The sequence below is a fragment of the Zea mays genome, chromosome 3 (genome assembly GCF_902167145.1).
Source record: "Zea mays cultivar B73 chromosome 3, Zm-B73-REFERENCE-NAM-5.0, whole genome shotgun sequence".
NCBI classification, from domain to species: Eukaryota; Viridiplantae; Streptophyta; class Magnoliopsida; order Poales; family Poaceae; genus Zea; species Zea mays.
Window position 1 is genome coordinate 145,314,874 of NC_050098.1, and position 72,089 is coordinate 145,386,962.

Consider the following 72,089-nt stretch of genomic DNA (forward strand, 5'->3'; position numbering starts at 1 on the left):
GATTTTTGATGCTTAGCCTTGCTTTAGAAAAACAAAATGTTTTGTTTTTACAAAAGATGATGTGGCAAAAGTGGGTGGGATGTTTTCGAAAATAAAACTTGATGGTGGATCCATCACGGCCGTGATGGGTTCAACATCGGAAAAGATGTACCTCTGCCAGGTACCAAACTTTGGGTTGAAATGATTAAGCTGAGACCGGGCGGGTGACTTGCACGAGAAAGGAGTCTCGGCGTAGTGTCTCCGTCTGAGTCGATTAAGGACCGTGTCGATGTAGGCTTGATGACCGAGGACCCTTTAACTGGTCACATGCCTCATCATGGGTAAGCCTTGCCTCGGGCAGACTAAGGCCAGAATAAGATAACACGGAATGGGCGTGGAGCAGTTGCGAGAGTAGCGTGTACCCTCCGTGGCAAGAGGCTGGACGGTGGTGTATCTGTGCTCTCGGTTCGCGTGAACCTGATCTGGTCTTAAGAACCCCGGTGGCGGGTTGACATATGCAAGGGTTAAGTGCTACATATGTCGTGTGATTGGAGATCCTCAGCTGAGTATAATCGATTCGGATCGCCGTACCTTCGCGGTCATGAAGACTTGGTCACTGCCCTATACGTAGAACTCCAGTAAAGATGAAAGGTTTGTTAAGAAATTGGCTAGTGCAGGTCAAGTGATTGAACTAGGGTAGAAAGAACTCTAGTTGGAGGTAATTTTACTTAACTTGACAAATAAAACTGGATTTTTAAAGATCCACTTTTAGTAAGCATTTCTGCAAAACAGAGTCTTTTATTATTGAGAAGTCTTACCTTGATTCCCTTAAGCCAGCATACCCTTGAGAGTCTTTTCTTTAGTCGGGTAAGTCTTGCTGAGTAATTCCATACTCAGGGTTTTATTCCCTGTTGTTTTTCAGGTTCTAACTTTGTGCTGTTGTTGATGGTGTTAAGTGCCGGTGGGCTCGGCCTTCTTATAAGTCTAAGTAACCCTTCTATACTTCTTATTGAGGATGATCCCTTGAGCTAGCATATATTTCAAACTTATACTTTTGTAATCACTCCGTTAAACTAATGTAAAATTTTTGTAACCCGTAAAATTTGGTAGTAAGATTTCCGCTGCAACAATATTGGTGTGTGATTTGTGTTACTTAATCCCGCGGTTCTGGTTGTTCGTGGTTTATCCGATGTCCTTGGGCAATCGGACGGATCCTGTTAAGTTATCTAGTGCACATGCATAGCAGTCTGAGGTCTTTGAGACAAGGACAGGTGCATGTGGGCCCAATAACTTAGGAGGTTCTGCCACACGTCTCATCTGGCTCGCCCCGGTAAAACAAGTAATGATGGCACCCCGCGTGCTCCATGACGATGGCGTTTCTTAGCCCCTTACGGAAGCAAGGAGACGTCAGCAAGGATCCGACAGCCCCGACAGCTGTGCTCCCACAGGGCTCAAGCGCTACTCCGACGGCCACGACATCACATGAACAGGGCAGCAACACCTCTCCGACATGTACATAGGGCTCTGGCTCCCCTTTGCTAGACACATTAGCACGTTGCTGTGGCAGAACCTCCCAAGATATCGGGCCCACATGCACCTGTCCTTGTCTCAAAGACCTCAGACTGTTATGCATGTGCACCAGATAACTTAACAGGATCCGTCCGATTGCCCCAAGGACACCGGATAAACCACTTACAACCAGAACCGCGGGATTAAGTAACACAAATCACACACACCAATATTTTTGCAGCGGAAATATTATTACCAAATTTTACAAGTTACAAAAATTTTACATTATTTTATCGGAGTGATTATAAGTTTGAAATATATGCTAGCTCAAAAGACCATCCTCAATAAGAAGTATAGAAGAAGTACTTAGACTTATAAGAAGGTCGAGCCCACCGGCACTTAACACCATCATCAGCAGCACAAAACTATACCCTGAAAAACAACAGGGAATAAAACCCTGAGTATGGAATTACTCAGCAAGACTTACCCGACTAAAGAAAAGACTCTCAAGGATATGCTGGATTTGGGAATCAAGGAGAGGCTTTAGCAAGAATCAACTTAGATACTTTTGCAGAAATAGCTTACTAAAGTGAGTCCTTACTTTCAATATTTTAACGCCAGATTAAATATTAATAGACTCTGTTTGCATATGGTCTACTTTCACCATCTCATCAATACAACATCGTTTTTATTCATAATGTTCACATCCTGACTTAGGTTGCAGGTCAGTGACCAAGTCTTCATAACCGCGAAGGTACGGCGATCCGAATCGATTATACTCAGCTGAGGATCTCCAATCACACGACATATGTAGCACTTAACCCTTGCATATGTCAACCCGCCACCGGGGTTCTTAAGACCGGATCAGGTTCACGCAGACCGAGAGCACAGATACACCACCGTCCAGCCTCTTGCCACGGAGGGTACACGCTACTCTCGCCACCGCTCCACGCCCATCTCGTGTTGTCTTATTCCGGCCTTAGTCTGCCCGAGGCAAGGCTTACCCATGACGAGGCATGTGACCAGTTAAAGGGTCCTCGGTCAGCAGGCCAACATACGCATCCAATCCTTAATCAACCTGGGTAGAACATCACCTGTTCCTAACCCAAGTCTCAATTTAAGTATTTTCATCCTTAGGATTGTGTCTGTTCCTTAGGATGAAAGAGCATCACAGGGAACTTTGCAGTAAGATCCCACTATTGCTCCAAATGAAAATATTCTTGCAGGTAGAAAGCCATCCTCTCCCGGGTTAAATTGAGGACAACCTCTATCCACAAGATCTAAGCAAGGCTAAGCATTTTTGTAAATCATAATTTTGATACTTCACAGAAGTATCTATAAAGGTATGGATATCAAGGAAAGCAATGCATCAAAGGGTTCCAAGCAACTCCTATGAACCTAATGCACATTTCACTAGACTTAAAGTGTGCGAAAAGTATTTTAAAAACACAAGGAAAGGGGTTGCATGCACCGAGGCTTGCCTGGAATAAACACTAGGTTAGTGTTGTTAGACGATGAGCACTTGACGACCATTCTTTGTTTTGGCACTTGTCAGGTCATCCATCCTTGCGTTCGTCCTTCAGCTTCACCATGCGGAGTAGCCCGCGCTTGGGGTTGACTTGGCTTGTCTTCCGCATCGCGTGATTAATTAACGTACCACGATCGAATCGATTTGATAACCGCGAGGACAACGACGGTTTTCAGTTTGGATATCCGGTCGAGCTTCTGGCAATTGCTGCACGGACTTTTCTCATATTTTTATCCAACTCTAGGATCACTCTTCGGATGACAAAGTCGACGATGAACCCCATGGAGTAAACGACGACGTTGTTGTATCCACCACATGGAGACGAATGACGACAACGGCACAACGGCACGAGCAGAAAGGCTTGGCCAGGGCAGAGTCCGAGCGGGTTGACGGCGAGCCGGACCGTGATAGATCAAGGCTGAGGCTGAGGGAGAGTGACCGGGCCACAAGCAAGCTGCGCGAGCTGAGGGCGTGGCCATGGAAGAGCAGGGGATGGGCGAGCTCGGACCAAGGCGACAACGCGATGGAGCTTGCTGGGAAGCCCGTCCAAGGAGCAACGTTCGGCGAGCTCCGGCGAGAGGAGGTACAACATGGGCAAATTTCATGGCGGCCATGAGAGAGGAGCAAGGAAGGAGCGCGCGTGGGAGAAGATCCTGAGTGCTGCTGCCACTCCGGCCAGGGAAGCGACGGCAAATACGTCGAGCAGGGAGTGCTGGGCGAGTTCCACATCGAACTAGAGGAGAAAGACAGAGGGAGGTCGAGCGCTGAGAGCAAAACGCCCAGGCGTTGTGCTGGGGAAGTAAGAGGGAGAAGGCACGACCTGTTGAACGCGGAGGAAAATATCCAGGGGAGAGCGGTGGTTGGATGAGAACAAAGTCCAGGAAATGATAATTAGCAAGAGACGTATGCACACCAGCTTTCCCAAGGAGCTAGATATTTTCTTTTCTGTTGTTTTTTTTTTTATTTTTCCCCCCTGTGCGCGGATGAGAACGATGACTGCAGATGAGAAAAAAAAAAGAATCTGGACAGGGGACGGCGTGATAGGATAGGATCTCTGGGATATTTTCCATTTTCCATTTTCCATTTTTTTATAACGGAAATAGTAAATATTTCGGATTCGAATAAATTCATCTGTTTTTGTCCCGAATATTTGATGTGGTGAATATTTTGTAGTAGATGAACTTTTGCCAGGTATTTATATCCAAAGATTTAAAGTTGGCAAGAAACATACGGACCGAGTTAAACGGATTTCGGCTTCTGTATTTTAATCTGCACTGATTTAGTTGATTTTAGACGAATTCCGTCCGCTATTCGAACACTCGGTTAGAGAACAATTTAATTAAAAATCTGTAGACGCGACGTCGTGGTTGACAGAAGGGGATTAAATTATTTTACCCGAACAATTTAGTCGTCGAGTTCAAATTAATTTATCCGGAATAAAATTATCAAAGTGGGTCGGGCTTCCGAATTTGTATTCGTGCGAGCGATGAATTTTAAATACTCGCCAGACGCACCGATCTTCGAAACAACTATGTTCCGAACATCATGAAAATTTAGGAAGAGCCCGGATAGATGAAAATAAAAACGATGTCGCACCCGCGTCCGACAAAACAGATGTGATATAAAAATCGCGATAGGCAAAAATAATTAGACCTTAGGGTCCGTCGTATTCACTGATCTCACGTGCTTAAATCCATACTCGTTGTTGAGCGGAATATAAACACCTGGGGTGTTACAGCCCTCCCCACTTAAAAGAATCTCGTCCCGAGATTCGGAGCGAAAGACTTCTAAGGGTAGAGAAGCATGTACCCCATATTCATATCAGCGATAATCATAAGACAATCCAGAGCGAAGGCGAGTGTCTCAGGATGTGGTTTCTCTAGTGGACATATCATGCATCGCCTTAGGCTAATTTAGAAATGTCCACCAATAGAGACGATATCTGCTAGAGGAACACATAAGGTTCCATGTGTGCAGTTTGCTTTTTCTGATGACACTGTACTATCTGAGTCTGTTGAGCGAGCGGTGGATATACGACTTTACCCAAACAGAATCAGATGCAACCTCTTGGGTAAAACACACAACAAGAGGTCTACCAACAAGTGGTTACAGGAAATTCATAGCACAGGGGACGGGTGTGAATGTCCAGTAACATCACAATTAACTCGTGTTAGCTAGAGAATCCAAGTCCCTGAAATGTGATATAGATTTGAGAAAATCACGAGTGGAGAGATATGTAGATGCGGACTTTGCAACCAGTCCATTTTATCCAGCACGAGTCACGGCTCGACTTGATCACACATGCTGGAAAAGCACACGAGAGGCGATCAAGGCACGACTAGAGCGATGACTAGGTGGTTACTAATCGACTTAATCTCGATTCTTGTAAGTATTTCCTTAAGTGGGTTGAACCAAAAGGAGTTCAGGCTAATCGATAAAATGATCTCAAAACTCAATCCTTATTTACAATGCAGTTACAAGTTAGTAAAACCAACTTGTTGAACTACTTTTAACATTGGGCATGTCCTCTCAGTACCATCGGTAAGCCAAGGGTTGAGAGTTCGCTTCTGTTAACAGGAGATTATGCACTTGAGTAGAAATCCATTGGTCAGGTTGTTCATCCGTTTCTTCATGCGAGATGAACTGACTTGGTTCGGGAATACATGGATTAATTAAGGGAGCGAACGAACAAACTCTTGCATCTCAGCATCAGGGAAAATCCAATCTCCATTTTTAGAGCTAATCAGTTGTCTCTCGACACTAAAAAGCTCCAAGGCTTCACTTTTACACAAAGGATGCAAAGGGAACTTGTATGAGTAGTCACCACCAAAGTCAAGAGATAAGAGATGACACATGAAAGTGGTATGCCCGTTTGATCCAACAGAGATGATAAATGTTGCTTGATCACTTGACAAACAACATAGAAATTGTTTCAAGGGAAATGTTTACGGAAGATCACACATCAGTGTAGTTCCATAACGGATCATGACTAGAGACATCGATACCAGCATGCGCCAAGCAGCATAACCTTGCGTGTACATTCACAAGGGGCTCTCAGTTTCGCTGCGACACCATAAGTCCTTAATCATGACACCATCACGGAACTGGCACCAATAATGAATCTCACGTAGCAAAAACAGATTGTGCTAAGATAACATATTGATATAGTCTCATAATGGATTATGACTACTAACTGTGATACCAGCGCGTGCCAAGTAGCGCATCCATGTGTCAATCGTCCATAGGAGGCCCTCGGTTTCGTCGCGGCACCATCGGTTTTAGTCACAACACCATTACCAGACGTAACCAATAAGAAATCTCGCGCCACACAAATGGATTGAGCAAGGGTGACAATATACAAGAGATACTCCACCTGTAAGAATGGTTACAAGTAGAGAGCCAAATAGATTGTGGCCCAAGGAAATGAGCAAGACATGGCCATAACATAAACTTGATGAAAGGAGTACGATGGGAGACTGTTAATTCAGCCCCAAGCATATCTCTATGCCCATCGCAGAGAGTACAAGGGTCAAGGATTAGTATCTGATTAGATACAGAGGGGAAACAATCATAAGATTAAGTTGATATGCCTTCGATAGGTATGGGGAAACCAAAGGCATCAAACTCAAGAAAATGGTCGAACATGTCTTTCCTAGGTTGGGTCGATAAAGCAATATGGCGATCTTCAAGAACAGGCAAACTGGAATAGAGACATCAGCTTGCACAAATCAAACAAGGGAAAGGTTCTAGTAAGAAACATGACTCGAGATTCTTGTTGTAAGCCTAGGTACAATTTATGTCCAACAAGTAATTTGTCTAAGCATTTATTTTTATGTATTTGGTTATGGAGTGATAACGGAGAATTCAAATTTTGGGTCATGGTTCACCAACTAAGAACATGGCCTAATTTCCGGTTTAGGCAAACAAGTCACTAACCTTCTGTCGACACATCAAGCACAAGGGCAAACACATTTGCACTAATGGTCAAATTATGAAAAGCTAAAGGCAATCTAAACCTGTATCCCTAAGACACCACATCATTCACAATCACCAAGTTTTGGAATAAAGGTGAGAGAAGCATTTTGGGTGTATAGGTAACAAACATAATGCAACAATCAGGATGCATGCTCGTCCTACACGTCCTCACGAGTTTTGCCAACATAATGTGGCGATAGCGTTCTATATCGGTGGCATACTTACGAATCTCACGGTAATTTGCTAGTCGTCAGCTACACATACGTTTTCGAGGTTAGTGTACCTGCAGAAAATTCCATTACAACCCAATTTCCCATGGTGCAATTCATACATGACAGTTTATCACAGGTTATACTCCATATATCGCTATATGGAGGCCAGCTCATCATTAAGCGCCGAGCCACGCATAGGCGCCGTTGCCACACTTTAACCATAGGGCAACCCATTATGGTAACTCACCTTCTTACCTGAGCGTAGGTGCGTAGTTGCAAGTACATTACACTTCTCAGTATTCCCATGTCTGTATACCCATACACATCCATGGGATACTGAATTCCCAGAAAATCAAATACTCCAGATCGCAGCCTTCATATATACATATGTGTAACATGTATATAATCAAGCGCAACAATTAAACACTTCCCTAGACCGACGGTTGTTCGGTCATGCTCTCACATCTCACCTTACCTGATCGTCGATCCATTCAAAACTGAATGGCCTCAAAATAACAATACGCATGTATGCAATACCCCCGGTTGTGGGTTAGTGGTTTTTAAATAAGCCACCTAATAGTCCTTAGTTTAGGGCTTAACAGAGGATGTCGCTAGCATTATAGTTTTTGAAAACTATTTTTCAAAGCCAAACAATGTTTTTAGTTGAAAATAGGTTTTTCAAAACCAAAACTTTTGTTTTGAAAATATGTATGTGACCGTATATACTTAATCCAGCTCCGATACCAGCTGTGGCAGAACCTCCCAAGATATCGGGCCCACATGCACCTGTCCTTGTCTCAAAGACCTCAGACTGTTATGCATGTGCACCAGATAACTTAACAGGATCCGTCCGATTGCCCCAAGGACACCGGATAAACCACTTACAACCAGAACCGCGGGATTAAGTAACACAAATCACACACACCAATATTTTTGCAGCAGAAATATTATTACCAAATTTTACAAGTTACAAAAATTTTACATTATTTTATCGGAGTGATTATAAGTTTGAAATATATGCTAGCTCAAAAGACCATCCTCAATAAGAAGTATAGAAGAAGTACTTAGACTTATAAGAAGGCCGAGCCCACCGGCACTTAACACCATCATCAGCAGCACAAAACTATACCCTGAAAAACAACAGGGAATAAAACCCTGAGTATGGAATTACTCAGCAAGACTTACCCGACTAAAGAAAAGACTCTCAAGGATATGCTGGATTTGGGAATCAAGGAGAGGCTTTAGCAAGAATCAACTTAGATACTTTTGCAGAAATAGCTTACTAAAGTGAGTCCTTACTTTCAATATTTTAACGCCAGATTAAATATTAATAGACTCTGTTTGCATATGGTCTACTTTCACCATCTCATCAATACAACATCATTTTTATTCATAATGTTCACATCCTGACTTAGGTTGCAGGTCAGTGACCAAGTCTTCATAACCGCGAAGGTACGGCGATCCGAATCGATTATACTCAGCTGAGGATCTCCAATCACACGACATATGTAGCACTTAACCCTTGCATATGTCAACCCGCCACCGGGGTTCTTAAGACCGGATCAGGTTCACGCAGACCGAGAGCACAGATACACCACCGTCCAGCCTCTTGCCACGGAGGGTACACGCTACTCTCGCCACCGCTCCACGCCCATCTCGTGTTGTCTTATTCCGGCCTTAGTCTGCCCGAGGCAAGGCTTACCCATGACGAGGCATGTGACCAGTTAAAGGGTCCTCGGTCAGCAGGCCAACATACGCATCCAATCCTTAATCAACCTGGGTAGAACATCACCTGTTCCTAACCCAAGTCTCAATTTAAGTATTTTCATCCTTAGGATTGTGTCTGTTCCTTAGGATGAAAGAGCATCACAGGGAACTTTGCAGTAAGATCCCACTATTGCTCCAAATGAAAATATTCTTGCAGGTAGAAAGCCATCCTCTCCCGGGTTAAATTGAGGACAACCTCTATCCACAAGATCTAAGCAAGGCTAAGCATTTTTGTAAATCATAATTTTGATACTTCACAGAAGTATCTATAAAGGTATGGATATCAAGGAAAGCAATGCATCAAAGGGTTCCAAGCAACTCCTATGAACCTAATGCACATTTCACTAGACTTAAAGTGTGCGAAAAGTATTTTAAAAACACAAGGAAAGGGGTTGCATGCACCGGGGCTTGCCTGGAATAAACACTAGGTTAGTGTTGTTAGACGATGAGCACTTGACGACCATTCTTTGTTTTGGCACTTGTCAGGTCATCCATCCTTGCGTTCGTCCTTCAGCTTCACCATGCGGAGTAGCCCGCGCTTGGGGTTGACTTGGCTTGTCTTCCGCATCGCGCGATTAATTAACGTACCACGATCGAATCGATTTGATAACCGCGAGGACAACGACGGTTCTCAGTTTGGATATCCGGTCGAGCTTCTGGCAATTGCTGCACGGACTTTTCTCATATTTTTATCCAACTCTAGGATCACTCTTCGGATGACAAAGTCGACGATGAACCCCATGGAGTAAACAACGACGTTGTTGTATCCACCATATGGAGACGAATGACGACAACGGCACAACGGCACGAGCAAAAAGGCTTGGCCAGGGCAGAGTCCGAGCGGGTTGACGGCGAGCCGGACCGTGATAGTTCAAGGCTGAGGCTGAGGGAGAGTGACCGGGCCACAAGCAAGCTGCGCGAGCTGAGGGCGTGGCCATGGAAGAGCAGGGGATGGGCGAGCTCGGACCAAGGCGACAACGCGATGGAGCTTGCTGGGAAGCCCGTCCAAGGAGCAACGTTCGGCGAGCTCCGGCGAGAGGAGGTACAGCATGGGCAAATTTCATGGCGGCCATGAGAGAGGAGCAAGGAAGGAGCGCGCGTGGGAGAAGATCTTGAGTGCTGCTGCCACTCCGGCCAGGGAAGCGACGGCAAATACGTCGAGCAGGGAGTGCTGGGCGAGTTCCACATCGAACTAGAGGAGAAAGACAGAGGGAGGTCGAGCGCTGAGAGCAAAACGCCCAGGCGTTGTGCTGGGGAAGTAAGAGGGAGAAGGCACGACCTGTTGAACGCGGAGGAAAATATCCAGGGGAGAGCGGTGGTTGGATGAGAACAAAGTCCAGGAAATGATAATTAGCAAGAGACGTATGCACACCAGCTTTCCCAAGGAGCTAGATATTTTCTTTTCTGTTGTTTTTTTTTTGATTTTTCCCCCCTGTGCGCGGATGAGAACGATGACTGCAGATGAGAAAAAAAAAAGAATCTGGACAGGGGACGGCGTGATAGGATAGGATCTCTGGGATATTTTCCATTTTCCATTTTCCATTTTTTTATAACGGAAATAGTAAATATTTCGGATTCGGATAAATTCATCTGTTTTTGTCCCGAATATTTGATGTGGTGAATATTTTGTAGTAGATGAACTTTTGCCAGGTATTTATATCCAAAGATTTAAAGTTGGCAAGAAACATACGGACCGAGTTAAACGGATTTCGGCTTCTGTATTTTAATCTGCACTGATTTAGTTGATTTTAGACGAATTCCGTCCGCTATTCGAACACTCGGTTAGAGAACAATTTAATTAAAAATCTGTAGACGCGACGTCGTGGTTGACAGAAGGGGATTAAATTATTTTACCCGAACAATTTAGTCGTCGAGTTCAAATTAATTTATCCGGGATAAAATTATCAAAGTGGGTCGGGCTTCCGAATTTGTATTCGTGCGAGCGATGAATTTTAAATACTCGCCAGACGCACCGATCTTCGAAACAACTATGTTCCGAACATCATGAAAATTTAGGAAGAGCCCGGATAGATGAAAATAAAAACGATGTCGCACCCGCGTCCGACAAAACAGATGTGATATAAAAATCGCGATAGGCAAAAATAATTAGACCTTAGGGTCCGTCGTATTCACTGATCTCACGTGCTTAAATCCATACTCGTTGTTGAGCGGAATATAAACACCTGGGGTGTTACAGTTGCTACACCCCCATTGTACACCTAGACCATCTCCTTACATCTATAAAAGGAAGGTCTAGGGCTCTCGTACGAGAAGGTGGCCGCGAGGGTGGCCACGCGGGAGAACGGGCCGACGCACAAGGCTCGCGCTCTCTCTCTCCCTCGCGAACGCTTGTAACCCCCTACTGCAAGCGCATCCGCACTGGACGCAGGACAACACGAGGCCGCGGTTTCCCCTTACTGTTTTCCCCCTTGTGTTCCGTCTCGCGCCGACCCATCTGAGCTGGGACACGCATCGACAATTTACTCGTCGGTTCAGGGACCCCCGGGATCGAAACACCGACACTATTAGAGCCAATACTGTGTTAACTAAAAGATGCTATTGGAATTAGTTAGCTAACTATTAACTAATTTGCTAAAAGTTGCTAATAGCCGAACTATTTGCTAGGCTGCTCAGGTATTTTCAACTAATTTTAGAAGCTAAATAGGTGCATTCAAACGTCACCTTAACTGTTGCATGGACGTATACAAAGCTAAACAGAGAGAAATTTTGATGGACTCATCCATGACATATTGACATCCAATCCGTGCTGCCTGCCTAGTGCCTATTGCCCCTAATAGGCTAGTAGCTAGCCATACGTGTTCTATCTGGCCAGTACTATTCCATCTAGCTTAGAAGTATATTAGCTAGTACTGCTGCTTGCCGCTGCCGACGCCGCCGCTTCTGCGAGGTATGCCAGCGTCATGGCCGCGTCACTCATGAGCGGGCGAGCGGATGCCTCTTCCTGCAGGCACATGGCGGCCACGGCCACGGCCTGTTTGAGGTCCCTCTCCGGGAAGCCCCCTCGCAGGAGCGGATCGGCCAGCTCGCGGTACCTCTTGCTGTCCCGGAGCATGGGCATAGCCCAGGCCACCAACAGCTGCTCCGCGGTGGGCCTGGTGGAGTCCACGGCGCGCCGCCCGGTGATGAGCTCCAGCAGCAGCACGCCGAAGCTGTACACGTCGGCCTTGACGGTGATGGTGCCGGCGCGCACGTACTCGGGGGCGCAGTAGCCGTAGGTGCCCATCACGCGCGGGGACCGGTCGCCGATGGGGCCCAGCTTGGCGAGCCCGAAGTCGGAGAGCTTGGGGCAGAGGGCGTCGTCGAGGAGGACGTTGGAGGACTTGAGGTCGCGGTAGATCACGGGCGGGTTGGCCGTCTCGTGCAGGTACTCCAGCCCCCGGGCGGCGCCCAGCGCGACGCGCATGCGCGTCTCCCAGCTCAGCGCGCGCTGCTCCTGCTCGGGAGCGGCGTTGCCCTTGTCCCTGCTGCTGGTGTCCAGCAGCAGGTGGTCAGCCAGCGACCCCAGCGCCATGTACTCGTACACCAGCAGCCGCTGCTCGCCGTCGGCGCAGTAGCCCACAAGGTTCACCAGGTTGGGGTGGTGCAGGAGGCTCAGCATCAGCACCTCCACCACGAATTCGCGGTTGCCCTGCACGCCCTCGCGGTCCAGCTGCTTCACCGCCACCACCTGCCCGCTCTCCAGACGGCCCCGGTACACGCGCCCGAAACCGCCCTCCCCCAGCAAGCACTCCGCACGGAAGTTTTCCGTTGCCGCCGCGAGCTCGTCGTAGGTGAACGCGCGGGCTCTGCTGTCGACGTTGCTGCTCGACGCCGCCGCTATTGGGTTATCGGCTTGCTGGTTACCCTTGTTGGACGACGAACACGACGGCAATCGCAGGCTCCGACCGCGCCTCCTCGACGTCGACGGCAGTGGCGCCTCTTCGTCCGCCTCTTGGTCACCCGCTGGCTTGAAGCATGCAAAGCAGCCCACCATGATCTATCTCCGACTCCGATCAACGACGCATGCAGCAAATTAATCAAAAGAGCCAGCAAAAACTAGCACAACGACGCAAGATCGGAGAGGACAGGAGCAACGACTGGCGTATGGCGATTTGCATTGACCGGCGCACACGCATGCATGCATGTGTTTTGGTGACGACGACTGATTAATTGACGGACCAAAGTGCCAAACCAAAATTAGTAACACGGTATATATCTTTACTATATTTAAGTATTAGTCGTGCGTCATATTTTTGCAATAAGACCTTTCTGTTTATTCCAAATCAACCCTCATTTTCGCCCACACCGCCTCCCCCGAACCCGCTGCACCTTTCGAAAAAAAAACTTCAAAAAACCAATCGCAATATCTCCCTCCACCGCCACTACCCCACCCACCCCTACCCCAATCCCCTCTCCCCCATTCACCAGATCGAGCAACGCGTGCCTAGGGTTACGCGCCCACCGACAGCGATGCCCCCGTCTTCCGTCTCGGGGGGCAGCGGCCCAGGAAGCGTCTCTCTATTAGCCACATCAGTGAATCAGCTGAAGATGGTGAAGCTGGAGAAGTGTCAGGTGGGCTGCGCCAAGACAGCAAAAGGCCCACGAAGCAGAATATGCGCGTATTCGGGCCCAACTGGGTGAACTAGTGAGTAGCAGCCGTATTAATACTTGTGAGGACTGTATGAGAGGGTATGAAATGTAATAACCTAAACTTCCACTTGTTTCCAGCCATCACGGCGCTACCAGCTCTCTGCTGTATCTCTCTGTTCATCTGTATCTTCCTCTTCTCTCATACATCTCCACTAGTAATCTGTTAACAATTGGAATCAGATTCAGTTGTTCTGGTCTCTGTGGAGTTCGCTGATCTGGATCATCTGCCCAACCACGACTAAGACACCCGTTTTCGTCGCCGTCAAGTCATGGTGAATCCAGATACACAAGTCATTCTAGATGAGATGTCCCGGCGGTTTGCGGAGCAGGATGCCAAGTGGCATCGTCGCACCGCCGATCAGGAGAGTCGCTAGGAAGCCGTCTTATCGAGGCACACGGCTGCTCAGGACGCGCACGTTCGTACTCTAGAGCAAGCCACGGGGGCGCTTGAAGAATGGAAGATGAGTATAGAAGGTGTGGTGGACGACCTACGCATGGAGGTTGGCAAAGTAGCCAAACACTGTGAGCGCACGCTGGTGGAGAAGCCGGCTACGCTCGCGGGCGTCCTCGCGCCTTCTCCAACGCCTGTCGTGCGTCTATCTGCTGGATCTCCAGCCATCTCACCCCATGGGCTCGGCCTCGACTCAAGTACACGGGAGAATGGTTTTGGGTCCGTCACGACCCTTCTCCATTCCCCGGCAAATGGTATACGTTCATATGCTGCTCTTCAATTTGTGCCTTCTGTGCGTGATGGCTGTTTTCCTGAAAATGCGGGACAACTGAGTGATATGGGTATGTGTGGTGCTATGCGGGGTCGGTTGCCGCAGCTGAATTTTCCGGTATTTGATGGGGATAATCCGAAGTTGTGGATCAGGCATAGTCAGGATTATTTTGATATGTACTCGGTGGATCCACACATGTGGATTAAGGTTGCTACTATGCACCTGACGGGGCAGCTGCTCGTTGGTTTTCTTCTAGAACTGACGAGTGTCGCGGATCTACTTGGCCAGTATTCTGTCAGGATTTGTTAGAGCGTTTTGGTAAGGATGAGAACGAAGTTTTTAATTCGCCGTTTGTTTCAAATTAAACAAACATCTACGATGGTAGAATATGTTGAAAGATTTTAAAATTTGGTGAATAATTTGGTAGCTTATGGACGTCCTCTGGATCCCTTGTATTTTGTTCAACGTTTTGTGGATGGTTTGCATGATGAGATCCATGTTGCTGTGTTTGTCCAGCGCCCTACTTCCTTGGATTCTTCCTGTGTGTTGGCCTTGTTGTAGGAAGAGGTGTCGTCGGTGCCCAAACGCGTGGATGGACGCCGATTGGAGTTTTCCATGTCAAGCAGAATTCCTGCACCACATAATACTAAGAAGCCGGTGGGTCCTGTGGTGACTAGCAATCGGACTGGTCTTCGTCGTCCTCGAGCTGTTGACGATAAATTGGCCGCGCTTCGTGTGTATCGACGGGCTCGCGGTCTCTATCATAGGTGTACTGAAAAATGGTCGCGCGACCATCAGTGTCCTTCTTCAGTGTAGCTTCACGTGCTTCAAGAAGTTCTGGACCTCCATATCGCTGAGGAAGATGCTGCACCTGAAGATACTGTTATGGAGTCAACTGTGTCCGAACAAGTCTTTGTGATGTTGTCCGTGGCTGCTATTTCAGGAGGAGAATTAGTTAATACTATGAAGTTTCACGGTTGTATTCAAGGTGTGGAGGTGTTGATTTTGGTGGATTCCGGAAGTTCACATTCTTTCCTTTCGACGACAGTGGCTGATCAATTGTCAGGAATTACACCGATGACAACTCCTGTTCAAGTGCAAGTAGCCGATGGGGGCAGATTGTCTTGTTCTCGTCAATTATTGGGCGCGATTTGGACGGTGCAACGGTGTTCCTTTGCCACTGATTTTCGTCTTTTGGCCCTATCTTCTTATGGTATGATTATTGGGATGGATTGGCTTTCTCAGCATAGCCCGATGAAGACCCATTGGCTCGAAAAGTGGATGGTCATTCCTTATAGATCAGCAACTGTTTTATTATATGGAATATCTGTTGTTTGTCCAGCCGGATCCGTAGTTGAAGTTACTGCGTTGCAATCTGTTCCTCCATCACTGTTGGATTTGCAGCTGCCAGATCTGTTGTCAACGTTGTTAACTGAATTTGCTATGTTGTTTGATCCTCCAACAGGACTTCCACCTTCACGTCATTGTAATCATGCTATTCCTCTCATTAGTGGGGCTTCTCCAGTGAAGGTACGGCCATACCGTTATCCCCCAGCCATCAAGGACGAAATTGAACGTCAAGTTACTGTTATGCTGCAAACAGGCATTATCCAACATAGTGACAGTCCCTTCTCCTCGTCAGTACTTTTGGTCAAAAAGAAGGATCAATCATGGCGATTCTGTGTTGATTTCAGACACTTGAATGCAATTACAGTAAAGTCTAATTACCCGGTACCTATCATTGAAGAGCTTTTAGATGAGTTGGACCAAGCGTCATGGTTTACTAGTCTGGATCTCATAGGAGGGTATCATCAGATACTGCTACAACCTGAAGACACTCACAAGACAACCTTTCATACACACTCAGGCCACTATGAGTTTCGTGTGATGGCTTTCGAATTGACAGGAGCTCCTGCAACTTTTCAACGAGCAATGAATGCCACCTTGGCTCCCTTGCTTCGTCGTTGTGTGCTAGTATTCTTCGACGATATATTGATTTATAGCACCACATTTGAAGAGCATGTGCAACACATTCGGGCAGTACTGGAACTGTTGGCCCGGGATCAATGGCAACTGAAACTGTCCAAGTGTTCTTTTGCTAACTCATAGATGTCGTACTTGGGTCATCTCATTTCAGCATCTGGGGTGGCAACTGACCCAGCCAAGATACAGACGGTGGCAGCCTGGACTTCACCCACAACAGTGAAGGAGCTTCGTAGTTTCTTGGGGTTGTTAGGGTACTACCGTCGATTTATGAAGCATTTTAGCCTCATTGCTAAACCGTTAACAACACTACTTAAGAAAGGGGTCTTGTATGTATGAACCACTGCTCATGAGGAAGCATTTAAGGCTTTGAAGCAGGCTCTTGTCACCGTTCCAATGCTCGCATTGCCCAATTTCACATTAACCTTTTGTCTCCAGACAGATGCAAGTGCCTTGGGAGTGGGTGCTGTTTTAATGCAGTCCGGACACCCAATAGCTTATTTGAGCAAGGCTTTGGGAACTAAATCTCAAGGGTTGTCCACATATGAGAAAGAATATCTGACAATTCTGGTTGCTATAGATCATTGGCGCCATTATTTGCAGTTGAAGGAGTTTCACATTTACACGGTGTTGGGGACTTGTTCTCAAATGCTAAGAGTTAAGAACAAGGCAACATAAAAAGTGTTAAGTGTTAAAGTCCTTCGTCCTTCGAAGCATTATGTCCCTTCGGGAAATAGTGAGTTTCGGACGAAGGTCATAAGAGACATACCTTCGTAAACATAACAAGTAATGACGAAGGACTCATATAAAGCATGAAATATAATATAAGCATCATCATAGAATCATTTCTATTTTATTAACATGGAAAAATAGAAATGATTTCAAATTACAAGTGTACCTTCGGTCCTGAGAGAAGGTAAAAAGTACAAGCGTGACGCAAAAGCAAATGCCAAGTCAGCGTGAACAGTACGGGGGTACTGTTCATCTATTTATAGACACAGGACGCAGCCTGTGACGAATTACAATTATGCCCTTTACAAAAGTTTACAACATTATCTTAGACCTCTATGGATAAAAAGGTCATTCTATCTTTATGTCGGTTTGCAACGCCGAAGCTCTATAAAAAGGAACCTTCGGCCATTTCCTGGGGACGATTTCAGCCGAAGCTGCTTCTTCACGCAAGACCTTCGGCGCAACGAAGCATGGGCCCAACAGTAGCCCCTTTCGCGGCGCTAGATCGTTTTTCGTAACGAGCTTGAACCGTGAAAAAATCCTCTCAAGCTTCGGGAAGCCGAAGGTCCAAAAAACACCTTCCCTGAGCTCGTTGCCGAGAAACGATTCATTTCCCGAGATCGTGTCGGTCCCACCTTGCAGAGTCACTGTTTGGTCTTTGCGGTCCACTGCGCAGCGAGTACAAGTTACTGCCCGCCTGGTGTAAAAACCCTGCCGCTTCGCCTTCTTACCTGCAGCACTATATAAACAGACGAGTAGGTGTGAAGTTACCACAGCATTTACTGCTATTTGCACTGTTTTGCTGCCAAAATTTTTAACCATCACCGAAGCTTGTTTGTCAGATTTGAACGAAGCTCCATCTTGAAGCCTGCTTCGGAGAAAAAAGTATCAAAGTTTCACAAGTTCATAATTAAATGGCCAGAGTTCGCTCTACAGCTAGGGTTGAGCGTGAGGGGGACGAAACTGAAGCTTCGGAGACTGTGCCCATCTCCGAAGCGATGCAGCGCTCCGGACTGGTGACTGCGGAAGAAATGCCTGCTGCCGAAGCAAACCCGACAGCTGCCGAAGGAGAAGGGAACATTGAAGAAACCGACTCCGAAGATGACTACCGTATTGCCATGCCCAGCAAACCCAGCCACCTAGACTTCGGAAAATCGACTGTTTCAAAGGTTGATCTCGCCAAGATGGTGAAAGCAGGTTTTTTCAGTGAAGATCAGAAGAAGCTACTTCGCTTCGGGGGAGAAGAGACCACCCCGAAGCCAGAGAAGGACGAGGTTGTCATCTTCAAAAGCTTTTTAAAGGCTGGGCTAAGATTCCCTGTTCACGAGATTGTTGCGGAGATATTGAAGAGGTTTGGCATCTACCTTCACCAGTTAACTCCTAACGCTATCGTTAGGCTTAGCGTTTATATTTGGGCCCTCCGAAGCCAAGCAGTGGAGCCTTTTGCTGACAGTTTCTGTCGAGTTCATGAATTGCATTATCAAACAAAGGCCAGAAAAGATGGGCTTCATGAAAACTTCGGTTGCTACAATTTTGCCTACCGGAAAACCGCAAAGTTTCCTGTAATCAGCTACCGAAGCAAATGGCCGGCAGGCTGGAAATCAGAATGGTTCTATGTCAAGGTTGATGAGGACAAGGAGAAGCTTGTGCAAAGTCCACTCGAGCTAACTTTCGGAGAAACCCGACCCCACTGCAACATGACACCAGAGGGTCAAACTCAACGGGCAATGGATGAATTCAGAATCATTGCAGAGCATATTGGTACCAGGGATCTGGTTCAAGAATTCTTAGCATTCAGAGTCTTCCCTACTCTGAAAAAATGGGAAATGCCAAAGTTAAAGGGGGAGAAGAAGGAAGGGGATCTTGTCCGGCTTCCTTACCACTTCAAATTCAAGAAATATTTTAAGAAGCCCTGCCAAGAGTGGCTGGATACAGTTGAGGTGATGTGTAATGAAATTCTTGGAAATTATTCGAAAAAAGAAGATCAACTGATGACAGCAGCCTTCGGCACCCGTCCGAAGCGAAGGCTGAACCGAGTGCTTGATGCACTGGGTTTCGAATATCCTGATTATGCGCAGCTGAACAAGGGTGCTGAGGGCCAGAGAAGAAAAAGAGCGGCCGAAGCTTTAAACAAGGATGAAGAACAACCACCAAAAAAGAAGAAAATTGTCAAGAGAAAAATATCAACTCCAAAGCGAAAACTATCCGAAGAAGAGGGGACCCCCACACCACCTTCTACTAGCGACGTGGAGGAAATTCTAAAGGTAATGACTGAACCCATGCCCACGAAGCTAAGTCCATTAGGGCCTCGACTGACGAAGCTTTTTCAAAAGGTGGCGGAGCCGGAAAAAACGAAGATAGCCAAAGCGAAAAGGCAAAGAATTATTGCCGTAACAGAAGTTATTGACAAGACGCCACCGAGGGCGTCAATTCAGAAAACACCAGCTGTTGAGGGCACAGAAAATGTCGAAGTCGCACCTTCGGAGGTCGCGGCTACCGAAGCCGCTACAGCCGAAGATGTAAACTTAGAATCTACTATTGAAGACATCAACAAAATTTTAACAGACATGGCTGCAGAAGAAGCTGCCACCACTGCTGAAGAAACCATGGCCACAGTGCCTGGGAAAGGGAAAGAAATAGCCGAAGACACTTCGGACGACGAAGCCTACTCATTTCAAAATTTAGTCGGACAAAAACTGTCGAAGGCCGAAAAAGAAGAGCTTAAGGAATACGCCAAATCTTGCGGATACAAGCCAGGAGCTCTTCTATTTGGAGGCATTGATGATGAAAAACTGGGCTGCATCCGGGACTCAGCTGGGGCTAAGGTCATCGGTACTCTATCAAAGAGTATCGGTTTTCCGAAACTAGAGACAGACATCAGCCGCTACCGACGACAACATATCGTCGGCAGCTTATTTTATTCAAATTTCAAGGTAAACATCCTTCTCTCTAACTTCTATTGTTTTTTAATAATGGCAATATTCTTTAACGAAGGTTGTTTATTTGCAGAGCATGCTTCTAAGCAAAGCTTTGAGGATGCAGCAAGATCTAGAAGATAAGAAGCACGAAGCTATAATTGAAAATTTAGAGAGCAAGATAAAAGAACAATCAGCTATTATTGAAAAGAAAGACTTTGAACTTCAATCAACCGAAGGCTTGCTGGCAGAGACTGAAGCCAAAGTAGCAGAATTGAATTCGAAGCTTCTCTGCCAATCAAAACAATTTGAACAAGAGAAGCTAAAACTTGACTCGAAACTTGAAGCCGAAGTCCAAGCCAACTCAAATTTGAAGAAATCATTAACAAGCCTTCAGGATAAATGTTTGAATTTTAGCAACAATTGTATCCAACAACTAAAGAAGATCTTTTACTCAGTTGGAGCCAGCAGCGGGAAATTTACCCCTTCGGATGAAGATTTACCAAAAGCCTTCGATCATATCGAAGCTGAAATTGAAGAACTTGACGAAGTTATAGCTGGGCACGGTGACTTCTGTGCCTGGGTAGCTTCTCGGGGTACTGCTGCAGCATTCCTGAAGGCTGGCTGCGAACATGGAAAGATTGTCAACAGGCCCAACTTCGCCCTGTCTCCATCAATTCTCGACGACATTCCTGACCTCGCCCGGAGCATCTCAAATAGATTCATAAAAATGATATGGACAAAAGGCGGGCGAGAGAAGGCTGGGGACGAAGCTCGAAGTCATCTTGAACCAGTAAGAAATCATACTTTGTACTTACCTCCTCCTTCACACTTGATTTTTACTCGGGATACCTTGATTCATGTAGGATGACGAAGCTGAAGGTGATACTTAAAGGATATGCCGCCGAAGCAGAAACCTGACGAAGATTATTAGGAGTAGACTAGAAAAAACTCAGGAGAATTTGTAACAACTTTTTGTAAATACAATTAATCTATTCTCAAGGAGCTTTGTTCATACCTTGTAATATATTCTTACCCTTTTATTGAGACGCTTTGATGTGGACGAAATCAGTATTTTGAGCCGAAGGCGAAAAAACACCTTCCCTTCTTTTCGGACACAACGAAGCATAAAAGACCATTTCTTCTTTTTGCCAAAGCTTTTCTTTTTTGTACATGACGAAACATAAAAGACCGCTTCTTCCTCTTGCCGAAGCTTTTTCTTTTTTGTACATGACGAAACATAAAAGACCGCTTCTTCCTCTTGCCGAAGCTTTTTCTTTTTTGTACATAACGGAACATAAAAGACCACTTCTTCCTTTTGCCGAAGCAACCACTTAGGAACACAAATGCTATGAATGAATGCTTATGAATGCAAATGCTATGATGTAATGTGCGAATGAATGTCCAAAGCATATAACCGAAGCCACACTCAACCATTATTTCCTTGGAATCAACCACACATCAGCTCTGCATTCCCTTAGGAACGACTTTGGAGCTTCCTCGTCTTTTACTTAGACGGTATAAACTCTGCATTCCCTTAGGAACGTCTTTGGAGTTTCTTCGCCTTTTACTTAGACGGTATAAACTCTGCATTCCCTTAGGAACGTCTTTGGAGTTTCTTCGCCTTTTACTTAGGCGGTATAAACTCTGCATTCCCTTAGGAACGTCTTTGGAGCTTCTTCGTCTTTTACTTAGACGGTATAAACTCTGCATTCCCTTAGGAACGTCTTTGGAGTTTCTTCGCCTTTTACTTAGGCGGTCTAAGCTCTGCATTCCCTTAGGAACGTCTTTGGAGCTTCTTCTCTTTTTTCTTTTTCAGTTTCTGCACTCGATGGTGCGTTCTCAGCTGTTACATTTACATTTTTTGGGGGATTTTGCTCTTATAAGACTAAAAAAGGAAATTACACATGATGGCCCCATTAAAAACCTTTCTCCCCCTTCGGAAAGGAAAAGGGTGCCATGAAAAAGAAAAGAAAAAACATAAAAAATTACATCATGTTATACATAGTATCGCCGAAGCTCATCCGCATTCCAAGACCTTGGAATTTCGTTGCCATCCATGTCCTTCAATCTGTACGATCCAGGTCTTGACGAAGATACTACTAAGAATGGTCCTTCCCATTTCAACTGTAGCTTACCCACTGTATCTGGGTTAGCCACTCTCCGAAGCACCAAGTGTCCCGGCTCAATATTTTTTAGCCGGACTTTTCTATCTCGCCATTTAACTGTTTCAGCCTGATATTTATTGATATTCTCCACGGCCTGAAGCCTGATCCCTTCTAAAGCATCCTTTTCCACAAGGCAAGCATCTTCGGGACCTGATTCTGCCGAAGCTACTACTCTTATTGATCCAGCTTTTGCTTCCTCCGGAGTTATTGCTTCGTCACCGAATAATAATTTGAATGGGGTAAAGCCTGTAGACCTTGATGTTGTTGTATTGTGGCTCCACACCACTTTGATTAACTGATCTGGCCACTTTCCCCTGGGTTGATTGAAGATTAACTTCATTATTCCTGTCATTATAATGCCGTTGGCCCTTTCAACGAGCCCATTTGACTCCGGATGCCTGACTGATGCGAAATGGATCTTCGTTCCAATTTGATCACAGAAATTTTTGAAAGCTTCGGAGTCAAACTGCGTTCCATTATCTACAGTGATTGCCTTCGGTACCCCGAAGCGACAGACAATATTCTGCCAGAAAAACTTTTGGACAGTGGCCGAAGTTATTGTGGCCAATGGCTTCGCCTCAATCCACTTGGAAAAATACTCCACAGCCACTATAACATATTTTAGATTCCCTTGAGCCGGTGGTAATGGACCCAACAAGTCAAGGCCCCACCTTTGCAATGGCCAGATGGGTTGTATCAGCTGTGTCAAAGACGAAGGTTGTTTTTGATCTCTTGCACATTTCTGACAACCTTCGCACTTTTGCACTAACTCCGCCGCATCCGAAGCTGCCTTCGGCCAATAAAACCCTTGGCGGAAGACTTTCCCAAGTAATGGCCTGGATCCGATGTGGGATCCACACAGGCCTGCATGTATCTCTTTCATCAACTCTATACCTTCGGCTCTAGATAAGCACTTGAGCAGCGGAGCGCAAACTCCATGTTTGTATAATTCCCCTTCTATCATGACATACGGACGAGCTCTTGCCTCTATTCTTTTATTGTAAGCTTCGTCATCTGAAAGGAACTTACCCTGAAGGTAAGAGATTATTTCAGTTCTCCAATCTTCGCTGTAAACAGGAGATATGTTGAGGACTGCTCTTTCAAGGAGCTCCACTGAAGGTGCCTTTATTGTTTCGAAGAACACATCCGAAGGTAACGGCAGCCCCTGTGCCGCAGACTTAGCTAGCAAATCAGCATGCTCATTTTGTCCTCGAGGAATATTCTTGACAGAGAATCCTTCGAAGGATGCTTCGATCCTTCGGACCGTATCTAGATATTTTTCAAGCTTCGGATCTTTAGCCTTGCAACTTTTGTCAACATGACCCGAAACCACCTGGGAATCAGTTTTAAGAATTGCCCTTCTGATTCCCATTGCCTTTAATTTCCGAAGGCCCAGAAGCAGGGCTTCGTACTCAGCAATATTGTTCGTGCAGCTGAAATCAAGTCTTGCTGCATAACAAGTTTTGACCTTGGATGGTGAAACCAACACAGCAGCTGCACCTGCTCCGAAGATTCCCCAAGAGCCATCACAAAACACTGTCCACACTTCGGCATCTTTATTTGCTTCTTCATCCTGAGCCCCTGGCGTCCAGTCGGCAATGAAATCTGCCAATGCTTGAGACTGGATCGAAGATCTATGCACATAATCAATGTAAAATTCGTTGAGCTCTGCAGCCCATTTCCCAATCCGTCCAGTAGCTTCTCTATTTCTCATTATATCCTTCAACGGCTGCGAAGAAGGAACAATGATATTGTATGCCTGAAAATAATGCCGAAGCTTCCTGGATGCCATTAAAACGGCATATAATACCTTCTCCAGCTCTGTATAATTTTTCTTTGAGACACTAAGGACCTCAGATACAAAATACACTGGAACTTGCTTCTTGAGCTGGCCATAAAGCTTCTCCTGGACAAGCGCCGCACTTACTGCTGAGTGCGAAGCTGCCACATATAACAACAGAGGAGCCCCTGGCGTTGGCGGAGTTAATGTTGTGAGATCTATCAAGTATTGCTTCAACTCTTCGAAGGCTTTTTGTTGACTTGGGCCCCATTGAAAGACTTCGGCTGACTTCAGCACCTCGAAAAATGGTAAGTTTCTTTCTGCTGATCTGGATATAAATCTGTTGAGAGATGCCAGCCTTCCTGTCAATCTTTGGGCCCCTTTTCTTGTAGTTGGTGGCTCCATTCGAAGTATAGCTTCGATTTTATTTGGATTAGCTTCGATTCCCTTTGTTGAAACCAAGCATCCAAGAAATTTACCCTTCTTTACTCCGAAGACACATTTCTCTGGATTCAGCTTCAAACCAGCTTGTCTGAAGCTGGCGAAGGTCTCCTGCAGATCAACAATATGATTTTCCTGCTTCGTGCTTTTGACGATAATATCATCAACATAGGTCAACACATTTCTGCCTATTTGAGACTGAAGAACCTTCGCAGTCATTCTGCTGAAACTTCCTCCAGCGTTTTTGAGCCCCTCAGGCATCCGAAGATAGCAATACGTGCCACTTGGAGTTATGAAGCTAGTTTTCGGCTCATCTTCCTTTTTCATCCAGATTTGATGATATCCTGAGTAACAGTCCAAGAGACTCATGAGCTCTGCAGAAGCTGCTGCATCGACTAGAGAGTCTATCCTTGGCAACGGGAATTCGTCCTTCGGACAAGCCTTGTTGAGATCTGTGAAATCGATACACATTCTCCACTTGCCATTGGCCTTCTTCACCATAACAGTGTTAGCTAGCCACTCTGGATACTTCACTTCTCTGATAACTCCTGCACTGAGGAGTCTTTTTACTTCATTGCGAGCCCCTTCGGCCTTGTCATCAGACATTTTCCGAAGCCTCTGCTTTCGGGGTCTGAAGGATGGGTCAACATTGAGCGAATGTTCAATAACATCCCGATTTACTCCACAGAGATCATTAGCCGACCATGCAAAAACATCTTTGTTGTTGAATAAAAACCTTATCAAAGTTTTCTCCTGGTCTTCAGATAATTGCGAGCCCAACAGCACCTTCTGCTCTGCTATGTCCTCACACAATAGCATGGTCTTCGGCTGATCTGCTGAAGCTGCCTTCTCCCTTCTGAATTTGTACTGTTCACAAGCTTCAGTTCCATCTATATTATGGATTGCCTTAGAGTCGGTCCAGCTTCCTTCGGCCCTTCTAGCAGCTTCCTGGCTTCCATGGATAGCAATAGGCCCTTGGTCCGAAGGTATCTTCATGCAAAGATAGGCAGGATGAAGGATTGCTTCGAAGGCATTAAGAGTACCACGACCAATAATTGCATTGTAAGGATATTCCATGTCAACAATGTCAAACACAACTTGCTCAGTTCTAGTGTTGTTGATGAATCCGAAGGTTACTGACATGGTGATCTTGCCCAGTGCTACAATCTGTCTTCCTCCGAAGCCACAAAGAGGATGTGTAGCATCATGAATCTTATCTTCTGGCTCTTGCATCTGTCTGAAGGCTTTAGCAAATATGATGTCAGCTGCACTGCCTGTATCGACCAAGACATTGTGAACCAGAAATCCTTTGATAACACAAGAGATAACCATGGCATCGTTGTGTGGGTAATCTTTGAGCTGAAGGTCCTCTTGAGAGAAGGTAATAGGAATGTGAGACCATCTTGATTTGATGAAGGGTCCTTGCACCCCAACATGCTGTACTCTTCTCTGCGCTTCCTTCTTCTGCTTCTTGTTAGCTGGCTCTGAGGACGAGCCACCTGTGATCGGGAGCACCAGCTTCGGGTCCGAAGCAACTCCAGCTTGATTGTTGAACGAAGCCATTAGCTCAGAAAAGTGGAAGTGAGTTCACCGGAGGTGGGCGCCAATGTTGGGGACTTGTTCTCAAATGCTAAGAGTTAAGAACAAGGCAACATAAAAAGTGTTAAGTGTTAAAGTCCTTCGTCCTTCGAAGCATTATGTCCCTTCGGGAAATAGTGAGTTTCGGACGAAGGTCATAAGAGACATACCTTCGTAAACATAACAAGTAATGACGAAGGACTCATATAAAGCATGAAATATAATATAAGCATCATCATAGAATCATTTCTATTTTATTAACATGGAAAAATAGAAATGATTTCAAATTACAAGTGTACCTTCGGTCCTGAGAGAAGGTAAAAAGTACAAGCGTGACGCAAAAGCAAATGCCAAGTCAGCGTGAACAGTACGGGGGTACTGTTCATCTATTTATAGACACAGGACGCAGCCTGTGACGAATTACAATTATGCCCTTTACAAAAGTTTACAACATTATCTTAGACCTCTATGGATAAAAAGGTCATTCTATCTTTATGTCGGTTTGCAACGCCGAAGCTCTATAAAAAGGAACCTTCGGCCATTTCCTGGGGACGATTTCAGCCGAAGCTGCTTCTTCACGCAAGACCTTCGGCGCAACGAAGCATGGGCCCAACACACGGATCATCGCAGCTTGGTTCAATTGGATGAACAACGTTTGCACACTCCATGACAACAGAAAATGTTTACTCATTTATTGGGATTGTAGTACAAAATTATATACAAGAAAGGGGTCGACAATAGTGTAGCTGACGCATTGTCTCGACATCCGGAGGTTCAGCTCTCCTGTTCGGCATTGTCTACTTGCACTCCACAATGGATAAGAGATGTTGCTGATTCTTATCACCATGATGATATGGCTTCGACTATAATTGCCAAGTTAGCCATTGATGCTAAAGCAGTACCATCTTATTCATGGCACAATGGAATTCTTCGCTATAAAAACCGAATTTGGGTGGGACAGTCTCTGGCACTGCAACAAAGATTATTATCAGCTTTTCATGAGTCTGCAGTGGGTGGTCATTCAAGCATTCCAGTTACTTATGCGCGATTGAAACAATTGTTCGCTTGGAAGGGTATGAAGAAATTAGTCTATGAGTTTGTGCGCCATTGTCGTATATGCCAACAGGCCAAAGCAGATCGGGCTCGTTTGCCAGGACTTCTACAACCACTTTCGGTACCTATAGAATTACGGGAAATGATTTCTATGGATTTCATTGAAGCACTACCCCGTTCTCAGTCATTTACATGCAATTTGGTTATTGTGGACACCTTCACCAAATATGCAAATATTTTACCCCTCAAGCATCCATTTACTGCCCTCTCTGTTGCTCGACTGTTTCATGACCAAGTATACAAACACCATGGGCTGCCCAAATCCATCATTTCTAATCGGGACAAAGTGTTTGTGAGTCATTTATGGCGGGAGTTGTTTCGTTTGGAAGATGTTTAGTTGCGCATGAGCTCATCTTATCATCCACAGTCCGATGGCCAAACAGAGCGTGTAAACCAAAGTTTGGAAATGTTCTTGCGTTGTTTCGTTCATGCTTGTCCTCACCAATGGAGTCAGTGGTTACTGGTGGCACAGTTTTGGTATAACTCTTCACCTCACTAGCTACTGGGCATACACCATTTGAACTCATGTATGGGTGTCAGCCGCACCATTTGAACTCTTCATGCTTGTCCTCAGCTGTTTGGGGACAACCAGCAATTTTAGGAGGGAGGAATGTTAGCCACATCAGTGAATCAGCTGAAGATGGTGAAGCTGGAGAAGTGTCAGATGGACTGCGCCAAGACGGCAAAATGCCCAGGAAGCAGAATATGCGTGTATTCGGGCCTAACTGGGTAAACTAGTAACAACCGTATTAATACTTGTGAAGACTATATGAGAGGGTATGAAATGTAATAACCTAAACTTCCACTTAATTCCAGACATCACGACACTACCAGCTCTCTGCCATATCTTTCTGTTTCTCTATATATTTCTCTTCTCTTATACATCTTCCCTAGTAATCTGTTAACCCTCTCCTGATGCCCATCATCGGCCTCGCCCTCACCGGAGCACCGAACTGGTACTCCTTGCTCGCGGGGGAAAAGTTCTCATCTTTCTCCCCGAGCTCACCTCGGCATCCCCGACGGTCTGGGTCGCCACAGCCAACTTCTCCACTAGCTGGCCGACCTCCACCCCTTCCTTCGCCTTGGCCAGCGTGAGGCGCACGAAGCTGCCAAGGGTCGTAGGGGATGTGAGCGGCACGGCGTTGACCCAGTTGACAGCGGTGATGTCGAGCGCGTTGGGGAGGACGTGCCCCTGCACGGCGGCCACGTGCGTCGGGTGCGCTGCGTAGGACGCCAGGCTCTCCCTGGTGGCATGGCGGGTGTGGAGGAGGTGCGTGGGGCTGGTGAGGTGGTGCGAGGCCATTGCGGCAACGCACGCACGGTGTTCGGTGGATTGCCACCACGGATGGCGGCGCTACGGAGCAGAGGAGGTGACGGGGACGGGGGCTGGACCCCTAAGCGGAGCCCCACTACAGCCGTCCCACCGACCCGGGAGTCCGGGACCCAATGGCGTCGTCATCGATGGCATCGTTGTCGCGTCGTTCCGTCTTGCACGCCTCCTACACCCGCTCGCAGTTTTCCGCGACCGACATCTGCAGCCACTTCATTCCTCTCGTCTCGAAGTATGCCTCTTGACTCCAAATCGCAGGCACAGGCCACATTCCCGTCCATCTCTCTCTACCTTTCGTCAGGTCCCAACTTTTTTCTGTTTAACAGTGAGTAGTGATTCTCTCTGCGTGCGCAGGTACGTACTTTAGAACCCTAGATGCAGCGACCTGGATGGTGTCCCATCGCTGCCGACGGCCTCGTGCGCGCTCCTCCGGTCGAAGTCCTGGCCGACAACGATCTTGTTTCTAATGTTTTAAAACTTTTTACAAGAACTTGCATATTTCTATATTGGATGTCAGGTGCTCAAGTATGGAAGAACTTGTTTCGAATTAATGTTTTAAAACCTTTTACAAGAAGACCTGTTCATAACTTAATTGTCACCGGTGTGTTATGAGTTATGACTCTTGGTAAACTTGTTGTTTTCATGGTAATTTTCCCTTCAATCCTTCTACAATAATAAACAGGTTGGGTGCAAGATGGGCTATGGATTCTGTGCTACTGGAACAATGATCTTCAAAAGTAATCTGTCTTCTCGAGAAATTGTAGAGCAGCTGGTCCATGCATCCTACTATTCTCAGATCCAAAATGTTGTTTTCATGGTAATTTTCACTCAAATAGTAGTGGTTGCGTGAGGTTTCTATCTATTCAAAATAAAGAAACAATATGACATTTGAATGCAATGATTATTGCTTATTTTGTGTCTAAGTCAGCAAAAGATTGGGGCTAGCGCGAATTTGTGACATTAACTAGCCTGTTTGATCAGGATGCAGGCTTTCTTCTATAGGATATCGTTGTGTTTTTTGCCGAGGTGCTCATCCTGAAGGCAACAACAACTATGCAGGAGCTTACCAACGAAGATTCTGAAATATGCAGTTCAAGTTACGGATGTCAGGCTGAAACTTTACCAACGCGGCCATCATTCACATGGAAACTGGAAAATTTCTTGTCTTTTAAAGAGATTATGGAGTCCAAAAGATTTTTAGTAAAATTTTTCAGGCTGGAGGTTGAGTTGCGGATAGGAAAAGTAAATTTATTCACTTTCTTGTCTTATACAGCTTCACCAAACCCTTACTTTGTCTTTACCTCATCGTAAGTTGCAGGTGTATATGAGTCGTTTGATACGATCTGCATATGCTTGGAGAGTGATCAATCATCTGGGTATGATCCTGATAAGAACTTTTGGGTACATTATAAAATGGCTATAGTTAACCAGAAGAATTCGGCAAAAACTGCGTGCAAGGAATCTTCAATCTGCACAAAAACATGGAATAATTCACTTCTCCATTTTATAAAGACTTCAGACATGGTTGACACTGATGTTGGCTTTCTTGTTCGGGACTGATAGGAATCGGGGCGGCGGATTCCCGGATTGATCGCAGGTTGTAGTGGTGGGTGATTGGTGGCCAGGGTTTGAGGCGCGATGCACAGCGGCGGGGCGCCGTGTTCACCGCGCGTGAGAGAAGAGAGGCGCGAGGAAAGGGGCAGCTAGGTCACAGTAATCTCCCGGCTCCCTCTGGGAAGCCGGAACAATCTTGTTTCTGCTTGATCTATAGAGTGGTGCTTACAATTATTTATACTCCCTTCTAGTCCTTATGTAATGAGATAGATCTCATCTTTTCTCTCTAACAAAGCTTATCTTCTAATCCCTATCTTCTCTCTAGCAAATCTTATCTTTTAATCCTTATCTGCATGCTTTATGCTGTTGCCCGGCGCCTATAGTGGCGGCCGGTCATAACATCTCTCCCCGCCTGCGCAAACAGCTCGTCCTCGAGCTGGAAGTCTGGGTAGTGCGCCTTGAACTCGTCGACTGTCTCCCATGTTGCGTCGTCTTCAGGGAGGTCGCGCCACTTGATCAGCACGCGCCAAACGCCTCGGCGCTGCTGCGCCTGAAGGGCGCGTTCCGGCCCCGGGAGGATGCGTCCATCCATGACCGGCGGAAGGGAGGCCGGAGTTGCTGGAGGTTCGCCATGGTGAGGCTTCAGCAGCCCTACGTGGAAAACGTCGTGGATGCGCGCCCCGTCCGGAAGCTGTAGACGGTAGGCGACGCTGCCGATGCGTTCCACCACTTGAAATGGCCCCCGCATAGTGCGGCCCAAGCTTGCGCTTGGCACGGGGGTCCAAGGACTGCGCCGTTCGGTGCAGCAGGCGCAGCCAAACCCAGTCTCCCACAGCATACTCCACGTCGTGGTGGTTGGCATCGTAGTATTTCTTGGACATCTGCTGGGCTTGAAGAAGACGTTGACGAGCTTCAGCAAGTATCTCGTCCCGACTGCGTAGAAGAGTCTCAGTCGCCTCTGTCCGCGCTGACCCTGGTGTATAGGGCAGGATGGGTGGCGGGGAACGACTGTAGACCACCTCAAAGGGGGTGGCTCGCAGAGCGGTGTGGAAGGAGGTGTTGTAGCAGTATTCCGCCCACGCGAGCCAGTCGACCCACGCACGGGGTCGATCGCCTGTGACGCAGCGCAGGTACATAGCGAGCACCTTGTTGACCACCTCGGACTGGCCGTCCGTCTGTGGATGGAAGGCGGTGCTCATGCGCAACTTCACGCCTGCCATCCCGAAGAGGTCGCGCTAGACGTGCCCCGTAAAGACGGGGTCTCTGTCGCTGACGATGGAGGAGGGGAAGCCGTGTAGACGAACAATGCCCTTGAAGAACGCTCGAGCGACCGTTGTCGCAGTGTAGGGGTTCCCGAGCGCGATGAAGTGTGCATATTTGGAGAAGCGATCGACGACCGTCAGGATCACCGACTTGCCACCCACCTTAGGCAATCCTTCAATGAAGTCGATGGAGATATCAGCCCACACTTGCGAGGGCACTTCCAGCGGTTGCAGCAGCCCTGCCAGCTGCGATGTCGCTGTTTTATTGCGCTGACATGTGGTATAGGTGCGCACCAAGTCCCGCACCAATGCACGGTCGCCGGGGATGTAAAAATCTGCTCGTAGGCGATGTAGAGTCTTTTGGATGCCCTCATGGCCGGCGGAGTGGGCCAGGGAGAGGGCCTGGTGGCGCAGGTCAGCATGGCCAGGCACGTAGATGCGGTTACCATGGAGTAGTAGCCCGTCGTCGATGCGCCATGGGCCCTGCAGCTCGCCCGCCTCGAAGCACCGGCGCACATCCTTAGCATCGTCCGCGTGCGACGTCGCGTGGCAGATGTCGTCGATGAAGGTGAAAGACGGCCCCGAGCGCACGCATAAGGCCGACCCGAAGCTGGTGCTGCCCTCCTCAGCGTCGCGGCGGGACAAGGCGTCCGCTACGACGTTGAGGCATCCTGGACGGTACATGACGTCGAAGTCGTAGCCAAAGAGCTTGCTGATCCATTGGTGCTGAGGCATGGTCGACAGACGCTGGTCCAGCAAGAACTTCAAGCTGTAATGGTCAGTACGAATAATAAAATGACGCCCCCACAAGTAAGGGCGCCAATGGCGTACTGCCTGCACCAGCCCAATCAGCTCGCGCTTATATGCCGCCAGCTTGAGGTGGCGAACGGCGAACGGTCTGCTGAAGAAAGCGAGAGGCTCGGCGCCCTGGTGTAGGACGGCGCCGAACCCCACGCCGGAGGCGTCGCAGTCCACCATGAAGTCCTTGTCGAAGTCGGGCATCTGAAGGACCGACCCCGTGGTGAGGGCGCGCTTGAGCGCTTGGAAGGCCTCCGCGGCCTCCTCATCCCATGCGAAGGCGTCTCGGCGCAGAAGACGTGTCAGGGGCGCTGCGATGAGGCCGAAGTCCCGGATGAATTTCCGGTAGTAACCGGCCAAGCCCAGGAAACCACGGAGACCCCGGGCGGAGCGCGGTGTTGGCCACGAGGTGACTGCCGCCACCTTGGCGACATCCATGGCCACAGGGGCGGAGGGCCCGTTATGGCCAAGTATGGCCCGTGCCATACCTCAAATCGGCCCAGTAAAAGAAAACCTAGGTATTCAGCCCAGCCCGTCGTACCTCCGTCTCCTAGCCAGTAGCTGCAGCACGCCGCATGCCCAGTGCAGCCGCCCCAGCACAAACGGCCGCTCGCAGGTCGCAGGTCGCCCGCTCCTCGCCCGGCCGACCGGCTGCCTGCTCGTGAGCTCGTCTGTCTGCAGCCGCGGCCGCCTGCGGCTGCCCGCCTCCATCTCTGGCTTGCTGCGTCCTGTCGACTGCCGTCCGTCCGTCCGCCGGTCCGCGCCCGTTTGCTGCTTGCCGCCCTGCCCGCCTCCGTCTCTGGCTACTGGCTTGCTGCTACCTGCAGCCTACTCGTCCGTCCGTCCGTGGTGGCCATTTGCTGCTTGCTTTGCTTTTGCTTAAGCCTTAATTGCTTTGCTCCGTCCGACCGGCCGCCTGCTTCAGCCGTGCCCACGTAACTAAAATAATTGCTGATTTGGCATATAATTTACAAGGGATTCTTCATCTAAGCTACTCCTTAATGATGTTTTTATACTTCAATTTTGTTTTACTGTAAGATATGTTTTTATCATTGCCATACCTTATTTTTGGGTCGTGCTCCGCCACTGCATGGCCACACCGTCCTTGGAGATGACGTGGCCCAAATAGGCCACTGAAGGCGCCCCGAATGAGCACTTCGAGCGCTTTAGGTGGAGCTGGTGCGCCCGAAGCTCATTCAGGACGATGGTGACTTGCTGCAGATGCTCTACCCATGACGAGCTATAGATAAGAATGTCGTCGAAGAAGACGAGCACAAACCTCCTTAGGTACGGCCGTAGGACGTCGTTCATCAAGGCCTAGAATGTCGCCGGGGCATTGGAAAGCCCGAACGGCATCACTAGGAACTCATAGTGGCCATGATGAGTGCGGAACGCCGTCTTGGCGATGTCGTCGACGCACATCCTCACCTGATGATAGCCCGAGCGCAAATCGAGCTTGGTGAAGAAGCGAGCCCCATGGAGCTCGTCGAGAAGCTCGTCCACGACGGGGATGGGAAACTTGTCCTTGGCAGTCTTGGCGTTGAGGGCGCGGTAGTCGATGCAGAAACGCCAGGACTTATCCGCCTTGCGGACAAGGAGTACCGGCGCCGAGAATGGTGAACTGCTAGGGCGGATGATCCCCTGGGTGAGCATGGCGTCGCACTGGCGCTCCAGCTCATCCTTCTGTAGCTGGGGGTATCGGTATGGTCGCACGGCGACCGGTGCTGTTCCCGGGAGCAGATGGATGCAGTGGTCGTATGGTCGAGCCGACGGCAGGCCTCGAGGCTCCTCGAATGTGGAGGCATGCTAAAGAAGAAGCCGGTCCAGCATGGGTTGCTGGTCACTTGCGGCTACCACCGCTGCTACGGAGGCTCGAGGGTCAGGAGGGTCGGCACCCCCGATGCCCCGCCACAATACACGGTGGTCGTCGCGCTGGAATGCCATCGTCATGGCCTCTAGGTCCCAAGTGATGGGCCCTAAGGTCCGCAGGTAGTCGACGCCGAGGATGAAGTCGAAGCAACCCAAGTCGAGGCCGACGCACGTGATGGAGAAGTGCTCGTTCTCGATGGAGATGGGCACATCGCGGGCCACCCCGGCGCAGCGAAGGTTGTCACCATTTGCGACAGTGACCCTGAGGTGCTCCCCTGCGGTGGGTACCAGCCCCAAACGACGCATGGTGGCACTCTGGAGGAAGTTATGCGTGGAGCCGGTGTCCAGCAGAGCCATAAGTCGCTCCCCCTTGACCATCACCGGAAGCACCATGGAGCTCTCTGTGCAAATGCCTGCGAGTGCTTGGAGGGAGACCACAAAAGCAATGGCAGCCTCAGGGTCCTGGATGGATGCAGCCTGTAGTCCTGCGTCATCGGTAGCCGCGGGCGCGCCCTTGTCGACGATGTAGTTCCCACACTCCAAATAGAAGAGACGCTGGCACACGTGACCCAGAACATATGGCTCGTCACAGTTGTAGCACAACCCTTGACGACATCGCTCTTGCATCTTCGCCGGCATGAGCCGACGAAAGGGGCACCCCCCTGGAGGTGTATGCGCCGCTGCAGGAGGTTGCCCCCCACTTGCGCACGCGCCGGTGGCTGCTGGGGCGGGCGAGGGGCGTGTCGCGTGGGGCGGGATGTCGGAGCCGGCTGTGCGGCCGCCGTGCATAGCTCAAATGCGCGAGCATAGTACATGGCAGTCTGAAGATCCCGTGGATGGTGCATCTGCACTTGCACCCGTATGTGGTCGGGAAGGCCGCCGATGAAGAGTTCCGCCCGCTGAACCGAGGATACGCTGTCGACGTGACACACAAGCGCTTGGAAGCGCTCGGCGAACTCCTGCACCGTGGACTGAAAGGGAAGCCGACCCAACTCCGCAAGTCGGCTGCCCTGTATTGGCGGCCCGAAACGCAGGTGGCAGAGTTCCCGGAACCGTTCCCACATCGGCATGCCCTCGTCCTGCTCGAGGGCATAGTACCACGTCTGGGCCGTGCCCCTCAAGTGGTATGAGGCCAGCCATGTGCGGTCGGAAGCGAGCGTGCGTTGGCCCCAAAAAAACTGCTCACATTGATTGAGCCAATTTACGGGGTTAGCAGTGTCGTCGTATGTTGCGAACTCCAGTTTGTAGAATCGTGGAGGCAGGGGATCGGATGCCACGGGTGCCGTCGGTGGTGCTGCTGGCGGGGACGAGCACTGGCCCCTGGACACCGGGGGCGGAACGCTGCTGCCGTGGAACAGCGACCCATCCACCTTGCCGTAGAGGACATCGGTCGCCGATGAGCCCCCGTGAGAGGGAACTCCCCCAGCGGCTGGCTGAAATGACACATGTGGTTGTATGGCGACCGATCTGAAGACGGGCGCCGATGTCACGGTCGCCCATGCCGGCAGTGGTGAGGGCAAGGGAGGAAATCGGACCATATGGATGGGGAGGCCCTGGGACGCCTGTGGTGAAGAAGATGAAGCGGAACCTGCCCAGTTCGGCGGCATCCCGTATTGGTACGAGGTCGCCGGCGCGGGCGGTTGCTGCGGCGGAGGTAGCTGCGACGGAGGTAACGGTGGTGGCGGCATATAAGGCCCTGTCAGGAAGGCGCGGATCCCGACCACCGCCTGGCCCAGCTCCAGGATGGCCGCCGTCATCTCATGAGGCGTGAATGCCTGGAGGCGGGAAGAGCCCGCCAGGACGTCGGCTGGCGGCGCAGTGGGCACCAGCGCGGCCGCCGTGTGATCGTCGAGCATGGGGGCGTTCGTCCCCTGGGATGCCGGTGCCTGCAGCTGGGCACCTGGCGGCTGGGACAGCCCCGGAGATGGTGGCGACTGCGGGTGGTGGGGAGAAGGTGGAGGGTTGGGGCTAGACATGGTGATCGAACCTGAAATTGCTGATACCAGGTTGATAGGAATTGGGGCGGATTCCCGGATTGATCGCAGGTTGTAGTGGTGGGTGATTGGTGGTCGGGGTTTGAGGCGCGATGCACAGCGGCGGGGCGCCGTGTTCACCGCGCGTGAGAGAAGAGAGGCGCGAGGAAAGGGGCAGCTAGGTCACAGTAATCTCCCGGCTCCCTCTGGGAAGCCGGAACAATCTTGTTTCTGCTTGATCTATAGAGTGGTGCTTACAATTATTTATACTCCCTTCTAGTCCTTATCTAATGAGATAGATCTCCTCTTTTCTCTCTAACAAATCTTATCTTCTAATCCCTATCTTCTCTCTAACAAATCTTATCTTCTAATCCTTATCTGCATGCAATCTTATCTTCTAATCCTTATCTGCATGCTTTATGCTGTTGCCCGGCGCCTATAGTGGCGGCCGGTCATAACAGGGACACTTATATTTTTACTTGTGAAATCATAGACTGTTGTCCATGGTTTGATTTCTTCGATCTTGAAGTGTGTTTTCTTTTCTTAATGTCTTGTCTATTTGTGCTTTTTAATGCACAGACGGAGGGAAGTTTAGTGAAACAGCTGATGAGTACGGTTTTACTGATTTGCTACAGCATATGCCAACGAAAACAATTGTAAGCATATCAGATAGTGCACCTATCGGATTGCAGTTAAGAGTCTTGTGAACCCTTTTTTGGCAAGCTAATAAATGATTTGCATTGTTTAATGAGGTTTATGTAGCATCATCTATCCATGTTGAAGCAGGCCTGTCTTGGCCCTTTTGTTTACTATTTTAGCTACATTTTTGTGTGCCTGTTACTGCTGAAGACTGCTCACCTAGCTATGGCCCATAACAAACATGTCCTGCTGTGTATTGCAATGATGCTTCATATGCACATTTTAGACCTAGATGGTGTACTCAGTGGCTGGGCGCAAAGGTTATACTAGTTCTGACACATGATTGCTCGTTGTAGGGGTTACAAGCGGGCGAGAGAGGGAAGTATTGCAAGTCTCTATGTGTTATTTGTCTAAGACTCTCCTCTTTCGTGAGGCTGACCCTCTCCCTTTATAGATCAAGGGAGAGGTGGTTACAAATAGCTTCTCCAGTAAGGGAGCACAACATTAAGATAAAAGGAAGGGTTCACCCTTAGTAAAACCTTGTCACCCTTAGTAAACCTAGACCTTAGATCCGTAGGTCATGAGTTGGATTCAGGCCTAGGACCCATAGGGCGTCAGGGGACTCAAGCCTGAGATCCGTAGGTCATGAGTTGGACTCATGCCTAGGGTCCGTAGATCATGAGTGGGAGGAAGTTTGGCTCTTCCCGTGCTGCGTCTCACTGTCAGGTGTAATAATGAAGTGTGTGCGAAGCTGACAATGAGATCACTTTGACAGCCATGCAGAATCCACTTGAGTGGGTCCCGATCGATCCATCTGACCCCTCTCGCCTAACTCCGCCTCACCTGACCTCATGTCTCGACGCGCAGGGGTTATCCAGTGGCGCGGTGGATTTACTTGTGACGGATGGGCTTGCCACTATCCTTCCACTAACTCATGGCCCCAGGGGCCCCTGGGGATTAGATATTGATAATAATATTTAGCAAGGTAATGTATATATACAGGAGTGTAACACATAATTTAGCCAAAATGACTAACTTTTGAAGCAGCATCGAGGTTTAGGGTGAGATTGAAGTCAGTAAGTCCCTAAAACGACCAAATCTACTCTAGATCAATGGTCCTACAGTCAGCACAACTTTGATACCATTTATATCACACCCGATTTTAGAAGGCAACCCGAATGTAAACCATGCACGTGATAGTATCAAAATCATGTACATAGTGATTACATAAATCTCATACCATTACATAATGCTCGAATAATAAAGAGTATTAAGCTGTATTACAAACTATTTTCTTAAACATCACATAGTTCAATATACTCATGTGGAAACACAAACTAAGATAACTAGATCCTCCAAAGGTATCTGTCTAGGGGAGATCACTAGTATGATCCTCGAACTCATCAAAGTCTTGGAACTACTAGATATCTTCTTCATCAACCTCTTCTTCACCTAAGCAAGGGTTGCACTGAGGGCAACCTAGTGTTTGTATGAAAGCAAGGGTGAGTACACAACATACTCAACAAGTGTCCTATTTGGCTAAGGTGTACTAGCTTTATGTGCGGTTTGGCTAATAGCTGTTGCTTTAAGTTCATCAGGTTATTAAAATTAACATAAGCCAAGTTTTAGCATTATCCCGAGATTATCTTCCCATGAGAATAACCTCTCCGTGATTAAATCTGTCGTTATCATTATCATAACTAGAACCATGATATATCTAATAAAAAGGATCCCAAGACTGTTCTTAACTGTGAGCATGGATGATATATCAATTTTAATTAACCCTTTATAGCGGTTGCACACATTACCCATGAGCCATGGTCCCTATTTGCCTTGGGTTGTACAAACCCTTAAACACTTCTAATATGAGTCGGCAATGTTTCACTATATAGCCTTTACAAAGATTTCCCAAACGTATAAACACCCTTTAGGTTTCCTCAGTTCCAAAGAATAGGATTCCTCCCCAAGGTGGTGACTGACAAAAAACCAAATGAATAAACCTCAACACCCATCCTTAGCAGAGCCAAGACTACACCTAGGCCTCTTTTACGGTACAGCAGTGAAGCAAACTACACATCTAATTCCTCTAATTAATCAGCTAAGGGTGTCCATACCACCCTCATGGTTGCACTATTTTCCCGGGTGATCACTCAACGAACTGGTCCTTAGGAAGAAACACTTGGGAAATAGCCCAAGCCTCCAGGTTACCACAAATACATTGGAACATCATATCATAGTATCATCATCACATCATCTTCATTTATTATATTCAATCACTAGCATTAAAGTTAAACATCACCGCTCATTCCCATGGATAAACAAGGATAAGGAAAACAAAAAAACTAGTCATCCTTAGGTCGATCATGTTGTGTGGAAAAGTAAGTTCTCATACGAAAATAAGACATAAATAGGTCTGAGGACACTTGCATTCGTCAAACTGATGTTTAGGGTCTTCACTGGCAACTCCTTTGGGTTCCATGAACTGATCTTCATCTATACGATACAAACATACATTCAATATACTAGAAAATGAAATAACAACACACCAATAATATGCAACAGGGCAACAATATTTTGGAAAAGTTTTTCATCAATCTATAGGATATATATAGGTTCAGTGGTCATCTAAAATATATATGTTTTGGTGTGCTAGTTATGAGCATGTTGGGGGCCTAGTTGGTCGAAGATCCTCAAAACAGTTAACCTTCGACAGAAGCAGATGCATTTCAGGCACATAATAAAAGGTGGACAAAGATGAATTTTGGTCGAAGAAGCTTGCAGAGAGGCTATAACCACACACATGTGTGGCGAAGGTGAAAATTGAAGTTACTAGCTTCGGCGCGGCGAAGGCTTCGTGTGCCAAAGCAATGAAGGAGAAAAGGTTGAAGACTTGTGCAACAAGAAAGATAGAGAAAAGACATTGTGCCCCCATAATATTTGTAAATAATAATTGTAAACTTTGTGGGCATGCTTGTAATTTCATACCTCGGTTGCAGGATTTGTATAGTCAGGGTATTCGAACCCTATGGCATTCATAACTCTGTTTATCTTGAGTTTACCCCGGCTCTTGAAGGTGGATGACATATCTTCATGTTCTCTCACAAGATAGTTCTCAACAATCTCGTTACACCTCTCTTCTATTAACTTCAGCCACCCAACAGAAGGAGCTTTGTACGAAGCTTGTTCTTTGTACTCAAATGCCAGTGTAACAAGCCCATCTTCCTTTGTCTTCACTTCCTTTGGCAACTTCCACCCAGTTTAGGTCGGGAAGATATTATATGCAAATGCCTCTTGAATCAGGTCTTGAGAGCCGATTCTCTCGGCGACCGTGTTGAAAATTTTGTAGCACTTTTCGGCACTTCGCCCATTTCACACTTTAGCCTCTTTAAACTGAATCTAGTATTCAAAGGACTCATCAGCATGTTTTTGAAATCTTTGCAGTTCTCAGAATTGACCTTCGTGTAGAACCATTCCTTCGTCCAGTCCACATGCCACTTTGTCTGGTACGCTATAACCAGGGCAACTGTGTCTTTGCGATACACAAAATTGTAGCACCTGAACTTGTTGTGAAGGTTGTCCGGGGCCCTTTCCTTTGTCTGATAATGCAAATCATGAATTCTGCAAAATGCATCAACCTCGGTGCATCCACCCTGGTTTCGAATAGCCCAAATATAGATGCCAAGGTGAACTATAGCATTTGGCGTCAGTTGATGCATGAATACCTGGTAGTTTTGTAATATCTTTGCAATCAGTTGATACATGGGAAACCAAAGTCCAGCCTTGAAAAAGCTTCTCTAGACACCTTCATCTTTCTTGGGCTTCGGAGTCGTCTCTTCTCGAGGGAGTCAAACATTGGCCTTGTTGCTAAAGTAACGAGGCTTCTTCATTGTTTGCAAATCTTTATCCTTCAGTGTGGACCGACCTATCTCAATGTGATTTGGTTTCGATGTCCTATCCTTCGTCAACTCCTCCATAGGCTTCACTGAGGACAAAGCCTTCATAGCTTCGGAAATCGGCAAAGTGTCCTGAAGTGCCTCTGAAGAAATCGGAGTGATCAGACTAGCAGGTGAGCAGGTTTTAGCCATCTAGAGAATCTCTACCCGAAGGCGTCTTCCTAAAACTAGTCTTTGAAGTAGCGGTGGAGAAAAAAGCTTCAAAGTCGTAGAAAATTTTGGTAGCAGGTGGGTGAGAGCAGTAAATGTGACTCGCACCCACCAGCTCCATCGCTTTTATACAGAGAAGTGGGCGCGAAAGGGCGTGAGCCACGAAAAAGTTTGCGCACACGGACAATAGCATTTCCACCTTCTCTCTATCTAGTGGACCACAACTTTGGCTTCATCTGTACCTAAGTATTTGTTTTACTTTTTCATAACGAGCTTCAGGAAGGTGTTTTTTTGACCTTCGGCACAAGTCCTCCTAGATATATTTTTGCGTTCCGAGCTCGTTATGAAAAAACAAACTCATCCCGCAAGGGGATACTGTTGGATGCCTAGTTGGTCGAAGATCCCCAAAACAGATAACCTTCAGCAGAAGCAGATGCATTTCAAGCATATAATAAAAGGTGGATGAATATGGCTTTTGGCCGAAGCAGCCTGCAGAGAGGCTACGACCACACACATGTGTGGTAATGGTGAAAATCGAAGTTACTAGCTTCAATGTACTAAAGGCTTCGTTTGCCAAAGCGATGAAGGATAAAAGGTTGAATACTTGTGCAACAAGAAAGAAAGAAAAAAATACATTGATGCCCCCGTAATATTTGTAAATCATAATTGTAAACTTTGTGGGCATGATTGTAATTTAATACGAAGTTGTACCCCTCCCCTATAAATAGGTGAACAGTGTCATGCATAAATTTACCTTTTGGAGGGTATCAAGCTTCGTCTCTCTTAGCCTTTGAAGTACCTTTGAGCTATATCTCGTGTAAAGCTGATGGTAAGCCTGTACATTTAAATCATAAGAAGGATGCAATAAAAGAATGCCAAGGCATGCAAGATGACTAACATGTTTCATTCTTCATCACACTTTTATACTTTTTTACTTCGTCTGTACTCTTTATTTACACCTTCCCCTTTGACTCTCTCTTTAGAAATGAGACAGCTAAAAGGAGAAGGTTTCGATTCTCTAACATGTGTTGCCTTGTTTTTGATATCGTATAGTAATAAAAAACAAGTAACCAATAGAGCAAAACAAACATTATGGTTACACTTTTTATTTACAAAGCAAGCATTAATTAAAAGCATCTAAGTTGGTATTAATCATGTTAAAACTTATTTATAGAAGGATAAGACTAAGTCAAGCCCCATACCAGCTACCGTGGAATTAATTCTAGATTAAAGATTAAATGAATAAGTCGAGCTCCATGTCGACTTCTAAAGGTTGCTTCTAATCAGTCTGAAGACTAAATTAATGAGTAAGCCTCATGCCAACTCCTAAAAGTCACTTTCGATTGTCTAAAGATCTAATGAATGAGTGGGGCCATGCATCGACTCCACAAGATTATCTCTAGGCTATCTCAATACGTAATGAGCCAAGCCCCACACTGACTCCTCAAGATTACCTCTCGGTTATCTCAATACTCAATACTTAATGTGTCGAGCCCCATGTTGACTCCCCAAGATTACCTCTATGTTATCTCAATACTTAATGAGTGAGTCAAGCTCTACTCTGTCTCCCTAAGACTACTTCTAGATTATTTCAATACTTGATGAATGAGTCAACCCCATGTTGACTCCACGAGATTACGTCTCGGTTATCTCAATACTTAATGATAGAATCGAGCTTGGCATTTTTATGGATTATTTCTAGATTTTCTTAAAGGTATGATTTAGTGGAACAACATGATAAATCTTAAAGCCCAATAACAAAGTTCAGCCATGAGTTGACTTCTGAAGTATATGTGAGACCTTAATTGGAAACTCTCATGGATACCTCATTTAGTAACTGTTTTTTAGATAAAGATCTCAATAGTTAGCTCTTCACTATTAACACAAGATGTTAGAAATGAAGACGAAGGAGTTGTGGACGTGTTGACTGATGTTGGGAAGTGAAAGTCTCCTAGAGGGGGGTGAATAGGCGAAACCTATAATTATAAGTTTTGAACATGCACTTTGTTCGGGGTTAGGATTAGAAATAAGTAGTATTGAATTCAGAGTGTGGAAGATAGTTCTTCTTGCTATGAGTTGCTCAACCAATGCGGATAACTTTGGGAGCAAACTCAAACCAATGTGAGCAAGAGAACTTTAGAGAGAGAGGGGAGAGGAGAGACAAATTGATCGGTGAAGATCAATACAAGTTGACACGGTGATTTGTTTCCTGATGTTTGGTTCCAAAGAACCTACTCCCCGTTGAGGAGGCCACAAAGGCTGGGTCTATCGAGTGCTTCTTCTCAATCTTACGGGTCGCTAAGGTAGCGTTTGGTTCTAGAGTTTGGTGGAACCGAACCGTTCTGTTCTAGGAGATATGATGTTTGGTTCGAATCTAGATAGAACTAGGCCACTCAAAAAATGGAATATTCCTCTAATATGCTGCATGTGTGGACTCCCCAAAAACTATCGAACCCGTGCGCTCGTCCAGAGTTCGCGTTTGTCTATCCCATGTACGCTCATCTCTCCTCGCTCAGGCTATGGCCCCTTTCCGGCGACTTGCAAAACAGGAGAACTACCATCTAAACTCTTGAACCAAACAACAAACATAATGGTTCCATTCTATCTTCCAAACAGGGAATAGAGCCATTCTGTTCTAAAAAAATGGAACAGAGCAATTCCATCCAAAATGACTCTTGAACCAAACACTACCTAAGACCCCGCAAGGATCACCACACAATTAGTTGTCTCTTGCAAACTTTACAAAAATACTTAGAGAGTTTAGAGAGAGATAAAGAAAGCACGATTAAGAAAACCAAGCAACAAGAGCAACAAATAAAACACGAATCACACTCTCTCAAGTCACTAATCACTAATAATCACTTGTCTCAATTGTGGAGCTTGGAGAGATTGGAAGCTTTGAACATGTCTTGGAATGGATTGCTAGCTCTGTATTGAATGTGTACGAGTGGAGTGCTTGGATCAAGTGAATGGAGGTGGTTGGGGTTGTATTTATAGCCTCCAACCACTTCCTAGCCGTTGCTCCTTTTTTGCCGATCACGGACGGTCCGTGCTCCTGGTCCGGACGGTCCGCCCCTGCACATCAACGGCTAAAATCGCAACGGTCAGCAGTAATGGCTATATCAACGACTATAGTGCATTTAATGCATCGTTAGATGTCAGATAAATCAGTCGCGGACGGTCCGCGAGGACGCTAAAAATACATTTTACCGAACCCGCCACCTTCGGGTTTTTCTGGGTTTTCAACGATCGGACGGTCCACGCTTGAGGCCGGACAGTCCGCGCTTGGTCTCGAACGGTGCTCGCTTCTCCTTCAGACGTTCCGTAGTGTTAACATTTGTTTTTGCAGAGTTCCTATCTGAGGCACACCCTAGTGTCGCAGACAGTCCGCCACAAGGGCCTAGACGGTCCGCGCATAGGTGTTTTTTCCAAAAAGCTTCTCCTGTCCAGAATAATCTACGGTATTACGAACAGTCGACTTTGAATAGTTGTAGATGAACTTAGAAATGATCAACTAGGCAAACTAGTTAGTCCATAAGGTTTGTGATGGTCGTCAAACACCAAAATCGATTATAGGAAATGTTGAGGCCATTTCCCTTTCAATCTCCCCCTTTTTGGTGATTGATGCCAACACAAACCAAAGCAAATACAAAGTGTAGAAATGTAACTAGTTTGCATTTTGATAGATGTGCAAAATTTACTCTAAAATGAAAGCATTTCTAAGCATATGTGTTTGATTTGATATATTTAACATTTCGGACCACATTTGCACCACTCAGCTAGTTTTTGCAAATTATTTGGAAAAGTCCTTTTAAATAGCCAATGATATAAGAATATGATTTCTAAAAGCATTTTCAAGTTTGAAAATTCACACCCTGTTTTAGATGCTTTTCCTTTGGCTAAATAAAACTCCCACTGAAGAAATTCTCACCTTAGCTGTCAAGAGGGTTTTTGCAAATGATTTGAAATTGGAAAAACAGAAAACAGGGTGGTGGTGCGTTCCTTTTTCTTTGGGCCTATTACTCTCTCCCCCTTTGGCATTAAGCGCCAAAAACAAAGAGAATTAGAGGCCTTGTACAAGATATGAATGTAAATACATGAGTAGAGCAGAGGATAAATGATACCGGCAGAGTCATAGTGGAAGCCTGGCCTTTGCCGATTACTCCATTTCCCTTCCAATCTTAGACTAATCATGGAAATATTCTTAGAAAGACATTAATCTTAGCCTTGGCACAAGAAGAATAAGAAATATGCATTTGTACCAAATGAAAGAGACATGATCAAAGGTATAAAATGTGCAATGTGTGCAAGATTTCAATCAAAGTTCCAAGAATCTAAGATGTTTAGTTCATTCCTAAGCTTGCTAAAAGTCTTTTCATCTAGGGGCTTGGTGAAGGTATTAGCTAATTGGTTGTGGGTGATAACATAAGAAATTTTGATATCCCCTTTTGTTGGTGATCTCTCATAAAGTGACACCGGATGTCTATGTGCTTAGTGCGGCTGTGTTCAACGGGATTATCCGCCATGCGGATTGCACCCTCATTGTCACATAGGAGAGGGACTTTGCTTAACTTGTAGCCATAGTCCCTAAGGGTTTGCCTCATCCAGAGTAGTGCACAACAATGTCCTGCAGCAATATACTCAGCTTTGACGGTGGATAGAGCTACTAAGTTTTGTTTCTTTGAAGCCCAAGACACCAGTGATCTTCCCAGAAACTAACAAGTCCCTGATGTGCTCTTCCTATCAATTTTACATCCAGCATAATTGGCATCAGAATACCCGATTAGATCAAAGGTAGATCCCTTGGGGTACCATAGCCCGAATTTAGGAGTGTAAACCAAATATCTCATGATTCTTTTCACGACCCTAAGGTGAACTTCCTTAGGATTTGCCTGGAACCTTACACACATGCATACGGAAAGCATATTATCCGGTCATGAAACACATAAATAGAGTAAAGAACCTATCATCGACCGGTATACCTTTTGATCTACAAATTTACCTCCTATGTCGAGGTCGAGATGCCCATTTGTTCTCATGGGTGTCTTGATGGGTTTGGCATTCTTCATTCCAAACTTTTTGAGAATATCTTGAATGTACTTAGTTTGACAGATGAAGGTGCCATCTTGGAGTTTCTTGATTTGGAATCCAAGAAAATACTTCAACTCACCCATCATAGACATCTCGAATTTCTGTATCATAATCCTACTAAACTCTTCATAGGATGACTTGTTAGTAGACCCAAAGATAATATCATCAACATAAATTTGGCATATAAACAAGTCTTTATCAACTGTTTTGGTGAAGAGAGTAGGATCAGCTTTACCAACTTTGAAGCCATTAGTGAGAAGAAAGTCTCTTAGGCATTCATACCATGCTCTTGGAGCTTGTTTGAGCCCATAAAGCACCTTGGAGAGCTTATAAACATGTGTAGGATACTCACTATCTTCAAAGCCAGGAGGTTGCTCAACATATATCTCTTCCTTGATAGAGCCATTGAGGAATGCACTCTTCACGTCCATTTCATATAACTTAAAGCCATGGTAGCATTGACTCAAGCCTAGCTACGGGTGTGTAGGTTTCATCAAAAATTCAAACCTTCGATTTGTGACTAACCTTTGGCAACAAGTCGGGCTTTGTTCCTAGTCACCACACCATGCTCATCTTGTTTATTGTGGAATACCTACTTGGTACCTACAACATTTTGGTTAGGACATGGAACTAAATGACATACCTCATTCCTCGTGAAGTTTTTGAGCTCCTCTTGCATTGCCACCACCTAGTCCGGATCTCTTAGTGTATCCTCTATCATGTATGGCTCAATAGAAGACACAAAAGTGTAATGTTCACAAAAATGAGCAACTCGAGATTGAGTGATTACCCCCTTGTGGATGTCACCAAGAATGGAGTTGAAGGGGTGATCTCTTTGAATTGCTTGGTGGACTCTTGGGTGCGGTGGTCTTTGATCTTGAATCTCTTGGTCATCTTCCTTGTCTTGATCATTTTCATCTCCCCCTTGATCAATGTCCTTCTCTTGAGGTGGCTCATCATTTTGATCTTGATCTTCTTCCTCTTGAGCCATTTCCTCATCTTGAGTTGGTGGAGATGCTTGTATGGAAGACGATGGTTGATCTTGTGCTTGTGAAGGCTCTTCGGATTCTTTTGGACACACATCCCCAATGGACATGTTCCTTAGCGCGACGCACGGAGCCTCTTCATCATCTAATTCATTGAAAGGGAAATGTTCCCTTGGGCCATTTCTATGAGTATTTTGGTGATTAGATGTCCAACACATATTGAGTGAGTCCTTATGTGCCAAATGAGTGAGAAGTGTGAAATCAAGAACAAGGTATGTTTCTAGACTTAGTGAATTGTTTTTTAATACTAACATGGTTATCTAAGTGCTAGAAACAGTGCCAAGAAAAGAAGATTTGAATTGGAGAAGAGTTGGCAAAGTACAGCCAACACTAGCTCGGGCATGGCACAACGGACTGTCCGGTGCCCCAGGCTGGTCAACGGTGAACCGGCTGCTCTCGGGAAGCGGCGGAGCGACGCGGCTATAAATCACTGAACTGTCCTGTGGTGCACCGGACTATCCGGTGAGTCATCTGCACACACGTCCAAGTCATCGGCGATGAACTCGTCGCTCTCGGGAAAAGAGAAAGGCGACGTGGCTACAATTCACCGGACTGTCCGGTGATGCACCAGACTGTCCGGTGAATCAACGGCGCCAACAGCCAATGGTCGTCCACGCGATCAACGCACGACACATGGTCCGCACCAACGGTCGGTTGGGCACACCGGACTGTCTGGTGTGCACCGGACAGTGTCGGGTGCGCCAACCGGTCTCAAGGACCCACGGTCGGCTGCGCCCGGTATGGAAGGAAATCGAGCACCAGACTGCTACAGTAGTTGTCCGGTGGTGCACCGGACTGTCCAGTGCACCACTCGACAGAAGGCAAGAATTGCCTACCAAATTGATGTCCAACGGCTCCTAGCTGCCTTGGGCTATAAAAGGGACCCCTATACGCATGGAGAAGTACACCAAGCTTACAAGAAACATCCTAAGACACCTAGACTCTGCATTCACGCAATCGGATCATCATTCTTGAGATTTGAGCATTGTTCGAATTGTAAACTCCTTGAGCTGTGTTTGTGTGCTCACTTCTTCACTTGTGTGCGTGTGTGCGCTGCAGATTTGGGTCTTGCGTGTGTCGCTCTCCCATCCTTAATCTTGTGCTTTCTTTGTGATCATAACTTTGTAAGGGCGAGAGGCTCCAACTTGTGGAGATTCCTCGCAAACGGGAAGAATACTCAAGATAAAAGACCGTGGTATTCAAGTCGATCATTGGATCACTTGAAAGGGGTTGAGTGCAACCCTCATCCATTGGGACGCCACAACGTGGAAGTAGGCAAGTGTTACTTGGCCGAACCACAGGATAAAATCGCGTGTCTCATGTGTTGCTTATCTGTGATTGTTTTGTTCGCACGAGCTCGCTCCATAGCCACTCGGTATCAGAGCCATACTCTTCATCTAAGGGACTAACCGCCCGAAGAGATGGATCCTAAGGGAAAGGGGATGGTGGTTAACGACAAGGAAAAGGAGTCCATCTTCAACGAGCCAAGAGATGACAAGCCCACTGACTCAGGCTAGAGTCACAAGAAGAGGGACGGGAAGAATAAGAGGCACATCAAGAAGATCATCTACTACGACAGTGATGCATCTTCCTCTTCACCAAGGGACGACGACTCCTCGTCCAAGAAAAATACGGTTAATCAAAATTATTCCTTTGATTATTCCCGTATTCCGTATAATTCGAATGCCCATTTACTTTCTATTCCTCTTGGAAAACCCCCACACTTTGATGGAGAGGATTACTCATTTTGGAGCCATAAAATGCGTAGTCATCTATTTTCTCTCCATCCCAGCATTTGGGAAATTGTGGAAAATGGGATGCATTTTGATAGTATGGATAATCTTGTGCTTATTAATGAACAAATTCATAAAAATACCCAAGCTACTACTGTCTTGCTAGCGTCACTTTGCAGGGATGAGTATAATAAAGTGAGTGGCTTGGACAATGCTAAGCAAATCTGAGACACCCTCAAGATATCTCATGAGGGAAATGACGCCACTATGATCACCAAGATGGAACTAGTGGAAGGCGAGCTGGGGAGGTTCGCGATGATCAGGGGAGAGGAGCCAACACAGATCTACAACAGGCTCAAGACCCTGGTCAACAAAATCCGAAGCTACGGGAGCCCAAGATGGACAGATCATGACATCGTCGGACTCATGCTCAGGTCATTTACCGTTATTGACCCCCCATCTTGTCAACCTTATTCGTGAAAATCCCAGGTACACCAAGATGACGACCGAGGAGATCCTTGGAAAATTTGTGAGCGGGCACATGATGGTGAATGAGGCACGATACGTGGACGATGCGCTAAATGGTCCACTACCCATCTACGAGCCGCAGCCCGTTGCTCTCAAAGCAACGAGCAGTAGGGAGGCACTACCGAGCAAGGTAACACAAGTGGAGGCTGCCGGGCTCAACGAGGACGAAATGGCGCTCATCATCAAGCGCTTCAAAACTGCCTTGAAAGGACGCAAGGAATACCCCAACAAGAATAAAACAAGGGGAAAGCGCTCCTGCTTCAAATGCGGTAAGACTGGTCATTTCATAGCACAATGCCCTGATAATGATAATGACCAGGGACAAGAAAATCATGGGAAGAGGGAGAAGAAGAACTACAGGAAGGCGAAGGGCTAGGCGCACCTTGGAAAGGAATGGGATTCTGACTGCTCTTCATCCGACTCTGACGATGAAGGATTGGCTGGCTTGGCCTTCAACAAATCTTCGCTCTTCCCCAACGAACGCCATACTTGCCTTATGGCTAAGGAGAAGAAGGTACGCATTCGAGATACCCCCAAGTACTCTTCTTCTAGCAATGAGGAATCATCTGATGATGAAGTAGATTACACTGATTTATTTAAGGGATTAGATAGAGGTAAAGTAGACAAAATGAACGAATTAATTGATGCCCTTAATGAAAATGATAGATTACTAGAAGATATCTTGTATGAGGAACATGATAAAGTTGTTAGTGTTCAAAAATCTCTTGCTTTAGAAATTAAAAGAAATGAAATGCTATCCTCTGAGTTGTCTGCTTGTCATGAATCTGTCCCTAGTCTAAAGGATTTAAATGATGAATTAAATGCTAAACTAGAGGAAGCAAATGCAACTAGATCATGTGTAGAACATGTAGTTATTTGCAATAGATATAAAGACTTTGATGTTAATGCCTGTGATGAACATCTTGCTTCTATTGCTAAATTAAATAATGAGGTGGCAAGTCTTAATGCTCAACTTAAGACTTGCAAAATGGATTATGATAAACTAAAATTTGCTAGGGATGCCTACACTGTTGGTAGACACCCCTCAATTAAGGATGGGCTTGGTTTTCGAAAGGAAACCAAGAACTTAACGAGCCAAAGGACTCCCGTTCTCAACAAGGAGAAAGGAAGGCCCCTATGGCTAGTAGTTCTCAAAAGAATCATGTCTATATTTATGATAGAAAATTTACTAGGCATGCTCATAATGATAGATGCTATGATCATGCCGTTCTACCTGGTTATCATACTTCTCATGCTATGGTTGGTTCTAGCTCCACTTATGATTATGGTAGAAATAGGCCTAGGCGTAATCATGTTGTGTCTCATGCACCTAGGAGAGTTTGCAATGGTCCTACTACTATTTACCATACTTGCGATACATCCTTTGTACTTTCATGTAAAAATGCAAAAGTAGTAGCTAGAAAATTGAGATCCAAATGCAAGGGAGACAAGACTTGTATTTGGGTTCCAAAAGTTATTATGACTAACCTTGTAGGACCCAACAAGAGTTGTGTACCTAAAACCCAAGCTTAAATTGCCTTGCAGGTTTATGCATCCTGATACACCCAGCCCAGGTGGGGTTGGCCGAGGCCCAATAAATTAGGGTTGCCCGGAGCCCAACAGTTCATTAAGCACACCTAACTCAGGGAAAGTCCCAGTCGCCCCAAAAGACTAGTCCAATGGGGGAAGGGTGGCTCTCCCTTTTAAAGTGGCTTCCTCCTCCCAAGTTAAGCGAGGTGGGATAATTCTGAGGCTCACACGGTCGCCGTCCGACTACAATTGGGCCAACTAGGCCAATTGCGTCTTTGCCAACGGGTAATAGTGGAGGATGTCCTCATCACATCCGGGGACTCAAGCTAGATTATCGACAGCGGATGCACGAACCACATGACGAGGAGAAGAAAATGTTCACCTCCTACATCAAAAACAAGGATTCTCAGGATTCGATCATCTTTGGAGATGGGAACCAAGGCAAGGTCAAAGGATTGGGAAAGATAGCCATCACATCCGAGCATTCTATCTCTAATGTGTTTTTAGTTGAATCGCTCGGGTATAATTTGTTATTTGTGAGTCAATTATGTAACATGGATTATAATTGTCTATTCACAAATGTAGATGTATCTGTCTTTAGAAGAAGTGATGGTTCATTAGCCTTTAAGGGTGTACTAGACGGAAAGCTCTACTTAGTTGATTTTTCGAAAGAGAATGCCGATCTAGATGCATGCTTAATAGCTAAGACAAATATGGGTTGGCTTGGGCATCGTCGTCTAGCACATGTTGGGATGAAGAACCTTCATAAGATTCTAAAGGGAGATCATGTGTTAGGACTAACCGATGTCTATTTTGAGAAAGACAGACCTTGTGCAGCATGTCAGGCAGGAAAACAGATGGGAAGCACTCATCACAGCAAGAATGTGATCACAACATCAAGACCATTGGAGCTTCTTCACATGGATCTCTTCGGACCCGTTGCCTACCTTAGCATCAGGGGATGTAAGTATGGTCTTGTAATTGTTGATGATTTTTCTCGCTTCACTTGGGTATTCTTTTTACAGGATAAGTCAGAAACCCAAGGGACTCTAAAGCGTTTCTTAAGGAGAGCTCAAAATGAATTTGAGTTAGAAGTGAAGAAGATAAGAAGCGACAATGGATCTGAGTTCAAAAATCTACAAGTTGAAGAGTTTCTTGAGGAGGAAAGCATCAAGCACGAGTTCTCTGCTCCCTACACACCACAACAAAACGGTGTGGTAGAGAGGAAGAACATGACGCTAATTGACATGGCGAGAACAATGCTTGGAGAGTTCAAGATGCCTGATCGGTTTTGGTCGGAAGTTGTGAACACAGCCTGCCACGCCATAAACCGGCTCTATCTGCATCGCCTTCTAAAGGAGACCTCCTATGAACTCCTTACCGGTAACAAACCCAATGTCTCTTACTTTCATGTATTTGGGAGCAAATGCTACATTCTGGTGAAGAAAGGTAGACATTCTAAATTTGCTCCCAAGGCAGTAGAAGGGATTTTACTAGGATATGACTCAAATACAAAGGCGTATAGGGTCTTCAACAAATCATAAGGATTAGTTGAAGTCTCTAGCGATGTTGTATTTTATGAGACTAATGGCTCTCCAAGAGAGCAAGTTTATCTTGATGACATAGATGAAGATGAAGTTCCAACAGCCGCAATGCGAACGATGGCAATAGGAGATGTGCGACCACAGGAACTGCAGGAACAAGATCAACCTTCTTCCTCGACACTGGTGCATCCCCCAACTCAAGACGATGTACAGGTACCTCAAGAAGAGGGGCAGGATCAAGGGGGAGCACATGAAGAACATGTTATGGAGGAAGAAGCACCACAGGCCCCTCCAAGTCAAGTCTGGGCGTCAATCCAAAGACATCACCCCGTCGACCAGATTTTGGGTGACATCAGCAAGGGAGTAACCACTCGCTCACGATTAGCTACTTTTTGTGAGCATTACTCGTTTGTCTCTTATATTAAGCCTTTCAGGGTAGAAGAGGCCTTGCAGGATCTGGACTGGGTGTTGGCCATGCAGGAAGAGCTCAACAACTTCAAAAGAAATGAAGTCTGGAGTCTGGTGCCGCGTCCAAAGCAAAACATTGTGGGAACCAAGTGGGTGTTCCGCAACAAGCAAGATGAGCATGGGGTGGTGACAAGAAACAAGGCTCGACTTGTGGCAAAAGGTTATGCCCAAGTCGCAGGTTTGGATTTCGAGGAGACTTTTGCTCCTGTTGCTAGGTTAGAGTCAATTCGAATTTTATTAGCCTATGCTGCTCACCATTCTTTTAGGCTGTTCCAAATGGACGTGAAGAGCGATTTTGAAAGGGAAATAGGCTCACACCTTTTCCTAAATGATTTTGGTGGTTGAATTGCCCAACACAAACATTTGGACTAACTAGTTTGCTCTAGATTATAAGTTTTATAGGTGCCAAAGGTTCACAATAAACCAATACAAAGTTAAAAGAAAGGGTTCAAAAAGAAAGGAGTGAAGCAACCGAAGGCTGCCCTGGTCTGGCGCACCGGACTGTCCGGTGCACCATCGGACGGTGTCCGGTGCACCAAGGAGAATTCCCTCCAACTTGCTAGCTTCGGGAATTCTGGGAGCCACTCCGCTATAATTCACCGAACTGTCCGGTGTAGCACCGGACTATCCGGTGTGCCAAGCGAAGCAACGACTACCTGCGCCAACGGTCGCCTGCAACGCTACAGGAACAACGAACAATGCGCGGACTGCGCGCGTAGAAGTCAGAGCAGGCGCAGATGGCGCATCGGACAGTGAACAGGACCTGTCCGGTGCACCACCGGACTGTTCGGTGGCCCACATGTCAGAAGCTCAAACGGTCGAACCCTAACGGTTGGGTGACGTAGCTGGCGCACCGGACATTGTCCGATGGTGCACCGGACTGTCCGGTGCGCCATACGACAGCAGCCTTCCCCAACGGCCATTTTGGTGGTTGGGGCTATAAATACCCCCAACCACCACACTTCAATGCATCCAAGTTTTCAGCCATCAAACCTCATACATGAGCTCTAGACTTCATTCCAAGACACAAACAAAGAGATCAAATCCTCTCCCAAGTCCGAAATCACTCCAAACAAATTACTGACTAGAGAGAGAGACTTTTGTGTTCTTTTGAGCTCTTGCTCTTGGATCACTTTTCTTCTTCTATTCTTGTTTCCAACTTACTTGCAATCAAAGCAAGAGACACCAAGTTGTGGTGGTCCTTGTAATGGACTAAGTGTCCCATTTGATTGAGAAGAGAAGCTCACTCGGTCTAAGTGACCGTTTGAGAGAGGGAAAGGGTTGAAAGAGACCCGGTCTTTGTGACCACCTCAAGGGGGAGTAGGTTTGCAAGAACCGAACCTCGGTAAAACAAATCACCGTGTCATACGCTCTTATTTGCTTGTGATTTATTTTTGCCCTCTCTTTCGGACTCGATTATATTTCTAACGCTAACCCCGGCTTGTAGTTGTGCTTAAAATTTATAAATTTTAGATTTGCCTATTCACCCCCCTCTAGGCAACTTTCAATTGGTATCAGAGCCCGATACTTCATTAAGAGCCTAACCGCTCGAAGTGATGTCGGGAGCTCACGCCAAGAAGGAGATGGTGACTGGTGAAAAGCCCGCCATAAGCCACGGGAGGGCTCCATCGGGGGAGTCCGGCAACAAGAAGAGGGAGGAGTCACCTCCCCGCGTCAAGTCGCACCGGAGTGGCGACAAGAAGAAGAAAATGAAGAAAGTGGTCTACTATGAGACCGACTCTTCGTCGCCCTCCACCTCCGGCTCCAACACGCCTTCCGTCACTTCTAAGCGCCATGAGCGCAAGAAGTTTAGTAAGATCCCCTTACGCTATCCTCGCATTTCCAAACGCACCCCTTTACTTTCCGTCCCACTAGGCAAACCACCGGTTTTGACGGTGAAGATTATTGCATGTGGAGTGATAAAATGAGGCACCATCTAACCTCACTCCACGCTAGTATTTGGGACATTGTTGAATTTGGTGCGCAGGAACCATCCGTGGGGGATGAAGGCTATGACTCGGATGAGGTAGCCCAAATCCGGCACTTCAACTCCCAAGCCACCACTAAACTCCTCGCCTCTCTAAGTCGAGAGGAGTATAATAAGGTGCAAGGGTTGAAGAGTGCCAAAGAAATTTGGGACGTACTAAAGACCACACACGAAGGAGACGAGGTGACCAAGATCACCAAGAGGGAAACAATCGAGGGGGAGCTTGGTCGCTTCATGCTTCATCAAGGGGAGGAGCCACAAGCAATGTACAACCGGCTCAAGACTTTGGTGAACCAAGTGCGCAACCTCGGGAGCACCAAATGGGATGACCATGAAATGGTCAAGGTTATTCTTAGATCACTCGTTTTCTCAACCCTACTCAAGTTCAATTAATTCGTGGTGATCCAAGATATAAACTAATGTCTCCCGAGGAAGTGATAGGAAAGTTTGTGAGCTTTGAACTCATGATCAAAGGCTCCAAACAAATCATTGAGCGAGGCACCACCTCCACACCCGAGGTGCAACCCGTCGCCTTCAAAGCGATGGAGGAGAAGAAGGAGTCTACACCAAGTAGGCTTCCCATCGACGCCTCCAAGCTCGACTACGAGGAGATGGCTTTAATCATCAAAAGCTTTCGCCAAATCCTCAAGCAAAGGAAGGGGAGAGATTACAAGCCCCGTTCCAAGAAGGTGTGCTACAAATGTGGTAAGCCCAGTCATTTTATTGCTAAATGTCCGTTATCTAGTGATAGTGACAGGGGCAACGACAAGAAGGGAAAGAGAAGAGAAAAGAAGAAGTATTACAAGAAGAAGGGCGGCGATGCCCATGTATGCCGCGAGTGGGACTCCGACGAGAGCTCCACCGACTCCTCCTTCAACGAGGACGCCGCCAACATCACCGTCAACAAGGGCCTTCTCTTCCCCAACGTCGGCCACAAGTGCCTCATGGCAAGGGACGGCAAAAAGAAGGTAAAAACTAGAGCCTCCACTAAATATGTGTCATCCAGTGATGATGATAACTCTAGTGATGATGATGATAATTTGCTAGCTCTTTTTGCCAACCTCAACATGCAACAAAAGGAGAAATTAAATGAATTAATTGGAGCCATTCATGAAAAGGATGAACTCTTGGATAGCCAAGAGGACTTTCTAATTAAAGAAAATAAAAAGCATGTTAAGGTTAAAAATGCTTATGCTCAGGAAGTAGAAAAGTGTGAAAAATTAACTAGTGAGCTAAGCACTTGCCATGATATCATTTCCAACCTTAGAAATGAGAACACTAAATTTATTACTAAGGTTGAGAAGTTAGATAGTTGTGATGATTCAATTGTTAGTCTTAGAAATGATAATGCTAATTTGATTGCTAAGATTGACAATTTGAATGCATCTCTCTCTAGCCTTAAAGTTGAGAATGAAAAATTAATTGCTAAGGCTAAAGATTTAAATGTTTGCAATGATGTTATTTCCAATCTTAGAAATGAAAATGTCATGTTACATGCTAAGATTGATGAATTAAATGTTTGCAAACCCTCTACATCTATCATTGAACATGTTACTATCTGTACTAGATGTAGAGAGATTAACGTTGATGCTATTCATGATCACCTTGCCTTAATTAAACAACAAAATGATCACATAGCTCAACTTAGTGCTAAGATTAATGAGCATGACTTAGAAAATGAAAATTTTAAATTTGCTAGAAGCATGCTCTACAGTGGGAGACACCCTGGCATTAAGGATGGCATTGGCTTCCAACAGGGAGACAATGTCAAGCTTAATGCCCCTAAGAAATTGTCTAGTTTTGTTAAGGGCAAAGCTCCCATGGTTCAGGATAACGAGGGTTACATTTTATACCCTGCCGGTTATCCTGAACACAAAATTAGGAGAATTCATTCTAGGAAGTCTCACTCTGGCTCTCATCATGCTTTTATGTATAAGAGTGAGGCATCCAGTTCTAGGCAATCCACTCATGTTAAATTGCCTAAAAATAAAACTCCTATTGCATCAAATGAGCCTATCATTTCATTTAAGACTTTTGATGCTTCTTATGTTTTAACTAACAAATCAGGCAAAGTAGTTGCCAAATATGTTGGGGCCAAACACAAGGGCTCAAAGACTTGTGTTTCGGTACCCAAGGTGCTTGTTTCTAATGTAAAAGGACCCAAGACCGTTTGGGTACCTAAGAACAAGGCCTAAATTTGTTTTGTAGGTTTATGCATCCGAGGGCTGAAGTTAGATAATTGATAGCGGGTGCACAAACCACATGACTGGAGAGAAAAGGATGTTCTCCTCCTATGAGAAAAACCATGATCCCCAAAGAGCTATCACATTCGGGGATGGAAATCAAGGTTTGGTCAAAGGACTTGGTAAAATTTCTATATCACCTAACCATTCTATTTCCAATGTTTTTCTTGTAGATTCTTTAGATTACAACTTGCTTCCAGTTTCTCAATTATGCAAAATGGGCTACAATTGTCTTTTTACGGATATAGGTGTTACTGTCTTTAGAAGAAGTGATGATTCAGTAGCATTTAAGGGAGTGTTAGAGGGTCAGCTATACCTAGTTGATTTTAATAGAGCTGAACTCGACACTTGCTTAATTGCTAAGACTAACATGGGTTGGCTCTGGCATCGCCGACTAGCCCACGTTGGCATGAAGAATCTTCATAAGCTTCTAAAGGGAGAGCACATTTTGGGACTAACAAATGTTCATTTTGAGAAAGACAGGATTTGTAGCGCTAGTCAAGCAGGGAAGCAAGTTGGTATTCATCATCCACATAAAAACATCATGACGACTGACAGGCCACTGGAGCTACTCCACATGGACCTATTTGGCCCGATAGCTTACATAAGCATCGGCGGGAGTAAGTACTGTCTGGTTATAGTGGATGATTATTCTCGCTTCACTTGGGTGTTCTTTTTGTAGGAAAAATCTCAAACCCAAGAGACCTTAAAGGGATTCTTGAGACAGGCTCAAAATGAGTTTAGCTTAAGGATCAAGAAGATAAGAAGCGACAATGGGACGGAGTTCAAGAACTCACAAATAGAAGGCTTTCTTGAGGATGAGGGCATCAAGCATGAGTTCTCTTCTCTTTACACGCCACAACAAAATGGTGTAGTGGAGAGGAAGAATAGAACTCTACTTGACATGGCGAGGACCATGCTTGATGAGTACAAGACTTCGGACCGGTTTTGGGCGGAAGCAATCAACACAGCTTGCTACGCCATCAACCGTCTCTACCTTCACCAAATCCTCAAGAAGACATCATATGAACTCCTAACCGGTAAAAAGCCTAATGTTTCATATTTTAGAGTCTTTGGTAGCAAATGTTTTATTCTTGTTAAAAGAGGTAGAAAATCTAAATTTGCTCCTAAGGCTGTAGAAGGCTTTTTACTTGGTTATGATTCAAACACAAGGGCATATAGAGTCGTTAACAAGTCCACTGGACTAGTTGAAGTTTCTTGTGACATTGTGTTTGATGAGACTAACGACTCTCAAGTAGAGCAAGTTGATCTTGATGAGCTAGATGATGAAGAGGCTCCATGCGTCGCGCTAAGGAACATGTCCATTGGGGATGTGTGTCCTAAGGAATCCGAAGAGCCTCCACATGCACAAGATCAACCATCTTCCTCCATGCAAGCATCTCCACCAACCCAAGATGAGGATCAAGCTCAAGATGATGAAAATGAAGATCAAGAGGAGCCACCTCAAGAGGAGGACAATGATCAAGGGGGAGATGCCAATGATCAAGACAAGGAAGATGATGAGGGTCCAAGACCGCCACACCCAAGAGTCCACCAAGCAATACAACAAGATTACCCCATGAACTCCATCCTCGGCGATATTCATAAGGGGGTAACCACTTGATCTTTGCACATTTTTGTGAACATTACTCCTTTGTGTCTTCTATTGAGCCATACAGGGTAGAAGATGCATTAAGGGATTCAGATTGGGTGTTGGCGATGCAAGAGGAACTCAACAACTTCACAAGGAATGAGGTATGACATCTTGTTCCACGTCCTAATCAAAATATTGTAGGAACCAAGTGGGTCTTCCACAACAAGCAAGATGAGCATGGTGTGGTGACAAGGAATAAAGCCCGACTTGTGGCCAAGGGATACTCACAAGTCGAAGGTTTGGATTTCGGTGAAACCTACGCACCCGTAGCTAGGCTTGAGTCAATTCGCATATTACTTGTCTATGCTACTTACCATGGCTTTAAGCTTTACCAAATGGACGTGAAAAGTGCCTTCCTCAATGGACCAATCAAGGAAGAGGTCTATGTTGAGCAACCACCCGGCTTTGAAGATAGTGAGTACCCTAATCATGTCTATAAACTCTCTAAGGCGCTTTATGGGCTCAAGCAAGCCCCAAGAGCATGGTATGAATGCCTAAGAGATTTTCTTATCGCTAATGGCTTCAAAGTCAGAAAAGCCGATCCTACTCTCTTTACTAAAACTATTGCAAATGATTTGTTTGTATGCCAAATTTATGTTGATGATATCATATTTGGGTCTACTAACAAATCTACTTGTGAAGAGTTTAGTAGGATCATGGTACAAAAATCTGAGATGTCTATGATGGGGGAGTTGAAGTATTTCTTAGGCTTTCAAGTCAAGCAACTCTAAGAGGGCACCTTCATTAGCCAAACGAAGTACATTCAAGACATACTAACCAAGTTTGGAATGAAGGATGCCAAGCCCATCAAGACACCCATGGGAACCAATGGACATCTCGACCTCGACACGGGAGGTAAATTCGTAGATCAAAAGGTATACCGGTCGATGATAGGATCTTTACTCTATTTATGTGCATCTCGACCGGATATTATGCTTTCCGTATGCATGTGTGCAAGATTCCAAGCCGATCCTAAGGAAGTTCACCTTAGGGCCGTGAAACAAATCTTGAGATATTTAGTTCATACTCCTAAGTTTGGCCTTTGGTACCCCAGGGGATCCACATTTGGTTTAATAGGATATTCAGATGCTGATTGGGCAGGGTGTAAAATTGATAGAAAGAGCACATCAGGGACTTGTCAGTTCTTGGGAAGATCCCTGGTGTCTTGGGCTTCAAAGAAGCAAAATTTTGTCGCTCTTTCTACCACCGAAGCCGAGTACATTGCCGCAGGCCATTGTTGCGCGCAATTGCTTTGGATGAGGCAAACCCTTAGGGACTATGGTTACAAGTTAACCAAAGTTCCTCTCCTATGTGATAATGAAAGTGCAATCCGCATGGCGGATAATCCCGTTGAGCACAGCCGCACTAAGCACATAGCCATTCGGTATCACTTTTTGAGGGATCACCAACAATGGGGGGATATCGAGATTGCATATGTTAGCACCAAAGAACAATTAGCCGATATCTTCACCAAGCTATTAGATGAGAAAACATTTACCAAACTTAGGCATGAGCTAAACATTCTTGCTTCTAGGAACTTTGATTGATTCCTTGCACACATAGCTCATTTATATACCTTTGATCATATCTCTTTCATGTGCTATGACTAATGTGGTTTTCAAGTGTATTACATGCTAAGTCATAGATTGAAAGGGAAATGGAGTCCTCAGCAAAGACAAGGCTTCCACTCCACTCCATCGAATTATTCATCCTTCGCCGTCGCTCCACACCGCTCTTCACTTTGGTATAATCTTCACTCATATATTGTTGGCCAAAGGGGGAGAGAAAGTAACATGGCTTATATTTCACTCACAAGTATCCGTTTTTGGCGATTCATGCCAAAGGGGGAGAAAGTATTAGCCCAAAGCAAAAGGACCGCACCACCACCAATTTCAAAAATTAGTCTTTCAATATTGTATTAAAAAGAAGTTCTTCGATTGGTATCTTATTTTTGATATGATTTCAAATTGGTTTAAAACCCTCTTGAACACTAAGAGGAGAATTTCATTAAGGGGGAGTTTTGTTTAGTCAAAGGAAAAGCATTTGAAACAGGGGGAGAAAATTTCAAATCTTGAAAATGCTTCTCAAAATCTTATTCATATACCTTTGACTATTTGCAAAAAGACTTTGAAAAGAATTTCCAAAAGATTTTGCAAAAACAAAACATGTGGTGCAAGCGTGGTCCAAAATGTTAAAATAGAAGAAAGCATTCGTGCATATCTTATGAAATGTAAATTGGTTTAATTCCAAGTAACCTTTGCACTTACCTTATGCAAACTAGTTCAATTCTGCACTTATACATTTGCTTTGGTTTGTGTTGGCATCAATCACCAAAAATGGGGAGATTGAAAGGGAAATAGACTCACACCTTTTCCTAAATGATTTTGGTGGTTGAATTGCCCAACACAAACATTTGGACTAACTAGTTTGCTCTAGATTATAAGTTTTACAGGTGCCAAAGGTTCACAATAAACCTGTTGGGGACTTGTTCTCAAATGCTAAGAGTTAAGAACAAGGCAACACAGAAAATGTTAAACGTTAAAGTCCTTCGTCCTTCGAAGCATTATTTCACTTGGGATATAATGATTTTCGGACGAATGTTATGAAGGACATACCTTCATAAACATTACATATCATAATGAAGAAGGAATTACATGGAATATAAAAGATAACATAAACAGTTATGTATTATTATCAACTCATTTCTATTTTATTGCTATGGAAAAATAGAAATGATATCGGGTTACAAATATACCTTTGACTTGAAAGAAGGTAAAAGTACAAACGTGATGCAAAAGCAAATGCCCAGTCAGCGTGAACAGTATAGGGTTACTGTTCATCTATTTATAGGTATGGGACGCAACCCATGTAAAATTACACCTATGCCCTTTACATCTGCTAATAACTCTATAATAATTCATCGAGGTCTAAATAGCCTTTTCATCTTTAAGTCGGTTTCCCTTTCCGCTATCATGCCGAAGCTCTTCTACACACAGCTTCGGCTCCGCGCCATCCTTCGTACCCCTTCTGTGCTTCTTCACGTTATGGTTTTAACTCAGGTCCGAAGATACCTGTTCACACATTGTACTCCAGAAACATTGTTAAATCATGTTTTTGAGGACCTTCGGAAGCCGAAGGCCCCCAACAGTAGCCCCTCGCAATATTAATTTGTTAGAATGATAAATTCAGATTGCGATATGGACGAAGGCCCCGAGCCGAAGGTCCGAAAAAACACCTTCCCTTTGCTAGAATAACAACAGCCACTACCAAGCGGGACCCTTCAGTTTTCGACGTACTCGGCATATAAATAAGAGCACATCGCGGATTCATTTGACACACTCCCTTGCCATCTGCTTTTGCTTGCCCAATTTTTAGCCCTTGCACACCAACACTTTCTTGGCTTTGAGTTTTTAAGCTTCATATTCAAGAGCAGTTTTTCAGCACCTCCGAAGATGTCTCAAGATAAAAAAGCTGTTGCTAAAGCGAAACTGAGCCTTTCTGAAGAGAAGAATCTTGGTTTTCTTGAATTAATGGCAAAGACAAATACAGAGAAGATTATCAGGGAGATTTTAGAAGGCTTGTCTGAAGATACTGGTGATAGCGACAGTTATGATGTGGAAAGTGGTGGAGAATACTCCGAAGATCGACCCTGGCGACCAAGTCATGCAGTTTTTGGAAAATCAACTATTAAACAGAGTCATCTTGATAATATGAGGGGAAGATATTTTTGGGACATGTCTATTGTAAGGGCTGATGACGGAGAGAGGACTGTGCCTACTCCCGAAGAGAATGAAGTTGTGATCTTTCGAAGCTTTTTTAAGGCTGGGCTTCGGTTTCCATTAAGCAAATTTGTGGTTGAGGTTTTAAAGATTTATCAAGTCTACCTACATCAAATTACGCCCGAAGCAATCATAAGAATGGGAGTCTTTGTCTGGGCCATGAGGAGCCAGGGCTTGGAGCCAAATGCAAAAAGCTTTTGTAATTTACATGAGCTAGTATATGAGACGAAACCCTGGGGTAAAGAGCAATATCATAACAATTTTGGCTGTTATAGCTTTGGTGCCCGCTCTGGGTCAAGCTGTCCCGTGCCAACTTTTCGGAAGAGATGGCCCGGGGACTGGATGAAGGAATGGTTCTATGTGAAAAATGATTTGAAGGCACGAGAGGATATTAAAGATATCATCATGCGCCCTATCTGGCAGTGTTTCGGACTCCAGAAACCGAAGGTGGAAATGGATGAAGCAGCCAAAGAATGCCAGAGGGCCTTCGGCATAGTCTGCTCTTTCATCGGGACAAGAGATTTAGTCCAGGAGCACATAACTTTCAGAGTATGGCCACTTGTAGAAAAGTGGGAAATGCCAAAAGAAACTATTACCAAGCCTGACGAAGGTGGGCTGATTAGGATGAAGTTCACCTTCAGATACGAGGGTAAATTTGTCGAGCCAGATGATGATTGGCTGAAATGTATTGAAGCCACAAGCGATGAACTGCTTGGGCCATACTCCAAGACGGAAGATAATGCGCTATCAGCGAACTTCGATGGTTGGAAAAAGAAGAGGCTAAACAGAGTTTTTTATGCTATTGGATTCGTCTATCCTGACTATCGTTACCCAATACGGGGTCAAAAAAGAAAAGGTACAACTTCTGTGAAGGAAGTTGCTTCGGCCGCTCCTAGTGAGCCAACGCCGAAGAGGAAAAAGATGAAGGTTCTTACGCACCGGCCACGCTATATTGAGCCGGCCACAGTGCCCGAGTTTGTCGGCAAGGCTTCTTCGGCTACTGAAGTCAAAAAAACTATACTTGCACAGAAAGCTGAAGAGCTGTCTGCAACACCGAAGGCTGAAAGAACTGAAGAGTCGAAAGCTGAAGGGACAAAAATATCAGAAATTTTAAGCCCTTTGGCAGAAGTTGGGTGCCACAAGCTCAGAAGGGTCCGGCTGTGACACCCAAAAGGAAAAGGATGGTTAATGTTTTGGATGTACTGGAGACAATAAAGTCTTCAAGCTCTACGCCGAAAAAAGTTGCCGAAGCTCAAAAAGCACAAATTGAAACAACAGCCTCTGGAGGCGAAACTACAAAGCACCAGGCTGAAATCAAAACTGGACCTTCAGAGTCTACCAAAGAAAAATCCTTGGAAACCGAAGGAGAAAGTAGAAAGGAAAATTTAAAGCAAATTCTGTCTGAAAAAACTCTTTCTTCAACTCCTGAAGCACCTTCCAAATTGCCTGATTATATTGTGCGACATGCTTCGGGCAAAATACTATCTGAAGAAGAAAAACGAGAAGCTCATCATTATGCCTAGAAATTAAAATATCCGAAAGGGGCGTTGATATTCAATGGCAGCGGAGAAGAAGACTTCTTGTATTGTCTCCCAGATAGCAAGGAAATCTCTGTCTGCCAGGAGATGACAAGAAGCTTCGGATTCCCAACTCTAGAAGATGGGCTTTCAGTTTTGTCAAAAGATGAATTGGCCGACAGCTTAGCATATAACAGCTTAAAGGTGAGAAAATACACTTTTTGCGTGGTTAGAAATTCGTGTGTTTATTTCTTAATATCACATTCCTTTTGCAGGGCCTTATTCTCAGCAATGCCCTCAGAGCGCAAAAAAGTGCCGAAGATGAAGGGTGCACCATGGCTTTAAACAACCTTCGTTCCGAAGTAATTGAGCTAAGGAATGAAGGTCTTGAGAAAGATAAAATATTAAATTCATTGGTGAATAAAATAAAAGAAGACGAAGCTGCTTCCAAAGCCCAAGCTGAGGCCCAGAAGCGCGAAATTGAGGATCTTCGGAAACAGCTAGCCGAAGCTAAAGAAAAATGCGCAGTTGCAGAAGCTAAACGAGAAATTAGTGAACAATGGACAAATCATTTAGAGAAAAACGTTGAAGAACTTTGTGCATCCAAGGAAAGGTGTTATGAAAAGTCTATAGAGTGTGTTAAGAAAATAAAAACTAGCTTCGCCAATGTTGGCGCACTCTCTAACGAAGACAACTTCGTAAGAGGTGATCCTGAAGGCCCAATTGATTGGATCAGCAACGAAGCTGAAGCTTTTGAGGAAGTTTTGAGTGGTCGCGGGGATATCTGCGCTTTCTCAGGTGCCCGAGGAATCGTGGCTATTTTGGAGAAATCATGCTGCGACCATGTGAAAACTTTGGCTCAAGCCGAAGCTACTTTAAGTATTGAAGATACAAAAGACCATTCGGCCGAAGCCAGCTTAGTGGGCGGAAAATTCTTTACTGACATCTGGGAGAATGGCGGCCGAAAGATGGCGCACGAGATAATAAAAAAGAGTGAAAAAGATTCTCATGATGCAAAAGAAGCGATGAAGGCAACTGAAAAAACTGTGGAACTAGAAAGGAGGATAGGTATTGCTTAATATCTTCTAACTTTATGTTTTATTTTTGCGACTTCGAAATTATTTACGTTTTCTATCGTAGTTGAGCTATCTCCTTCCCCAGAGCCCTTCGAGCCAACAGCCGACCCAGAAGCAAAGAGAGAGGAAGAAATCACTAAAATGGCAGAAGCTATTTTAGATGAAGCTATTTCTCAACTGTTGAACGAAGCTGCGGAAGCAGTTTTGAAAGAAGAATAGTTGTTATTTTAAAAACATTTGGAATGTAATATTTGCTGAACAAAGTGTGTAATATTTTTATAATTTTGAATGTAATGTATAAGTTGCTTGTAACTTATTTCTTTACGATGCATGAAACTTTACATACATACCGTTTTTGAGCCTTCGGCAAAAAAACACCTTCCCTTCTTTTCATGCTTCGTGAAGAATATCCATATTTCATAAAAACATCCAATCTTCGTAAAATCAGTAAGCAATAGATCTTTTCATTTTAGAGTTTGACGAAGGTATGCTTATCCAATAATTATTTTGTGCCTTGGAACTGCTTCTTCGAAACAATCTCCGAAGATCAACATTGAACCCCCTTCTTGCGTCATTGATGCAATATGATGTATGATGTTATGCTATGCAAATGATGTGATGATGTGATGTTATGAAAAATGATATTTGTGCCGAAGATCAGCGCTAACTTTTCGCTGTAAGCCTCCCTTAGGAGCTTCTTCGCCTTCTATTTCGGCGGTATCAGCGTTTATTTTTCGCTGTAAGCCTCCCTTAGGAGCTTCTTCGCCTTCTATTTCGGCGGTATCAGCGTTTATTTTTCGCTGTAAGCTCTGCATTCCCTTTGGAACGACTTTTGAGCAGAAAACTTACGCTGCGTTCCCTTAGGAACGACTTTTTGTTGCTTCGGGAAACTTACGTTGCGTTCCTTAGAACGACTTTTTGTTATTTCAGAGATTCTCCTTGTAACCATAAGTTCTTATGCTTCGGCAACTTTTTTTGAACTCCATTATTCTGTGGAGAAGGTATACTTTTACTATGGCAAAAACGAAGCTATTACAAGAAATTGAAAACGACAAAAAATACTTAGGCTTTCAATAATTGTTCCTTATTAAAAAGAAAATGATACTGAATGCAAAAATTGTTGCCGAGGTAGGATATCTTGTTAGTAGATATGCTTCGATTCTGGCATAGTATTATTGACTGTGCGAGCTTCGGACTCCTCTCTGAAGTCTCGTTGGTGGTGAGTGTGCTGACTCCCTTCTGGCTGCTGGCCTCGTTGCATTGGTGGTGGAGGTGGAGGCTGTTGCCAAGATGCCTGAAGTTGGCTTGCCGAAGCAACAGAAGCTGCAGGGTGGTTACCCACATACTCTGGAATATACGGTGAGTGGTACGAAGCAGTATGCATAACTTGCTTCGGCTGGCTCTGTTGGGCTGCAGCTTCTGCTATCTCTTTCTGTTTCTGGATGGTGACATGGCACATCATGGTAGTGTGGCCCTTGTCCTCACCACAGAATAGGCAATAAATTTTTCTGGGCTGATCCCCAAACCTTCCTCCGAAGCCCCTGGCACCTCTGCCCCTTGGAGCTGGGGGCCGAGGATAGCTCTGTTGCTGCCCCGAAGCCTGGGAGGAATATTGCGGCCTCTGTTGCTGACTTCCCCTGTCGTCATTCTGAGTGGAATGAATTGATCTGACATGCCTAGGATGGATTCTCCCTCCGAAGCCCCTAGCCATTTTGGAGAACCTGTAAGCTTCCTCCCTTCTTTGTCGAAAGTCATTGTCAGCGCGGATGTATTCATCCATCTTCTGAAGCAGTTTCTCCAGGGTCTGAGGGGGCTTCCTGACGAAGTATTGGGCTGAAGGTCCTGGCCGAAGCCCCTTAATCATGGCCTCAATGACAATTTCATTGGGCACTGTTGGCGCTTGTGCCCTCAGGCGCAAGAACCTTCGGACATACGCTTGGAGGTATTCTTCTTGATCTTGCGTGCACTAGAACAAAGCTTGAGCGGTAACTGGCTTCGTCTGAAACCCTTGAAAACTGGTGACCAGCATGTCCTTCAGCTTTTGCCATGATGTGATTGTTCCTGGCCGAAGAGAGGAGTACCAGGTTTGTGCAACATTTTGACTGCCATGACGAAAGATTTCGCCATGACCATTGTGTTGCCGCCATAGGAAGATATTGTTGCTTCGTAACTCATCAGAAACTGCTTCGGATCTGAGTGTCCATCATACATGGGGAGCTGTGGTGGCTTGTAAGACGGAGGCCAAGGTGTAGCCTGCAGTTCTGCTGACAGAGGAGAAGCATCATCAAAAGAAAAATTTCCATGATGGAAATCCTCATACCAGTCATCCTCATTGAAGAAGCCCTCTTGATGAAGCTCTCTGTGCTGAGGCCTTCGGTTTTGCACATCTTGAGCAAGATGACGAACTTCTTCAGAGGCTTCGTCTATCTGCCTTTGTAGATCAGCTAGCCAAGCCATCTTTTCCTTCTTCCTTTGTACTTGCTGATGGAGCATCTCCATATTCCTGATCTCTTAGTCCAAGTCGTCCTCCTGGGGCGTTGGACTGGTGGCCTTCCTCTTCTGGCTTCGGGCCTCTTGAAGAGAAAGGGTCTCCTGGTTCGGGTCCAGCGGCTGCAGAGCTGCAGCCCCTGTCGCTGAAGCTTTCTTTGGCGGCATGACGAAGGTCGATGCTTGTCGAAGGTGTTCAAAACTCAAAAAGTGGAAGTGAGTTCACCGGAGGTGGGCGCCAATGTTGGGGACTTGTTCTCAAATGCTAAGAGTTAAGACAAGGCAACACAGAAAATGTTAAACGTTAAAGTCCTTCGTCCTTCAAAGCATTATTTCACTTGGGATATAATGATTTTCGAACGAAGGTTATGAGAGCACCTAGAGGGGGGGTGAATAGGTGATCCTGTAAAAGCTTAAACTTATAGCCACAAAACTTTGATTAAGCGTTAGCACAGTTTATGCCAAGTGGCTAGAGAGGAGTCAAAAACACAATAACCACAAGAATTCAATCACAGAGATGACACGGTGGTTATCCCGTGGTTCGGCCAAGTACAAAACTTGCCTACTCCACGTTGTGGCGTCCCAACGGACGAGAGTTGCACTCAACTCCTCTCAAGTGATCCAATGATCAACTTGAATACCACGGTGTTCTTGCTTTTCTTTTCTCAATCCCGTTTGCGAGGAATCTCCACATCTTGGAGCCTCTCGCCCTTACAAAAGATGTTCACAGAGAATCACGGAGCAAGGGAGGGAATGAGCAACGCACACAAGACTTCAAAAGATCAGAGCAACACGCACACAAGCAGCAATAAGAGCTCGCAACACAACTCAAAGAGTACACAACTCCACAAGAGCTCTATATGCTATCACAATGAATCGAATGCGCTAGATCAATGTCTTGGTGCTTAGAAAGGTTGTAGGAATGCTTGGTATCCTCCTCCATGCGCCTAGGGGTCCCTTTTATAGCCCCAAGGCAGCTAGGAGCCGTTGAGAACAAATCTGGAAGGCCATCCTTGCCTTCTGTCGTCGGGCGCACCGGACAGTCCGGTGCACACCGGACACTGTCCGGTGCCCGATTTCTTTCCTTAACAGGCGCAGCCGACCGTTGCCGACCGTTGCAGATCTGGCGCACCGGACAGTCCGGTGCACACCGGACAGTCCGGTGCTTCCTTCCGACCGTTGGCCAGACCACGTGTCGCGCGCAGATTCCGCGGCCGACCGTTGGCTCAGCCGACCGTTGGCTCACCGGACAGTCCGGTGCACACCGGACAGTCCGGTGAATTTTAGCCGTACGCCGTCGGCAGATTCCCGAGAGCGGCGTCTTCAGGTCGAGACAGCCTGGCGCACCGGACACTGTCCGGTGCACCACCGGACAGTCCGGTGCCCCAGACCGAAACAGCCTCTTGGCTGTACACAGCCAAGTCTTCTCTTCTCTTCTTCTTTCTGTTTCTAATACTTAGACAAGTATATTAGTACACAAAACCAATGTACTAAGACTTAGAAACATACCTTTGCTCTAGATTTGCACTTTGTTCATCCATGGGCATTGATTCACATTTAAGCACTTGTGTTGACACTCAATCACCAAAATACTTAGAAATGGCCCAAGGGCACATTTCCCTTTCAATCTCCCCCTTTTTGGTGATTTATGCCAACACAACATAAAGCAACTAGAACAAGTGCAAAATCACTTCAAATAGAATAAATTTGAGTTTTATTCAATTTTGGATATATGGATCATCTTTGCCACCACTTGGTTTGTTTTTGTAAATCAACCTCAAATCTCTATCTCTAAGTCAAACACACATGTTGAAGCATAAAGAGAGTCATTCCAGAAGAGATTGATTTCCCATAATCACTACTCCCCACAAGAAACCAACTTTTGACAAAAAGACAATAAGAGAGTTTTGACAAAACAAAAAGCTCTATTCTACTATTTTCAAAATTTCTCAAGTGGTAGCTGATCCATGTATTGCTTTGGCCTTTATTTTCTCCCCCTTTGGCATCAAGCACCAAAACGGGATCAACTTTGGCCCTTTAACCCCATTGCCTCACCAAAATCTTCAATTAAGAGCAAATGGCAATAAGAGTTCATGAGATGAACTTGGAATAAGTTACCCTCTCATCGGAGTGCAGTGGAAGTCTTTCATGGTCCAAGTCCACCTTTTCCCTTTTAATTTTCCTTCGAGACATATGGTTAGTCTCATAGGGTCAAGTTGTAACACATCTCCCCCTAAACATGTGCATCACTTTGCAACGGACTTGTGAGGTCCAGGGAGTGTTTGTACAACTTGAGCACCACAATAAGCAACAAAATGCAGAATGACCATGATCAAAGGCATATACACATGTATGCTACAATTCAATCCAAGTTCCGCGAATCTAAGACATTTAGCTCACTACGCAGCCTACAAAAGGTCTTCTCATCTAGAGGCTTGGTAAAGATATCGGCTAGCTGGTTCTCGGTGCTAACATGAAACACTTCGATATCTCCCTTTTGCTGGTGGTCTCTCAAAAACTGATGCCGGATGTCTATGTGCTTTGTGCGGCTGTGCTCAACAGGATTCTCCGCCATGCGGATAGCACTCTCATTATCACATAGGAGTGGGACTTTGCTCAGATTGTAGCCAAAGTCCCGGAGGGTTTGCCTCATCCAAAGTAGTTGCGCGCAACACTGTCCTGCGGCAACGTACTCGGCCTCAGCGGTGGATAGGGCAACGGAAGTTTGTTTCTTAGAGTTCCACGACACCAGGGACCTTCCTAAGAATTGGCACGTCCCCGATGTGCTCTTCCTATCGACCTTACATCCAGCATAGTCGGAGTCTGAGTATCCAACCAAGTCAAAGGTAGACCCCTTTGGATACCAGAGCCCGAAGCAAGGCGTAGCAACTAAATATCTCAGAATTCGCTTCACCGCCACTAAGTGACACTCCTTAGGATCGGATTGAAATCTAGCACACATGCATACGCTAAGCATAATATCCGGTCTACTAGCACATAAATAAAGCAAAGAACCTATCATGGACCGGTATGCTTTTTGATCAACGGACTTACCTCCTTTGTTGAGGTCAGTGTGTCCGTCGGTTCCCATCGGAGTCTTTGCGGGCTTGGCGTCCTTCATCCCAAACCGCTTCAGCAGATCTTGCGTGTACTTTGTTTGAGAGATGAAGGTGCCGTCCATGAGTTGCTTCACTTGGAACCCAAGGAAGTAGTTCAACTCTCCCATCATTGACATCTCGAATTTCTGTGTCATCACCCTGCTAAACTCTTCACAAGACTTTTTATTAGTAGAACCAAATATTATGTCATCGACATAAATTTGGCACACAAACAAATCACCATCACATGTCTTAGTGAAAAGAGTTGGATCGGCTTTCCCAACCTTGAAAGCATTAGCAATCAAGAAATCTCTAAGGCATTCATACCATGCTCTTGGGGCTTGCTTAAGTCCATAGAGCGCCTTAGAGAGCTTACACACGTGGTCGGGGTACCGTTCATCCTCGAAGCCAGGGGGTTGCTCCACGTACACCTCCTCCTTTATTGGCCCGTTGAGGAAAGCGCTCTTCACATCCATTTGGAACAACCTGAAAGAATGGTGAGCGGCATATGCTAGCAAGATACGAATTGATTCTAGCCTAGCCACAGGAGCAAATGTCTCCTCAAAGTCCAAACCTGCGACTTGGGCATAACCTTTTGCCACAAGTCGAGCTTTGTTTCTCGTCACCACCCCGTGCTCGTCTTGTTTGTTGCGAAACACCCACTTGGTTCCCACAACATTTTGCTTAGGACGAGGCACCAGTGTCCAAACTTCATTGCGCTTGAAGTTGTTAAGTTCCTCCTGCATGGCCAACACCCAATCCGGATCTAGCAAGGCCTCCTCTACCCTGAAAGGCTCAATAGAAGAGACAAAGGAGTAATGTTCACAAAAATTAACTAGTCGAGATCGTGTGGTTACTCCCTTGCTAATGTCACCCAGAATTTGGTCGACAGGATGATCCCTTTGAATCATTGCTCGAACTTGGGTTGGAGGTGCCGGATCCGCTTCTTCCTCCATCACATGATCATCTTGTGCTCCCCCTTGATCACACGCCTCCTGTTGATGAACCTGTTCATCGTCTTGAGTTGAGGGATGCACTGTTGTTGAGGAAGAAGGTTGATCTCGTTCAACTTGTTCCTGTGGCCGAACTTCTCCAATCGCCATGGTTCGTATAGCGGCCGTCGGAACATCTTCTTCATCTACATCATCACAATCAACAATTTGCTCTCTTGGAGAGCCATTAGTCTCATCAAATACAACGTCGCTAGAGACTTCAACCAAACCCGATGATTTGTTGAAGACTCTATACGCCTTTGTATTTGAGTCATAACCTAACAAAAACCCTTCTACAGCTTTGGGAGCAAACTTAGAATTTCTACCTTTCTTCACTAGAATGTAGCACTTGCTCCCAAATACACGAAAGTAAGATACATTGGGTTTGTTACCGGTTAGTAGCTCATACGACGTCTTCTTGAGGAGGCGATGAAGGTAGACCCTGTTGATGGCGTGGCAAGCCGTGTTCACGGCTTCCGTCCAAAAGCACTCGGGGGTCTTGAACTCTCCTAGCATTGTCCTCGCCATATCGATGAGCGTCCTGTTCTTCCTCTCTACCACACCATTTTGTTGTGGTGTGTAGGGAGCGGAGAACTCATGCTTGATCCCTTCTTCTTCAAGGAATTCCTCCACTTGAAGATTCTTGAACTCGGACCCGTTGTCGCTCCTTATCTTCTTCACTTTGAGCTCAAACTCATTTTGAGCTCTCCTGAGGAAGCGCTTGAGGGTCCCTTGG

General features: G+C 45.9%; 2 protein-coding genes across 2 annotated transcripts; one reads left to right on the top strand and one right to left on the bottom strand.

The window, feature by feature from the left end:
- Positions 1 to 11,605: 11,605 nt before the first annotated feature.
- Positions 11,606 to 13,809, bottom strand: LOC103650676 (probable serine/threonine-protein kinase PBL25). Its single transcript, XM_008676237.2, has one exon. It carries the CDS (start codon positions 12,962 to 12,964, stop codon positions 11,831 to 11,833), a length of 1,134 nt encoding a protein of 377 aa, XP_008674459.1. The 5' UTR covers positions 12,965 to 13,809; the 3' UTR covers positions 11,606 to 11,830.
- A 14,135-nt stretch (positions 13,810 to 27,944) lies between these two features.
- On the top strand, positions 27,945 to 29,072 carry LOC100276157 (uncharacterized). Its single transcript, NM_001150012.2, has 2 exons — positions 27,945 to 28,614; positions 28,737 to 29,072. The coding sequence occupies exons 1-2, from the start codon at positions 28,305 to 28,307 to the stop codon at positions 28,847 to 28,849; spliced, it is 423 nt and encodes a 140-aa protein (NP_001143484.2). The 5' UTR covers positions 27,945 to 28,304; the 3' UTR covers positions 28,850 to 29,072.
- The last annotated feature ends 43,017 nt before the right edge of the window (positions 29,073 to 72,089 follow it).

Excerpts from the sequence above, each read along its gene's own strand:
- LOC103650676 (XM_008676237.2), bottom strand. The coding sequence starts at position 12,964 with ATGGTGGGCTGCTTTGCATGCTTCAAGCCAGCGGGTGACCAAGAGGCG.
- LOC100276157 (NM_001150012.2), top strand. The coding sequence starts at position 28,305 with ATGGCGGGTGTGGAGGAGGTGCGTGGGGCTGGTGAGGTGGTGCGAGGC. Across the intron at positions 28,615-28,736 it reads TTCATTCCTCTCGTCTCGAA|GTACGTACTTTAGAACCCTA; the intron begins GTATGCCTCTTG and ends CTGCGTGCGCAG.